The sequence below is a fragment of the Cucumis melo genome, chromosome 7 (genome assembly GCF_025177605.1).
Source record: "Cucumis melo cultivar AY chromosome 7, USDA_Cmelo_AY_1.0, whole genome shotgun sequence".
NCBI classification, from domain to species: domain Eukaryota; kingdom Viridiplantae; phylum Streptophyta; class Magnoliopsida; order Cucurbitales; family Cucurbitaceae; genus Cucumis; species Cucumis melo.
Window position 1 is genome coordinate 2,737,000 of NC_066863.1, and position 69,406 is coordinate 2,806,405.

At 32.8% G+C, this 69,406-nt stretch overlaps 10 protein-coding genes across 22 annotated transcripts; 4 read left to right on the forward strand and 6 right to left on the reverse strand.

Annotated features, from left to right (window-relative positions):
• Window positions 1–369: 369 nt before the first annotated feature.
• On the reverse strand, window positions 370–3,160 carry LOC103493490 (E3 ubiquitin-protein ligase RMA3). Its single transcript, XM_008454245.3, has 2 exons — window positions 2,921–3,160; window positions 370–1,313 (listed from the first exon to the last, which is right to left on the reverse strand). Exon 2 carries the CDS (start codon window positions 1,294–1,296, stop codon window positions 514–516), a length of 783 nt encoding a protein of 260 aa, XP_008452467.1. The 5' UTR covers window positions 1,297–1,313; window positions 2,921–3,160; the 3' UTR covers window positions 370–513.
• A 5,061-nt stretch (window positions 3,161–8,221) lies between these two features.
• On the reverse strand, window positions 8,222–13,922 carry LOC103493489 (uncharacterized). Its single transcript, XM_008454244.3, has 13 exons — window positions 13,416–13,922; window positions 12,801–12,913; window positions 12,646–12,702; window positions 11,586–11,681; window positions 11,421–11,491; window positions 11,168–11,210; window positions 10,771–10,851; window positions 10,588–10,647; window positions 10,250–10,300; window positions 9,745–9,842; window positions 9,596–9,644; window positions 9,209–9,253; window positions 8,222–9,120 (listed from the first exon to the last, which is right to left on the reverse strand). Exons 1-13 carry the CDS (start codon window positions 13,801–13,803, stop codon window positions 8,632–8,634), a joined length of 1,641 nt encoding a protein of 546 aa, XP_008452466.2. The 5' UTR covers window positions 13,804–13,922; the 3' UTR covers window positions 8,222–8,631.
• A 709-nt stretch (window positions 13,923–14,631) lies between these two features.
• On the forward strand, window positions 14,632–15,111 carry LOC103493886 (RING-H2 finger protein ATL39-like). The gene has a single exon (XM_008454841.2). It carries the CDS (start codon window positions 14,632–14,634, stop codon window positions 15,109–15,111), a length of 480 nt encoding a protein of 159 aa, XP_008453063.2.
• A 2,985-nt stretch (window positions 15,112–18,096) lies between these two features.
• LOC103493487 (translation initiation factor IF-1, chloroplastic) lies at window positions 18,097–18,748 on the reverse strand. The gene has a single exon (XM_051087922.1). The coding sequence runs from the start codon at window positions 18,676–18,678 to the stop codon at window positions 18,247–18,249; it is 432 nt and encodes a 143-aa protein (XP_050943879.1). The 5' UTR covers window positions 18,679–18,748; the 3' UTR covers window positions 18,097–18,246.
• A 926-nt stretch (window positions 18,749–19,674) lies between these two features.
• Window positions 19,675–25,206, reverse strand: LOC103493488 (probable ubiquitin-conjugating enzyme E2 25). Of its 7 annotated transcripts, XM_008454242.3 has the most exons (9): window positions 25,034–25,206; window positions 24,793–24,886; window positions 23,447–23,575; window positions 22,059–22,574; window positions 21,489–21,929; window positions 21,343–21,406; window positions 21,055–21,194; window positions 20,649–20,960; window positions 19,675–20,272 (listed from the first exon to the last, which is right to left on the reverse strand). In XM_008454242.3, the coding sequence occupies exons 1-9, from the start codon at window positions 25,072–25,074 to the stop codon at window positions 19,970–19,972; spliced, it is 2,040 nt and encodes a 679-aa protein (XP_008452464.2). In that variant the 5' UTR covers window positions 25,075–25,206; the 3' UTR covers window positions 19,675–19,969. The 7 variants fall into 7 exon arrangements, with proteins under 7 accessions (XP_008452464.2, XP_050943876.1, XP_008452462.2 ...); XM_051087919.1 differs by having other exon boundaries at window positions 21,489–22,316; window positions 25,034–25,186; XM_008454240.3 differs by having other exon boundaries at window positions 21,489–22,574; window positions 25,034–25,186.
• A 3,949-nt stretch (window positions 25,207–29,155) lies between these two features.
• LOC103493486 (probable hexosyltransferase MUCI70) lies at window positions 29,156–39,149 on the reverse strand. Of its 2 annotated transcripts, none has more exons than XM_008454234.3 (10): window positions 38,973–39,149; window positions 38,066–38,817; window positions 37,309–37,566; window positions 36,986–37,199; window positions 36,683–36,792; window positions 36,383–36,582; window positions 33,784–33,887; window positions 30,125–30,312; window positions 29,830–30,029; window positions 29,156–29,538 (listed from the first exon to the last, which is right to left on the reverse strand). In XM_008454234.3, the coding sequence occupies exons 2-10, from the start codon at window positions 38,322–38,324 to the stop codon at window positions 29,308–29,310; spliced, it is 1,764 nt and encodes a 587-aa protein (XP_008452456.1). In that variant the 5' UTR covers window positions 38,325–38,817; window positions 38,973–39,149; the 3' UTR covers window positions 29,156–29,307. The 2 variants fall into 2 exon arrangements, with proteins under 2 accessions (XP_008452456.1, XP_008452457.1); XM_008454235.3 differs by having other exon boundaries at window positions 38,066–38,858.
• A 6,223-nt stretch (window positions 39,150–45,372) lies between these two features.
• On the forward strand, window positions 45,373–52,095 carry LOC103493482 (protein SPA1-RELATED 3). Of its 6 annotated transcripts, XM_051087924.1 has the most exons (9): window positions 45,397–45,438; window positions 45,522–45,700; window positions 45,939–46,828; window positions 46,991–47,148; window positions 48,814–49,783; window positions 49,860–50,006; window positions 50,136–50,447; window positions 51,052–51,111; window positions 51,574–52,095. In XM_051087924.1, exons 3-9 carry the CDS (start codon window positions 46,106–46,108, stop codon window positions 51,757–51,759), a joined length of 2,556 nt encoding a protein of 851 aa, XP_050943881.1. In that variant the 5' UTR covers window positions 45,397–45,438; window positions 45,522–45,700; window positions 45,939–46,105; the 3' UTR covers window positions 51,760–52,095. The 6 variants fall into 6 exon arrangements, with proteins under 6 accessions (XP_050943882.1, XP_050943880.1, XP_016901327.2 ...); XM_051087923.1 differs by having other exon boundaries at window positions 45,377–45,700; window positions 45,824–46,828; XM_017045838.2 differs by having other exon boundaries at window positions 45,377–45,700; window positions 45,936–46,828.
• Window positions 52,096–53,690: 1,595 nt separating this feature from the next.
• On the forward strand, window positions 53,691–55,178 carry LOC103493885 (pentatricopeptide repeat-containing protein At3g62470, mitochondrial-like). The gene has a single exon (XM_051087704.1). It carries the CDS (start codon window positions 53,691–53,693, stop codon window positions 55,176–55,178), a length of 1,488 nt encoding a protein of 495 aa, XP_050943661.1.
• An 899-nt stretch (window positions 55,179–56,077) lies between these two features.
• LOC103493483 (beta-glucuronosyltransferase GlcAT14B-like) lies at window positions 56,078–59,103 on the reverse strand. Its single transcript, XM_008454230.3, has 5 exons — window positions 58,804–59,103; window positions 57,582–58,243; window positions 57,155–57,230; window positions 56,961–57,076; window positions 56,078–56,863 (listed from the first exon to the last, which is right to left on the reverse strand). Exons 2-5 carry the CDS (start codon window positions 58,168–58,170, stop codon window positions 56,361–56,363), a joined length of 1,284 nt encoding a protein of 427 aa, XP_008452452.2. The 5' UTR covers window positions 58,171–58,243; window positions 58,804–59,103; the 3' UTR covers window positions 56,078–56,360.
• Window positions 59,104–64,601: 5,498 nt separating this feature from the next.
• Window positions 64,602–69,318, forward strand: LOC103493484 (proton pump-interactor 1). Its single transcript, XM_051087927.1, has 8 exons — window positions 64,602–65,070; window positions 65,519–65,913; window positions 66,569–66,757; window positions 66,881–67,060; window positions 67,153–67,347; window positions 67,946–68,044; window positions 68,123–68,644; window positions 68,754–69,318. Exons 2-8 carry the CDS (start codon window positions 65,548–65,550, stop codon window positions 69,093–69,095), a joined length of 1,893 nt encoding a protein of 630 aa, XP_050943884.1. The 5' UTR covers window positions 64,602–65,070; window positions 65,519–65,547; the 3' UTR covers window positions 69,096–69,318.
• The last annotated feature ends 88 nt before the right edge of the window (window positions 69,319–69,406 follow it).

The window sequence follows — 69,406 nt, forward strand, 5'->3', positions numbered from 1 at the left end:
ACTGGAAAATTTTAACATCCTTTAATCTTGAAACTCACCTCCTCTTAACGTATACAAAACGTTTAAAGATTTGATATATTATACAACTAAAATTTTAATCACTTTGTCACCTTTTAAGAAGTCTTCAAACTATAACGCTGAAGGTTAAAGTTAAATCTATTCACACACTGAAGTGAGTACACAACTTGAACCCAACTCAATTATTTTCAGTTTGAAATTGTACAACCACATGGTAACATGACTTTTATACCAATGTCTAGTGGAAAAACAGATTAGACTTGATATCATTTGGAGATGATGAATTATTAGACTTTCTAGGGGGTGGGAAAACGTAGGGAAGTATTATAAACATGCAAGCAGCAAAAGGAATTACAAAACAATATGTGACATTAGCTTTAACCTTCTGTACATATTAGATGACTTCTCACGGTGTAAAGTCATCTACCAAAATTCTAGCTGCTTATCTGTATGTATATCATCATATGCTTCTCCACATAACATCTATTCCCAATTTCAAAATAACAGAAGACATATAATAAAGCAGCAAAATAGAAAGATGGAAACTCTATTAAGAGATTTATCAAGCTGCATTTCCTGTCTTCTCATTCTCGTACTGGCATTTCCTGAGATTGAGTTGTTGTATGGCGGGTAGGGCAATAAGTTCCCATCCACGCTACCAAATATTCTAGTGAAAACTGTTTCTCCAAACATCCCAATCGTTGGGTTTAGCAGACTCGTTATCACGGCATTACCAAGATAAGATGGTGCGTATGAGGCAAAGTTGCCGTAGGCCTGGGGGAAATATTGTTGGTGATAGATCGGGTGTGAGGGTGAGCGGATATAATTTGAATGAAGCTCCTGGCTAGGATACGATGCCGAGGATGAATTGGAAGGGGGTGGTGTGTTCATTGATGGTGGTGGTCTTCGAGGTACAGCCATACCCAAGTGAGATTTCTTGGATTCAGAATCTGAGTTTGACGTGCCACGCCCATAGAGGGGAACCAACGAGGAGGGAGTAATGCTAGCCTTACAAACAGGGCAGTTCTGGGTGTTCTCAGGTTCGTTGCTGGAGATTTGAACATGAAGCCATTTGTAAATGCACGGCCAGCAGTAGAGGTGACCACAGAGGGTGACAACAGGGTCAGCTGCTGAGTCTAAGCAAATGTTGCAATCGAAGCAACCATTTGCGTCTTCTGAGATTGTTGACTCAGTTGAGATAGATTTCCAGTTTTGCTTGAGAGAGACATCTTGTTCAGACTCTAAGTATGCCTCAGGTACAGAGTAGTTTTGTTCCATGGAAAGAGTGATGCGTTCTGTTTAAAAGAAAAAAAAGACGATGAGATTCTTGGAAAATAAGTAACTTAAAGAATAAAATCAGCTGCTATAAACGATTGAAGAACATTATAGACAGATACCAATTTGGACACACAAATAACAATGCCCCATTTGCAATAATGCAAATACAATAAAATTGCCTCTTATACCAGTTGAGTTCTCAAAAAATACCAGTTGAGTTCTCAAAAAATACCAGTTGATTTCTCAACCAAAAAAAAAAAAAAAAAGGGATTACAAAAATGCAAAACAAATTTCAAGGAAGAAGCGAAGCTTCCATACAAAGGAAGAAGAATCAAACAACGGACTTTCACCAGGGAGGCTAATCAAGAGGCTAAGTAGCACTTTAATTAGACAAAGTCAATAAAAATCAAATATTCAACCACCAACAACTGGTAATCAATATTGAAACGTTTATAAACGGCCCCATTAGATGATAATTTAATTTTTTAACATAAAGATCATACAGTTACACTTGTGAGATTCTTTGTTTTGTTATCTATTGTTATAGATTTTGTAGGAATGTTTTCAAAATCCAAGCAAAGTTTTGAAAACTTAAAAGGGTAGTTTTAAAATTTTGTTACAGATTTTGGAATTTGGCATTGTTTTCTTGGAGAGCTCTCACGTTAGAAAAGAAGCACAATTTTTGAAAACCAAACGGTTATTGATCGAGGACTAAGGAACAAGATTTCACAACTGTATACAAAACTAAGGCTCTGTTCTGTCCACTACCGACCAATCCCAATTTATATAGCAAAGAGACCAAAAGGACTGGGAACTTGAAAGAAAACACAAATATCAAAAGATTCAAGGGTCGATCAATAGACACAAGACCTAGGAGGATCAATGCTGAATGTAAGATACCAATGACTTGCATTGAGAAACTTCTACAGATAAACTCAAACAATGAAGGTAAAATACAAAATCCTCAGACCATTAAAAAACCAGCTGTCTCAAACCACAATCGTGGCTCACAACACCCTCTATACAGACAGAGGCAAAGAAAAACATTTCTTTTGGGGCAAAATATGGTAACCACATAAGCTAGCAAACCAATTGTAGAGCAACTATGCAAGAATCCCAACTAAATATCAATCAAAACGGCAAATCGACGTCCACAATATGGACCCGTTCAGCTTGTAGTTTACGCTGCTTATCCTCCAAATTGCGAACAGAGAGAAACGTGTATGATCGGAAGCAAGTCTTTAGAAGAAATCTCGAAACTTCAAAGTTGAAAATCATGAGGCAGAAAGACAAAAAAGGGAAACAAACCAAACGCCATAAAAATAAAATTTGTCCCCAAAATCAACCCAGATCGAATCACAACGAAATAAGAAAAGGGCAGCAGTTGAAATTGAAGTCAGAACAAAATCACCAAAGCCCAATAACCCATAGATCAAAACCCAACGCTCGTTTTCTTAAAAAGAAAGAAACACCCATTCATTCAAACAAAAACCCCAATTCTCCCCAACACATTTCCTTCAAAACCATAACAAAAATTCAAACAAAGAATCAAACGAAACGTAACTTTAGAAAATTATCAACATTAACAAAAAAAAAAAAAACAAAGAAACAAAGAAACACTCACCGTTAAATAAGAATCTGAAAGGTTGGTACGGCAATTCCGACAGAAATCAAAGGAAGAAAATTTTGACGGAGAGACCTTGAGAAAGAACAATTGTAGAGAGATAGAGAAAGTAAGGAAGGGAGAAAAAGGAATTATATAGAAAGGAGGGAATTTGCGCGTATATTTCACGAAACATGGAAGTGCGTCGTTGTATACAAGTTTTTACGACCGTGTCGGCGCGTCCGGTTTAACTTTATCCAGCTTTTAATTTTCCTTTTTTTAAAATTGACTTTTTTTAAAAGGCTCGGACCGGTCTCGGTTGAAATACAACCCCGAATAAAGCGGTTTTCTTGGCACGTGTGATGTAACGCACGTGTGAACCCCAACAAACTTAATCATAACTTTCACCCCCTTATATATATATATATATATATAGTTAGTTTGATATTTAAACACATTAAACCATTTGCTTTTTCTAAAAACCACCATAAATAGTTGGTTGTTTTGAGTTTTAATCTATTTTAACAGAAACCTCTTTTTAAATTAATTAAGTCACTCAATAACTTTATTCTGTGGATCAATGAGTTTTCTCATTGGTTTCTTTACCTAAATGGAATGAAGAGATCATAGGTTATTATTTTTCTTTTTCCCTTCTCAAACTAAACATTTTTGTTATAATGGGTTAGAGCATTGCAATCCTTTAATAAATTTTAGAAAAAAATATTTTCAAAAAACTTGTTTTTATGAAAGTTTTTAAAATACATTTACTTCTAAATATTCTAATCTTTTTAAAACAACTTATTTCACATTATAAATAATTTTATTTTTTAGAAAATACAATTTAATGCTCCTACTATATTTGTATTGCCTATTTTTCAAAAAAATAAAATAAAATTACTACGATGAACAACAAATAAAAAGATTATAATTAGAAAAAAGGTTAAAAATATTTATAAAATATAATATAATTTTAAATTCGATTAATTATAAATACTAATAAATTTCTACCAATATCTATTATTATATAAGTTATATTTAAAAATATTTAAAGAAACAAGCAAAAATAATCAAAGAAAAAGAAAAAAAAAAGTTAGAGTTGAATTTATTAAGCTTTTGATTTGGTCTTTTTTTTACCTTAAAGTATAAAAAATATATGAAGTGTTTGAACTTTGAGTTTATAATAAATGTTTACTAAAAAGGTCATTCATACTCAGTGAACTATAAAGCGAACATATTGTAAAAATTTTACAACAATCTTCTTTTACTTTGATTTTTTAAAAGAAAGAAAGTTATTTGTTAATTTTATGTAGCCAAACTCTATTTCATTTAAAGGTTTAACTTTATTTAAATGCCTAATTTAAAACATATACACACACAGTAAAAGAATAAAATAATGTAGGATAATATAGTAAAAATAATTGCAATATTTATCTACGAGTTCATTTCGGGTTCAAATAAATAACACACGATTATTTTAAAGGCTTCTTTAAGTACAATTTTGGATGAAGATTTTTGAATCTGAGACTTATTGTTTTTAGGAATATACAGATGAGCTTATATTAGTCTTACACCATAGCAGAAAGTAATGGTTTGCACCGATCTCCTATCGATGTCATACCACGTCCCTCTCATTCCTTTGCTCTTTCGAGTTTCTGATCTCAACTTAAAGAACTCCCTTTCGTTGAACATTCTCCTATTCTGGTTCTCATTATTTTGTCCATTTTTTTTTTTGTTTCACGAATGGACATGTCCTTTAAAAAGTAACCAATTTGAAAAAGAGATGTCACTACCCGAATGTCTCTAAATATGTCTCTTCATTCCGTTGCTTTTAGAAGAATTTTTTCTATTAATTGTTATCTATCGTAAACATTTCTCCCTTTTGATAAATATCGTTCTAAGTTGAATTTATTTTCACAACGAATAGTTCATTATATCTTATCCAATACTAAAGGACAACCACTCCTGAAATTGAGCTCAGAATAGATTCTGCATACCAAGTTATACATTTCCTATCTTCTTCGATGATATTATTATCGTAACAAATCCCTACACGTGATTGTACTTAAAAGAGAAAAAAAGAAGAAAACTTTGGAATTATTGTTGTTAAAAACAATCATTTAACTATTATTATCATATGCATAAGAATAAAATATAATGAATGTTAAAACTTTTAAAATAGGATTCATAGAAGAAATAATACACCGACCGAAGCCGGCAAAATGGTGCCCGGCGGCGGCGGCGGTGGAAGGGGGAAACGGCGTTGAAATTAAAATAATAATAATAAAAAAAAGCTTTGAGTTGAGCAATGGGCCCACAGAACTTAAGTGGCCTTAACGTAGGACGGTGACGGTGACGGTGACTTCACGGAATGAAAAGCTTTTTTTTTTCTTTTTTATTTTAGTTGATAAGACGACACGTCATTATAGGAACTGATATTATCCATCGAGGGGGGGGGGGGCGTGGGACCCACGTGTCTCGCTTTCTGATGTCGTGTCAGTTTGTGAATTATAAAATATAAATAATACTAATGATCGACGTGTCCTTAATTTTAAAACGAAAAATGCCCAGAAATAACCTTTTAATAAAATCAACCACTCATTATAAATAATTTTACCCAAATTTTTTAACGTTAATTTATTGATTGTTTTAGGCTCTTTCAAATTGGTTATCTTTATCAAATATTATATATAGCAAAATAACTAAATTTAGAAACTTTTTTTCAAATCTCTACATGAGATTGGTTGATTTTGATATATTTAAAAAAAAATTAATAAAATATTGGTGTACTTTAGAGATGCGCCCAGAAAAATTTTAATTTTCTTATAAAAAATTTGATACTTGATTTTATGTTCATGAATGGATAAATTTTGTTTAAACATTCTTTTACAAAAATATTAGTTTTATAAGATAAAAACATTTATAATAAATAATGAGTGGAGATTGCTTGAAGGTTTTATTATGAGTAAAAATTTTGGAGCAGTTAACTAAGAGTAATCGTAAATATAGCATAATACAAAAAAAAAAAAAAAGTGGTAAATATAGTAAAATTAATATTAAATTCTAGATTACATTGTAAATAAATTTTTATCGATAAATTTAGGTATATTTATGAATTTGTAAATATGTTGCTGGACAATTCAATAATAATCTTAAAAGTACTTTGTTTAGCATTTTTCTGATGTCCATGTTTAAAGATTACGATTCTCTCTCTCTCTCTAAAGTATTGAAAAGTAATTTATAGTTAATATATATATATATATATAAATTGTCAAATCAAGAACAAACTAATTATGGTAAGGACTTTATGGACCATTTAAGACCTTTTTTCCAGACCACCAAACTAAAAGAACCAATAATGCATTTCGATATTTTAAATTATTATTCTTTTGGTCTCTTCATAATAATGTATGTATATATATATATATATATGAGACTAGTGAAAATATAATTCAGTAGATAAAACATACATTTAATAGATGATGAAACCACAAAAAACTTGTAACACAAGCAAAATTGGTGGTTTATGAAAATTTTTACAACTAAAGATCATTTTTCATAGTCATTCACAAAATGGGAATAGGAATAGTTCGATAAACAACTAACGTGAAGAAATTAGAGTTTGTAAACTATATTTATTGTTTTCTTTCTCAAAGAATTTGTAAGTCTCTCTGCTAAAAAAAATCTTCAATTGTATACCTCATCACCTCTTTACACCGTGGTCTACAAGAACTCAATACTTTATAAACTTCGTAATTCCAAAGTTTACTATTTCACCTTTTACCCTCCAAACATCCATTAAACGTTCCATGACAATTCAACATATTCCGAATAAAATTCTACTTATTTTTAAAAAGATAGTGAAAATTGTATGTAATTAACAACCCTCCTCCACACATCCTTTTGTTATCAAAGGATGATTACGAAACGTTTCTATACTTTTTACACAATTTGGAATCCTAATATACATAACTAACATGATCGGATGATTGGATAAATGGTATAAATCAGTGGATCAAAGTGCAAAAAGATATGTTTCAACATAGTATAATAAAAGATGATTTCTTAAGTTTTTCTTTTTAAATTATCATCATTGATAAGAAAAGTAGGCATTCACATATAAGGGCAAAAGTACATGGCGAAGTTATGATTTTTATATTTTTCAATGGGTTTCATAGGGCAAGTGTAGGAAGTTTGGCCTATAGCTTGAGGTTTAATTTCTTGGAAGTTTCTTATGTTCATTTGCTTGGAATCTCACACCTTCATAATTAGATTTCATGAGCATAAATTCCAATGACCAAATTGAATAAGAAGAAGCTTCCTACCAATTGCTCTCTCAAACCATAACAAAAATATCATATTCCTCTCACAACACCAAAACTAATTGTGTAATATAATATAGAACGAAAGACCATGGCTATCATGATATTAAAAATGTCACAGTTCAAACAATATTTCATATGTTGTTTTCTCAACTTATGTTATTATTATTATTCTCAAAATAAACTCAAACTTATGTTATTATTATTATTATTACCAAAATAAACTTAAAACAATTATAATTGACATGTATATTATTATTATTTTTGCTTGTTGTCGCCATTATCATTTATACCCATTTCCATTACAATTTAATTTTTTAGTACGCTTTCAAAACTATAATAATTTAAGTTTTAATCCCTAAACTCTAGTAAATAACAAATTAGTCCGTGAAGCAATCAATTTCTAACTTAAATTCCATCCAGTAAAATATAATTAATATTTATCAATTTTCTTACAAGTAAATTAATAAACTTATAAGGTGTCAGATTTGTTTTAAACTATAGGGTAAAGCTATCAATTAAGACGTTCGAAATGTGGGTAAAGCTGGTGATGTCTATATTCCATTTCTCACCATTCTTTTCCATTTCTAGGGTTTTGAAAAAGAAACAATCCAACCTTTTTGTATAAAATATAATATGTTATCTCCTACTTCTTTCCTTGCAAAAACCAACCATCTGTTCTGCTTTTGTTAGCCTTTTTGTCCCGATTCAGATTCCAATACTGAAACGTGAAACCTACCCAAAGCTTGGGGTAACTCTATATAATTTACGGATCCAACGTTATTCTTGAACTTCAATATATGGTATTAAAAAAAAATCCATGCTATAATAATGCAGAAAACTTCTCTGTGGCTTATAAAAGTGGAGGGAAGCAATGAGAGATTCAATGTAGACCTCTCATATGCTTGAGACCATTTTGCTTAGTCTCATAAACAATTGATTGACCTTACAAATACATGGTAGTTTTTCCAAGTCTTTGAACAATAAAGTTCAGGAATCGGGATGAACAACAAGCCAAAAAAGGAGTAAGAATGATTTATTACTTTCACTAGAGGATACATAACAAATCACTGATTTCTTTATATTTCTAGAGATACATATGAAACGCAAACAGATGCTAGAAATGATAAAATATTGAATGATCATAAATGAATATAGTCAAAAAATTTACCTGAATAAGGCCACTCCACCTCCAGGTTGAGTATGGTGTCTAAACGTACAAGCTCCAACAACGGCCGCAGAGACCATCTCATCAGCTGGCATATGGCCAGCATAAATATCTCTTTCCTGTAGTAATACTGTTAGTTAAAAATTTACCCCGCCGGTGCAACTTTGAGCCGAGTGTTAGTCGATCCAAAACTGATCGATTTGTGGAGATCACAAGTTCAATGGACTGGTCAGACCCTGCATGGATTATCGACTCCAAGGAGACCTTCTGCCAGCATTCCACAAACCATTGGCATCATTGCCATTCTGTCTCGATCGTTTCTTTTTTGAACTTTTCTCTTTTCTGGATCCATTGTCTTCATGCCTGCGCTTACTCGTATGGCTTTCTTTTTCCTTCTTTCTGGACTTCTCGCGAGTTTTTCTCTTCTTTTTAGAGGAAGGTGTCCCTACATTTTCAGGTGTATTGTTCCCTCGTGGCAATGGCTCATCATCACCAAACTGCCAATTACACAGCATCTCTTGATCATCCCCATACTGATCTGGTTGTTGTAAAGGTTCTCCTGCTCCAGGCAGTAAAGAATTAAAGGTCACTTCTCCATGTCTGCCACCTTTTCGCTTCAGCAAGACAGGATCGGGTCTGATTATTGTTCCAAGAATACTCCGGTTTGGACCCAGCCCGAGAATAGTCTTAACATTTGTCAAGATTGAATAGGCCATTGCAAATGCAGATCTTATCTGTGACCATGAGAGATATGCTGGAGATATCAGAAACAAACGGAGTGGGGCGTAACAGAATGTAGAAACACATGATTGATAAACAAACCTGGAAGTAATTGAAGGAATTCTTGCCAATGTCATTATCTGGTGCCTAGAATATATCAATAAATCATATCAGAGAAAGAACTGACAAGAAGGAACTGGAGAACAATATCTCCAAGCCTTTTACACTATTTAATGCAAGGAAAATCAAAACAATCTGAAGATGCATTCATCATGCAATTCATTCTGGGGCTGAGAAAATAAAGACCATTCATTCGTAAATTCTCTAAGACCTATTCCAGATATTTACATCTAGCTCAGCAGATTAGAGATCCTTTGGTCCACAAGTCAAACTCCAATAGAAGGGAGCTGAGATGCTATATTCTACAATAATAGTACACTAACTGCCCATTCAACCTAACTGTTAGTATGTTGAAACTAGAAAATAAACCTGAGGATCCTCAATGGAGAGAAGACACGGGCGTCCTTTGGTCATGAATCTGCAATGGTGCCAAATAAAATAAAAACTCAGGGAGAGGCCAAAAATAGCAAGTGAAATGTGATGGCTAAAAATATTATATTATTTTTCATATGTTTTACCCTCTGTAACTCTTCGAGAAAAAAATGCCTCCCGCATTGCAAGATACACCAACATCAGAAGTATTCAATTTCCGACCATAAAAATCAAAGAAATGTACCTGTTTGCCAAAATTAAGATAATATAAAATAAAGGAATCCTTCTCCTCTTCAGTTTAGGAAAAGATGCAGATACTAGTGCAAGGTCTCTACCTAAGTATGCAGAAATATATATATGTATATATATTGCAAAGGATAGACTGAAGACAGGAAGAAGTGACTAGTAGAAGGGTAATTAAGAAAGAAGAAAAGAGTAGTCTTAGTGGCCAACTTCTATAAATCGATATATGAGGAATGAGATAGCAGGTTAAAAGGATATAAACCAATAACACTAATCGCAACAATAGCTACACTAACGGAACTCAGAAAAGAAAACAATCATCTTTTAGCACTATTTCACATCTGCGTAAAAGTCCATTTCACAATAAATGCTAGTGGGTACTTCGAAAAAAGAAAATGAAAAACATACCAAAAGGACTCCAAGATTGTGCTCAAGAGAGGAGTGCTGCACGTTGATACTCTACAATAATTTAAAGCAAATTAAAGAATATGATCAGATAAGATTAAAAGGAAAATGCCTTACTGTAAACTATTACTGAATGAATGTGGCATATTATTGTTACACCAGATGCTTCATGTAAATGATAACAGTATTCTGAAGAAAGATCGGCAAACATATTTCTCACTTATTCACTTAAATTTCTACTGGGTCTCATTTTTTCTTTTAAGGACAAAAGATGTTATACATGTTCTGTGGTAGAAAAGAATGACCTATGAAGTCAGAATGTGAAGCTAAAATATACTAACCTGCAACATTGCCATAAGCATGGTAAGAAGTGCATACGAACCTAGTCCACCAGAATATACCTGCACACCTTACAGGAAACTTGAATTAGACACAAAAAATTTTAAGATAATGGATGGACTAATAGACACCATATGATAACTACAATAAGAGTTCCAATCAGCAGACCACAGCTAGAAACAGACCTCATTCAGTTCTCTCTGTTGCAGAAACACCTTTAAGATCAAAGACAAAGGACGCAAAGGAGGCCACTTGCTGATTGCACCCTGCAAGCAGAAAAGCACTAGCAATAAGAGATCAACCATACATTTCAAAGCCGTCAAACAATAGGGAAGTGAGCGTTTGTTTTTGTGCAAAATATTCCAACCCAAGATTCTAATAAACTATACATATGCAAATTCCATCAGCAATAAAAAAATACAAATAATTCAAACCCACTTTTCTATGAGGATATAATTCAAAAAGAAAATCTATTAAACAATAAGAAAATTGAAAGTAAGATTTAATTCAAGTATTCAAGCCCAAACTTCTTTAATCATGTGCAATCAAATTCCATAATTTTAAGGAAGTACAGCAACACACCTTTATAAAATCAGCAGCCTTTGGTCCATTCTGCACGTCAAAACTGTTGAGCAAGAGATAAGATGTCAATTTTCTTAATCACTTTCAGCAGCTGTATTTTTCTGGGAAGAGTGGGAACTACAGCATTTCCTTAATGTTTTTTTTAAGTAAATTTTGTTTTAAGCACACTTTATTTTACTGTGCAGCAAGATCACTCTTTTTCTTTAAACAAATTTGTAAATTTCTATAGTAATTCAAAAAATTAACATCATACCTTATATCGAAAGATATGCCACTTTGCTTTTCAATAAACTTAATTATTGGCACACGAGCCTTTCCAATAACCTGCTCAAATGATAACATAGGAGATTCCAAGAGTAAAGTCAATGAAGATCCTGATTCAATCATGACCAAAACAAAAAATATCATTAAAACATACCTGAATCTTTTTTGCTATTCCCCTTTGCGATAAAGCCCTGGATAGAGCTTGCAAACCAAGTTGTGGTTTTGGGATGCCTGAACCCAGAATAACAACCTACAAGAAATAGTTAAAAAATTAGAATCAGAATTTACTCACGATGTAAAAATTAGTTTGTATCCAATAAGACATGCCACTTAGTTCCATATGATAACACCATTTTTTCCATAGTCAAGCTGTAGAAAAATGAGAAATAAAAAGAGGACGGTCCAATTACATGCAAAAATTTTCATCATTCCACTAAAGATGCAATTGTAGACCATAAATTTCAAAGTCAAATGTAGTAGTCTAGAAAAATGTTTCGATGAGGACCAAACTATCAAAGATTCACATTGACTTCATTTGACTTGAGAACAAACTCTTAGATATTATATTAAATTTGTCGTCGGTGATTTAAGATGGTATCAAAGCAAATGGTCCGAGAAGATCCAGTATTCGAGCCCCAGCATTTATTTGTCTCTTTCCCATTAATATATTGGTTTCCACTTGTTGGTTCTTTCTTGATATTTCCATTAATATATTGCAAGTGAGGGAGAGTGTTAGATATTATATTAAATTTGTCATCACCCACCAACTATTCGCAAGCAATGTACCTGAACTACATATTTCATATTTCTTACCTTTTTATAGCCAGTGTCATAGAAATAGTTGCACTTAACACTCAAAAAAGAAGAAGCAAGATGAAGAAAAAAATGAAATAGAATTGCTCCCAAGTACCACCATATTGTTATGCAGCTGGCTCTGATTTTAGTCTTTAGTCTTAACTCTATTATGGATCAACCTTGTCATTGACTTGAATCTAATATTGGTATTCTAGGGCAGATCCCCTTTCCAACACCACTGACCACTCTGAAACATATCAAGAAAATTACTCTCCCCTACTCTTCTCTCACTGTAATTTCTTTCCAATGCTCCAATAAGTACCAATACCAACCACCAACACACACAAATAGTAGTTTAGCATCTTATAATAAGAATTGAAAATCATAAATCATGTTAAAACATGGATCTGGAAACTCACATCAATGTCACTGGTTGGAAGATAAAGCCCTGTCTGAAATGATCCAAAAACTTCAACCTAGAAAACCCAAAAGAATAAATAAATAAATAAATACACAATTCTATTCTCTTAGGCACGAGCAGAGGCCACAAGACTATAGCAGGGACCAATCATACCTTACAGTGAGGCCATATATGTTTGACAACACTAAAAACCCTTTCTACTGCATTGTCACGTGCAAAGCGTTCTTCTTCGGTAGGAGATAGAAACTCACAAAAATCAACTATTTCTGCATATAAACAAAGTTATGAATTTAATGATATGAACAACAGGAGAATATTTTATGGAGTGATGTGAAACAATGACATGGCTTGATTGTTGGTGTGGGAGGAAATTAACTTCGTATACAATTCGCAGATTGTTCCAAGTTCACCAGTTACCAATTATGTTTCACCAAGTTTAAGTAAAAGAATCGGCAGCTTGTGTGCTTAATAAAGAAACAATTAACGACGGTTTTTAGAATCAGGAAGCCCAGGAACCAAACAAGAGGCTGCCGAGGTAGTTAATCGCAGGTCCATTGAAAACAATGAAAGTTAAAATTAAACAAAAACGCAGACCCACGTTCTAATCGTCAAGGAGATAGTTCAGCTACGTGCGAAACCGTTTGAAATAAACTTCTACATCCAAACCATTTCGAATAGCACGTAGAACAGTCGGGCAAACACAGAACAACTCGGCAGTTTAAACTGTCTCAAGAGCAACAAAGCAAAAGTTAACACAAATTCAATTACCTTTATGCAACTGTAGCATAGGACTCTTGAATCCACTATTGCCACGGAACCACCCACTTTCAAGCCTCGACTGATCCTCACCCTCACATTCCGGCGTCCTAGGCTCAGTTTCCAAAGCCGAAGTAACAAGCAAAGGAGTAGAAAAACCCCCCGAATTTTCTTCAACGTTGTCGGAAGCTACATCAAGGGCAAAAAACTCGGTTGCTGCAGCCTCAGCGGGAGCACAATGGGGGGTGGAGAGAGAGATCTCGTTGCGGAAAACAGAGTAGGGCTCAAGGTCATCGGGCGAGGACAATTGGTCCCCGGCTGCGGTGGTCGAGATGGGGGAGAAGGAAAGTGGGCTTAGGGTATCGTAGAGATACTGTTGAACAGCCTCCTCTGCCTCCATTGCATTGAATCGAAGGGCGACGACGAGGAGAGATGCAAAGGTAAGGGTTTTAGAAAATTTTGATTCTTAGGGCTTTCTAAGGTCCCTTTGATTTTGATTTCTCTTGCACCCGTTACCGATTCCCAATTGAAAACTAACTATTATTATTATTAATAATAATTAATAATTAACTACGGGAATTGTGAAAATTTGCTTCCTAATAAACTATGGGATAACAAATTTAACCAATTATAGGATGGTTAATTACAAAATATCTTTTCAAATTTTTTTTATTCTTTTTTATGATATGATAAAATCTCCATAATGTCAATTGTTTAGGCTATTTTAAATAAATAAATAAATATATATATATATATATATATATATATATATATTAAATAAGTTATTTGAATATAAAGTGAAAGAGATTGTATGAATGGATGAGTTACACAGTTTAAAAAACAATGAAGGCCACAATGGCAAATTTTGATAGATCACTTTTAGGTAAACTGACATAAAGTATGAAGTCAGAGTAATTAGAAGAATGGATAGATTAAGGACGATAACAAACCCCCCCAAAAAAAATCTTATCAACATTAAATGATGTAAATAGCAAACTTAGTTAGAAATTATCCAAAAATTTGTTTTTAGAACTATTTAGATATGATTGGTTGAGAAATTCCAAACACTCAAATTTCCCAAAAACCCCCAAGAAAAACTCATTTTAGGCAAATGCTTTATAAACAGACAATCTCCAAATCCCCAATTCCTCTCTTCTCCACCGTCTTCTTCATCAACAAAATCCTCATCCTCCATAGCCAACAAAGAAACTTAAAAACCTTCACAACAATGGGAGATCCATTACTGACACTTCTATTCCCCATGGAAACCATGGTCCCTGAATCTTCATCTCCTCCAGTCCTCCACTACACCGTAACCCTAGACCTCCGAACCTCCATTATCTTCTCCTTCTCCATAATCCTCTTCTTCCTCTTCCTCTTCCACGTCCTCAGCGGCTTCCTCCAGTGGTTCCTCGACGTCCGGCGAAGCGGAGGAGGCGATGAAGACGTGGAGGCGGCAATGGCGGAGGAGCGGAGGATGAAGCGGGCGGAGAAGTTGCCGTTGCCCCCGACTGTGAAGTTTGGGAGCGAGAAAATGGTGAGGAGGAGGAGTGGGGAGGAATGCGCGATATGTTTGGAGGAGTTTTTGGCCGGAGAAAATTGTCAGGCGTTGCCGGAGTGCAATCATTTTTTTCATTCGGAGTGTATTGAGGTTTGGTTTAGCAAGAAATTTACGTGCCCTATCTGCCGTAATTGTGTTGCAGCTTAGATTAATTTCTTCTTCTTCCTCTCATTTCTTTTCTCTACGTTGATCAGAGAATTGTACATATAATTATAGCTTTTAATTTGGCCTTCGTTTTCAAATTTTTATCTTTGAAACTACAAAACTTAAATAGGTAAAGTAACATAAATTCTTCTCCAGCTGCCTCCTATGAAAATCATGCCTAACCATTGACAAAACTTCAAGTTAGCTATTTGCTAGAAGCTTGGGATTAAAATCGAAATCCATTGGCATGAGTAAATGAAATTAAAATTTCTTAGACAGAAATGAACACACAACGACCAAACTTGTATTTAAACTTCGGATATAGTGAACTAAAAAGTTCTTTAAAGAAAAAACGAACACCCTTGAAAGAAGCTGGCATTCAAACTCAAAATCATCGATTTGGATGGGGAATTTCCAATTTCACGGATATATCGAAACCAAATGATGATTATATGAAACCAAATTGACATTCAAACAGCAACAATCAAACATATCAATTCAAATCTACTCCTCCTCCTCATCATCATCATCATCTTGAGGCTCCATTTCGTCGGTGTCAAAAAAATCGTCGTCATCACTGTCGAACCCATCGGGACACTCCTTCTCGAAATCACTATCGATCTCCATATTGTCGTCGTCGTAATTCGCCAGCTCCTGCTTCCCTCTGACCTCGATCCTAAAGCCGCCATCAACACTAGAATTAAAAACCCCAGATAGTTGCGATCGACCGCCCGTACAAACCTGGCCGAGGAATCCGGATGGATATTGCCTTGGAATTGGGAGGAGGAGATTTTGGATGGCTTGTGCAGAAGGAGCGGATGAAGCTGGATTGCGAAGAAGGAATCGGAGAGGGGTTTTGATGTCCTTGAGAATCAACCTGGAAGCCATTGTAGGGAGGTTGAAGAAATGAAGAGAAGGGAGGAAGAAGAGCCTTAGAGGAGTGTAATTTGGAGGGGAAGAGAAAAGGATTGGGCATTTATAGAGCGGCCAGTGAAGAAGAGGGTTTATTAGGGTTTTAGGGTTCTCGGACGGCAGTTTTTGAAACTTCTTATGACACGTGGACCAAAAAACCATAGCTTACTAATACAAATATATATATATATATATATATATATATATATATATATATATATATTCATTTAAGGGTTAAATTATTATTAGAAAATTTAAATTTCATTAACTCTTTCTAACACTTAATTTTTTAATAAATTATCAACTTAATTTTAATTATTTTCAACTTCTAAAAGAATTAATTGCAGGGAATTGAAGAGTTACTTTGTTAATAGTTACTTTTCAATATTGATAAATTGAGTCTAGCACTTATCACATTCCAACAAAATCTTTTCATATTCTATCTCTATTTTTATGTCTCTATTAACCAATTATGTACATTCAAATCTTCATTAATTAAATTTAAAATTATTTAAAGTTATCATTTCTATGCTAAGATTTGATAAACTATCAAATTAATTTTAGCAATTATTAAGTTCTAAAGTTTTTTAAAATAATTATTGTTGTGTATTCAACTTTGGAAAAGGTTCCTTAATTTATCTATATATTGTGTTCTTTTTTAATAGGTGTAAAAATTATTATTATTATATTTAATTTACTTTTAAATTCACATTAAATGTTCTGTTATACAAGTTTTAGATTTATTTTAGTTCGTAAATTTGTATATTTATTTAATTTTGATATGAATATTTTGAGACATTCATCATTGGGTGCTTAAACATTTTTTTAAAATACCTACTTTAACATTTAAATTTTTATAAATACAATTTTTATAAACACAATTGTTTTGATAACAATTTCATTTTCTATCTATGTTTTTAAAAATTAAGTTTATTTTCTCTTTTGTCTTACAATCACTTGCATATTTCTTGTTAAATATAACGGATAGTTTCCACTTAATATTTTTAGTTTTCACTTAATATTTTAAAAAAAAAGAAAGAAAAAAACAAAATAGTTATCAAACAAGATATTAACTATTGTTAAGTTACTACTTTACTCCAATTCTGCTTTTCTCAATAAATAATAATAAGATACAACTTTCAAAGGTTAAAATAAATACCAAAATTGGAATTTTTTTTTTAGACCTTTAAAATTATGACATAATAACTAATAATGGTAAAAAGATGAATAGAAGGACCTAAGAAAGGTTCAAGATCTGCCTTTTATCGTCACCAGCAATACCATACATCATCCAGTACAAAGATGAATAAACTCCTGTATGTATAATACACTAGCAAAAAGCACTTTAGGTCAAAAGGTTCATATTTTCATACCTCACTTTTGTTATTCGATTAAAAAAAAAAAGTTATATGAAATACCAATTGAGTTTTAAGTACATGTTATCCCCTGTTCTTAGTGCCTTCACATCCTTCAAAGTCAAGCATGCAGAGATTTAAGTACAAATCATACCCAAGATCCAATAAACAGTTAAAGGAAGAGTCTGTGTTGAAAAGATAGATTATTTTCTTTTTAAACTAAAATAGTTTACAACTCAAACACATATTTCTATAATCCAAACTAAAATAACCAACATTTTATCCTAAATGCCCCTAGGTCCTCATTAACCAAAAAACTTTAGGTCAGTTTATGTAGTCAAGGAAGAGTCTTGTGTTGAAAATATGGATTATTTTTTTTTTTTAACTAAAATAGTTTACAACCTCCTAGATCTTCATTAACCAACTTGAAATCAGAAAAGAGCTTTAAGTATATATAAACATAATTCAACCAAGACTCTGAAAAGAGTGGAAAGTCAGGCTTGTATAGAAGATACTGCATAGTTCAAAACTGCAACCTTTGAAGCAAAATAAATTTAAAAATACGCATCAATCCAAAATCTTAAATTGATAGGTTAGGATCATTTAGAAACTCCTCTTCCTTTAGTTCCAAAGAATTACAAGACAAGACATAAATTCACAAGCTCTAATACTCCTAGTGATTCATCCACAAATACAAATCACTAAGCCAAAGGAGCTCAAATAAACTAAATGTTTGTCATTTTACATTCTAAAAAAGGCAAAACAAAAAAGAGGGATCAATGTACACACTATGTCACAAAATCAACACATTAAAGGCAAAAAAGAAACAACAAAAACAACAACAATAATAATAATGATCCAAAACTAGTATTCATGAAGATGAGTCTTTACCACTACTTCGAAGTCTATAAACAATTCGACCTTTGGTAGAATCATAACGACTAACTTCAACCCTAACCCTATCACCAGGCAAAATACGAACAAAATTCTTCCGAATCTTACCGGATATGTAGCCTAAAATGAGGTCTTCATTATCCAATCGAACCCTGAACATCCCATTGGGAAGAGACTCGACGACGGATCCTTCATGGCTCAATTTCTGCTCGGAGGTGTCGTTTTTTGGAGACTTGGCCATGAGAGCGAAGCCTGGAGGAGCATGGGAAGGGGTATGGAGGAATTGGGAGGTGGGGAAAGAGATTGAGACAACGGAGAGATGGGATTTGACGGGGGGAAAAAGAAGAGTGGACGGTGGGCGGAAGTGGGATTGAAGGAGAGGGAATTGGAGGAGATTTGTGCTCGACATGTTTGCTCCAAATTGATTTTGGCTGACTGAGCGAGCGCCAAAGGAACTATGATGGAGAAGGGGATAGGCCTATGCTACTTTTATTTGTTTTTATTTAAAGAAAATTTGTTATTTGTGTTTATTATTGAAATTTATACCAATATTGAAATATTTTATATTTACTTTTCTTTTTCTTTTCGCTCTCTCTTTTGCAAGTTTAGGGATAATTCATCCCATCTTTACGCTCTAAATTCTACAAATATATCTCCCTGACTTCATAATACAACTCAATGTCTCAAATAGCTAAATTAGATGATTAAAGGAATGTAATAATCGTATAAGTTTGAGAGTATAATTTCTACGACTATAGTTAATTTGAGAATCTATTTTAAAACTTTATAAATTCAAAGGTTCAATTTTTACTCTTGGAAGTTTGAGATTATAATTGTAACTACCAACTTTTGAGAGGTGTTTTTACAATGGTACAATTATACATAGTAAGAGATACATTTGTATCGAATAGTTATACCATTTTTTTCTCCGATATTTATTTTTAAATCTATTAGATTTTTGGAGGATATCAAACTCAGTGGGACATAAATTATCATGAGAAATGTATTCTCAATCTTCTGCCATCATTGTTTATCACTTATATTAGTTTATACTTTATACCACAATTGACATGTTCAACCTCTTAATTAATTATGTATTGAATAAAACATATTCTTTTATGAATCTAACCAGCTCGACTGAACAAATCAGCTCAATATACCACCCTAAGCATAATCATCCTTGAGATTAAGTCTTCAAACATTTGTTAAACTAAAAAATAGTAGTAGTAGAATCATAGGAAGAAATTGAGAGAAAAGTTGGTTTAATATTAAAATACCAAAAATAAAAAAATAAAAGAATCGAAATGGTTAATAAATGAAGCTTAAATTAACTAAAAAAGAATATAGCAACAATAATAAAAGTAAACAAACATAAGTTAAAAACCAAAAAGGGCCATTATTACCATGAGAGGAAGAAAAAAAGTTATATAGTATACCACTCTCCGTGTTGAAAGGGAAAGACATTATCCTCCAGTGCATGTAGAGACTATGTACACAATTAGAGATCATGTGTTCATTATGAGAAAAATTATAGACATAGGGAAGCAAGCAAGCTCTACTATGATTGCTCTAAACGCTAAACTTCTAAACTACCTTGGACAGTTAACAAATCTCAAGTTTGTTTCAGTTAGATGTTAACATGTTCAAAATCTATACCAAAACCAACTTCCTGACACTGTCGCCTTCCAACCCTTTCTATTCTACTTGATCTTTACTGGTCTACCTGGTCGCTTTCTTGCGTTTGGAATGGTTGGCGATAGCATTTGCAGGTACTTATCGCAGTCACCAACTCCAATTCCCTTAAAAGCCCCAACAAGCTGACTCAAAAGATGGGTCACAGATTGCTTAAAACTGTCAGAGCAGCTCTTGTCACTCAGCTCGAGATCTTGAACCCCGCCTTCAACTAGAGATCCCACCTGAGCACCATTGATATATGCTTTGCAGGCCACCAGAATATCATGAGCCCTTTTGTAAAAATGTCCCCTAACAAAGTCCTCAAAATGCTGCAGCAGAAGTTATTCTAGTCTTAAGTTATTCAACAACAAGGGTCAAGAACATCATTTAAATAAGCATGTGATTTTAAGCATACACTTGATAAAACATTACAACTAAATACATTTAACAAACTCGGCTTTGATATTTGCACGTCCCAATCTACCTCCAAAGTAATGACAAGGCTATTCTCTTACTAAGCATCCCACTCGAAGGCTCAAATTCGCAATCTTAGTTATTAATATAATCCCACCGGAACCTCACTAAACAAGATCTGTTTTAATAGGTTGTACATCTTATCCTTGAGTTCTAAGATAATACCATCTCTTGGTACTGTATTCAACCTACTAAAAGGCCCCAAACAGGAAAAGATGTCTAGAACCATACCTTTGGAGGTCTCTTGATGTTAAACAACATGGTTTTAATGGATAAGATGTAAGTCTCCTCATTATACATGTGAGATCTATTTTCACCCGCCTCCGATCCACTTTGATATGCATACCCTGGCTCATTAAAGTAGGGTTTCGTATTCAAGATCAATCCTTGGATAGAGACAAGAACTTGAAGCATAGTTGACATGCCAGGAACCCAATTCTCATTTCCATTGCCACGCCAGGTGTTAAGCAGACTTAGACACACTTTCCCACAATTATACAAGTTCGGGTTAAGTCGAAGGCCCTTAGAGTGGTAATAAACTTGCTGCATTTAAGAGAATTTGTCAGTCAGAAAATGCAAGCACAGTATAGTAATAACTAAAAAATAAACACCAGAAATTATAAACATATACACATACTGGTGGTAGGTCTGGATAACGAGGAGGAAAAAATATGTCAAAGAAAAATAATCCATCATGGTATGGAGTACCCTGTGCTCCAATGATGACAGCCCGCATAAGATCCATTCTTGACTCGTAAACTCTAACAAATATAGTTTCTGTTGTATAGAATTCAAAAGGATAAAAGTGAAGTCAATTACCGTTTATTCAAAAGCTTGACATTTCCTACAGCTAAATCTTTCAGAGCTTATGTTAAAATGAATCTACAATATGTTCAAAATGGAGGAAAAGAAAAGGGAAACCTACCAGGTAAATCATTCTGCAGGATCTTCCAATCGTCCTGAATTTTCTTTGTCCATTTCTTTGATGCCTGGCAACAAGAGAATGTCAAAAACCTCCTGAAATAAATGAAAGTATTCATAAACAAAAGAATAATTTTTCAAGACTTATACCTGGTTCAAGCTAGAACCTTTGGTAGCATAGTGATGGTCAGAATGATCGTCAACAGTATCAAATTGTTTAAAACTCTCAAAGTTCCCCAAGAATTTATCCTTGTCTGCAGGTGGAATTGCTTCGCTTATTGAGTCATTTGGAGCAATATTTGAAAGATTTTGGGTGGAACCCTGAACCCATGGCACATCAACCACTTCTCCAAGAGTAGGAGGAACAAAAGGATTAAATGACCCATAAAAACCTGAGGCCATATGAGGGGGGAAAAATGGCTCCTTGGTTTTCGTTTTCGCATATTCTGGCCACTGAGGCATGGATTGCCCTGCTCCCAGATACTCAATGAAGTCCACAGATTCAGGGAAGTTTGGATGGGGCATACTATGTGAAGTGACTTGCTTCTTTACACTGTAAGATGCATCAGATGTCTCACCTCCATTATGGAGCTTCATTGCATCCGACGAGTTAATAGAAATGTTATTTGAACCATGTAGCTTCTTTTTACGCTTAAAAGGATCCAAAAACCATCTGGATTTAGCTGCATCTATACCAAGTAAAGAATTTAAGTGACTAACCTCATGTTTGTCCCAGCGGGATGAAGCTGATTTCTTATTTGGTTGAATGTCTTGTGGAGGAAACGAACCAAAAGGATGGAGATGATTCAGAACATTAATGTCAGCTGGCAAGTGTAGGTTATTTGAAACTTCCTTCACCTGAACTTGAGTAGTCGATTTTCCTAGATGATTTACAGAACCTGGTACGCTTTGAGGTTTTGCTAATGTTGACCATGAGGTTCTGCTAGTTTCAATGTTGGTCTTGTTTCCATTTTGATCCTGAGTCATCCAAGGTATTGGTGCTTCAATATCAGGAGGAATATCCATATGATCAAAATGGGCTTGCAAAGCTGAATATGCATCCACATCCATGAATTCATCAATTCCTAGCCAGTCGTCATCTTCATTTGATGAATAAGAGCAAGGATTGTCTAGGTCAATCAAATTATGTGATGCTGAGGGAAAATTAGATTCAACTTCATTTGTACTCTCTAGGATTTCCACATCTGGATTAAATGAATGGCTACCCAATGTTTTCTGAACAAAGTAAAAACTTTAGCTATAATTATGAATAATTAGAACAGGTATCGCAAGCATACCATGTCTGTTTCAATTTACAAAACTTACCCCTTCAACGACTCCCAATTTTCAAATGATCTTCCAATGTTAATCCAATTGAAGTATGTTGAGAAATTTCTACTTGAAGAGTTTAGGGAGAACAGGGAAAATGAATTACTTGTGTGGAAAAGAAAGTGCCGTTAGACTTCAACTAAAGCATGGTTTCGGTGCTTATACCTTGATTATGCGTTTTAAGTGAATTAGGTCCAAAGTTATAAAAAATTTGTTGGAAATCTTTGTTTTTAGGGTTTGATCATTAAAACCAAATATGGGCTTCATATTATTTTACAGCCATTAGGGAAAAATAAATTTTCTCATATTTTGGATCAAAATATAATAAAAACATGTTTAGGCGATTGTAGTTTATTGTTGTTTTATATTAATTTACTTCACCTATAGTTTTTTCTTAAAGAACAAGTCACTGGATTACACATTTTGTATGTTATTTGGGGAGAAAAAGGAGAGAAAAAAGAGACATTCTGGCAAGGTGTGGTTTATATATAATTTATTGAATAATTAGGTTAGAAGAAGTAGACGGTACTAAAAAAGGGCTGAAGTTGCAGGGTTATTGTTTCAGAAATAATTGATCTTTAGACATTGGTTTTTTGCTAGTATATACAGTAGGTGATATTGTTTGTCGCACTTTACATGAGGATGCCATATCCTTTCATTTCTTTGTAATCATCTTATAGTAAATCACATTTCCTCTGTTCCCATGAGAAAAGAAAAGTGGAAAATAGACGTGAAAGAAGACACCAAACAAGCAATGAACAAATACTTTGATAACAAACCTTCAATTGATGATCACCATGGTGATATACACCCTTTCCTTTGTCATTTGCATCAAACTTCTGGTGAATAAACATGGCACTACCGGAAGCTTCATCTTTGTCTACATCAATCACATCTAGTGAAATAACCTAGAATGGGAAGAACAAATAAAGATATCAGAATGGATAGTTTTGTGCTTCAATCCTTCATTGAACAACCAAGGTGATCAATCTAAATTATGTGTATAAAATGCATTGGCATGAGTAGAATAAATAAAAGATTTTTTTTGGAAATAGATCATAAGTAGAAAAAACGAAAGAAGAAAAGCTGAAAATACGAAACGAAAGGGGACATTGCAAGGCATGCCTTCTTCCAGCAGCGTAGCTGAACCGATGAGTGTCCAGATGATACAAGATGTCAAAAGAGTATCAGAATAACACAGAAGCCATATTTAATTATAGATAAGAATAAAACCATACAAATCTGAAGTTTATCTTGTATAAACACATTGGGCACTGGGATAGAAGATTATTTACTGGTGCAAAACAATACCATTGCTCATTTTCTTGCAATTTTTTTTCAGCGCTACTCATTGACTGACACTTCATTCCCAGTCACTATAATATTATGGTCAATTTTTCACTCATTGGAAGAATTCCAGTTCAAATGCAACCATCACATTATAAAATTTTGATCCTTTTCCTTTCTGTGTCAGTGAGTGTTAGTGAAAAAGAACTAGAATATAAAAAATATGAGAGCTAACAACACCACCACCAAGAAACATCACTTTGCTAATGACTTTCATCTCACCAAAGCAAACTCGAAATAGGCCTTTAAGAGTTTTCACATGCTAAGTGTCTCTGATAATTGGCTTCTAATAATTCAAGCCCAGTTAGTGCTCCAAATAAGAGAATACTACAATATAAAGCAACAATCAAGCGTCACTTCCACTCAATTCACAGATTTGATAATAATCCAATCATGCAACGATACTAAATGAAAGAAAATCAATTTAAAGACAACACAATGTGGCATGAAAACTGCAACACTAACTCCAATTCAACAAACACCTTCCAGACATAAAACACGATCGTAATTCCCAAATTTCCAAACAAGATTTCACAAACACTACACTAAAAAAAAAAAAAAAAAGCAATACCCAACTCATAAATTTCAATCATCCGTAGTGGGCCAGTAGCAAAAGTTGGAAAAAGTTTGAAATTGACTCAACCCAAAAAAGTGATACAAAAATGAGGTACATCACACTCGATGATCAAACCATAAACATCGATCAAGCGAAAAGTGTTCAAAAACAAAACAATCACATATACAAATAGAGAGATAGAAACCAAAATTATAGTTATACCCCTTTGTTTTTTAGCATTTTGGAAGAGCGTCTGATCATCGGGTGGTGGGGTTTCACAAACCCAGGAGCGGAACCAGATGATAGTTCTCGATTCCTGATGACATAGCGAGAAAAAAACAACAATCGGATGATTTAGAGAAGAAAAATAGGAAGAGACAAAGAAGGAAATAAGAAGTAAAAGAGAATAGAGAGAAGTGAGAAGAAGTATATAAAAATAAAAGTGAGAGAGAAAATGGAAGACTTGGGTTTCTTGGAAGGATTGTTGGGGAACGGCGGCTCCATTTGAGAATCGGCTTCGGCTAAAAGAGAAATGGAAAAGCAGAGGATATGAAATATGAATAATTGAATTATGAAGGAAGAAGCTTGGCTGTGGCCCAAGTTGGATAAAAATGGCGGCTTGCCTTGTTAAATGGGCATACACACTTTGATTCATTCATTGTCCGTTTGCTTCCAATTCCATGATGATTGTTGATTGGGTAGCCAGAAAGAGGCCGAGAGAGACCAACAAAAAAACAAAAAAAAATCCCAACTTTGCTTTTTAGGTGGAAGATTATGTGATGCATTTAATTTTAGTTAGTGATCTAAATACAAAATCTAAAACAACAACGACTCATTGAAGTTCTCAAATAAATAAATAAAATTCATCTAAACACATACACAATTCATCCTTAAATTTGCACCATCATGCTACTATCATTTATTATTAACCACTAACCAGCTATTAAATATTTTAATATATTATTTAACGACGTACATCTATCTATGAATAAAAGAAAATAAATCAATTAACCTATAGTATGTTGTTAACGTATAAATATGTAATTCGGGTTTTCTATTATATCAAATATATACAAACTTGTTTTAAAAGACAAAAATAAAATCTTACATTTTATATAGACCTATCTAGATCTATTCGTTTCTTCTGTGGTTTAAAATTTATTTTACCAAGCAAAGAATTTAGTATAAAATATAAAAGAATTCTTCTTTTTTATTTTATTTACGTTTAGTTTCAATTTAAATTTTGAATTTTGAATTCAAAATTTGTATTTGATTGTGATTTTGAAAATACATTATATTATATCTTCATAAATTTTTAAAAAAAACTTTAAAACACAAAAATAAATTAGATTTTTTGTTTTTAGAAAATGGGTTACTTCACGGTTTTTGTTTTTTTTAAATCGTTTTTAAAATTAAGTACATCAAAATTTTAATTATTTTTATTTTCTTTTTTTCTAAAACATAAAAACAAAAAAAAAATCACCAAAACTATATTTATAAATAAGTTATTTAGTTCACTATATTTAAAAATAGTTTTAAATACTAATAGAAATATTTTCAAACATACTAATATGTTACTATCTATACATGACATTTTTGCTATGTTTGTAAATAAATGATACTTGTTTTCATATATTTAAAAACAACAATAATTTTACTATCAAAATTCTATATTTACTCGACGACTTTTGAATTTCGTATAATGCATTGGCGAATTATTGTATAACATAAATAAAAATAGGTTTTATGAACGGAGAAAATTCAATTTTATAGAGAAATTGAATCAATCTCTTAACCATAATATATTCATAGTCACTTTGACATGATTTATGTTATAAATGGTGTGTAAATTATTATTTTACAATGTCATATAATTTATAATATACTATATTCATAAAAAGTTTGTATTTTTTCTAACTTCTTTTCAATTCAAAACGATACGAAAAAAAAACTTAGAAGCTACATCTAAGTAATTACTTAAAAGTTTGTTTGTAACAATTTTATAACTTTATATTTAACTTTGGAATATAGATTATGAAATAATATGTGAAAAACAATAGAATGAAATCTAACAACTTTGAATATAAGTAACCAAGATTACGAAATCTTCTGAATAGAAAATTGCAGGTTTCGGGACTAGAAATTCTCTGAATGAAGAATTTTTGGTTTTGACTTCTATGATTGAATAGGTTTCCTGCTATTGGTTGTGTAGGTCGTGAAACTGCTCTGCTTTTTCTCACGCTCTTCAAGGCTTTCTTCTTTCATTGCGTTTTCCTGTCTTCTTTCTTGATGTAGAGAAAAAAATCAAGATTTTGAATGATTTCTTGCTACTTTATAGGCCCAAAACCTTGCATTTTATGGGATTTCCCTCCGTCTTCAATCTAGCAGATTAATTTTGAGCTTCTTGAATTATCGTTAATGTTCTTTTTTAAAATTATTCAAGACTATTGATTAAACATTGTTTTTCATAACAAAATATAATTTCTATAAATTTAAACTAGAATGATTGAATTAGGGAAAATTGTCATCGATAAACAAAAAATGAAACTATTAATAAAATATAGCAAAAAAAAATTAAAATTAAACTGAATGTGGAGAATTTGATTGATTGAATTAAGCCTAACATCGATGGCTTTTCAAAAATTTGAATTGAAATTTTGTATTTAAATAAATAATGTAGATTTTATCAAATAGTGTAAAGGAGAAAAAATATAGAAAAAGAAATGCACTCTTCTAGATATTTACTTTCAATTAAAAGATAATTATAGTTGGCAATAAACCTTTGAAAATTAAGTTTGATTGAAAATTGATTAAGTAATGATAATAATAAGAATGAGAAAAAGCATGAATTAATTTAAAGTTGTAGGCAGTGTTACGTATCATACATGAAATTGTTATTTTAATTTAGACATCCTCCAATGTGATTTTAGGCCATTGAATGAGTTTATATAAAAGGTAGATTCTGCGTAATATGTGGTGTAGTTCGATGTTTTTTTTTTTTTTTTTCTTTTTAAAGAAATGTGTAATTTGCTTTATATATTTGCTTCTTTCAATTATTTTATATGTCTACTACATAATAAAAAATAGTGTAAAGCCAACACAAGAATAAGAGTACTGTTACTTTAAATATAACATCAATATTGCTCGTTTACGCGAAATTGTTCCAAAGTAAGTTTGAATAGAAATAATTAACTAAGAGATAATGAGTTTAAAAATAGTAACCATCTATTTAGGAATTAATTTTATACCCATCTATCTTATGATTTTTCAAGACAGTGTATTTTTCGATTCATCAATCTTGGACCGATACAATTTTTTTTTTTTATTGGATTGAATACCCATTTGAGGTCAATAGACTATAATGATTCCATCTAAAAACCAATTAGCTATAAGAGGAGTAGTATATCTAAGTTCCCTTGATTTTTTCAATATGAGATTCTTAACATCTTAACAATAATCTAGATGATAAAATATTTGATACTAGCAAGACGTATCCAGATGTATGTATGCACATGCGGATTAAAAAACAATCATTTGTTTTTTTTTTCTTGCTCTCCCTTAAGAGCGGGGGAAGGAATCCATCTACTTACCAATCCCAATTAAGTCTAACTCCGAGGAGCAACTTCTAACTCTTGTTGTTATCCATGTTTGGTGTCCAACTGGCTTAAACAGAGAGACCCAACTCTCGCTTCTCAAGCTAACAAGGTAAGACTCGAAGCTCAATACTCAAGACCCGTCTTCTGAGTTAGTTAGGTGCATCCCTCTTTCTTCAGGAGAATAGTTGTCGCTTCCGATCTAATAATGACCTACTTTCTCTCCCTATCGGCCAACAACTTGTGAGCTTGTTACGACTTTTTTCTTCGTTTGTTTAACCCTTTTGTTGTGCTACCACTATACATATACGTACAAATGTAGGTACAGATGTATATATATATATATATATATATGATGAAAGCTATATTGCAATTCTTTTAAAAGATTTTAAGTTCTTTTTTGAGTATTTTACAAGTGCGTGCCAATTTTGAGTTTACTATGTTGAGTTACTTTTCAATTAGTTATTTTTAAATGGTAATTCTAGTTAACAAAATATGAAATGAATGAGAAAAGGAAGGAAATAACAAATTGAAGTAATAGTGTGTAAGTTTGACATGATCCATCTCAAGAGGTGTTATTAACTACCAAACAAGTGTGGATGCTTTTTTTTCTTAAACACATCTTTAAAATGTAGCTATCATATGAATGGAAATAAAAAAATTAAATAGTATTTTGACCTTATCCATTAGGAGACTAGAAGCAACGTCAAAGTGTTTTTCTTTTCAGACTCCGCTAGATATATCAAGACGCATGTGAAAATGGATTCTAAAGAACAGAACATACTCTGTTGGGATAGAGAACATAAACTTACAATAATTAATCTCGATTGGACATGACTTTGAAGAGATCATCCCAAAACCAACAAGAAGCATAATTGAATTCTGCAAGAAAACCAACACAAAGGAAGCATTCAGAACTTCCATGTCAGTATCAGTAGCAACAAAGATTTAGCATATCAATGGATACGTAGCCTGGAAGAAACTTTCGTATCTACAACAGAAACCAATATATATTAGATATAGATATATCAACAATTTCCAGTACAAAATTGGTAAAATTTGAGGGAACGAGAATGAGATTGAAACTAAAAATGTCAAGGGAAAAAGAAAAGAAAAGAACACTTTCTTTTTTATGTGAATCGAATTAGAACGAATTATCCTCTCTATGTCCAGCAATAACTTTACGATGCCGCTTTGAAGTGGACCTCTTATCGCTTCTTCCTCGCTTGGAAGAATTTCTCTTTACTGGTGGAGACTTTTGAACAATATGAACCGAAGGCTTAGAAACAGTATGACCATCGGGCACTAGCGAAGGGCGAGGGAGAATTGCTCTGGCAGGAGGAGGCATGTGTTCCAGTAGTTCTCTATGATATGTCTATAAATGTGAAAGGCGAAAGAGCAGAATGTCAAGAGTCATTTTTTCTCAAATCCAAACAGCAAAAGGTTTTGAACAAGATTGAAAAGCCACTAGGTTGAGAGGGAAAAATTCTAGAACTCAATATTGCAAAAAGCCGAAAGAAATGTCCATAGAATTATATGTTGCATTTTACTAAATAAAGGAATTATATGTAATTGAATTAAACTATGTTCCTTGGTTCTGATTAGGAATGATTTTTAAAGATGCATGCATGCTTGTTTCTCTAACGAGAAGTAAGGAGTTCAAGACCTGTATAACAAAATTGCGCCTTTCACAGTCCAAGAACATGTTAAGGCTCCAGTTGACTTTAGACATTATCTTGTCTCTCACCATTGAGAAGCTTAACTGATCTCTTGAAGTAAAACGATCAACTTCATTGAACCAAAGGCAAGTGAATAAATTTGTTATAGGAATATGTTCTCGAATTAGAACACATCCTTCAGGAACATCTGCAGAAAATGGAGAGCAAAAGAAATGTTAAACATACACATAAAAGGCAGGTGTAGAAAAACAGAACTAATGCTTGTAATGAATTACTTCATACCACTCGTTATAGGAAGCTTAGCCAAGGAATATGGTGTTAAACCCTCACTAACATAAAATCCAATCTGCTCGTCAATGGAGGAATTGTCATATTTTCCAGCAGCCTTATTAGCATCAGCTTCTTCAAAGACGTCAAATCGTTTATAGTGTCTTGAAATTGCAAAAGTTGCATTTTGACGCCACAAGAATCTGTAAGACAATTGACATAATAATAGTGTTAGGTACATAGACAGGAATATTAGTATTGACATAATAATACTGTTGAGTACATAGATAGGAATATTAGTATGCTAGGATTAAAAGATAAACTGATCATTAGATGGGAAGTTAGTTACTGGATGTTGTATAAACAACAAGAGGATGAGTGAATAGGAGACTATTTTGTGGGGTGATCTAGGGCTCTGAGTGACCATTTCTCATAATTAGAATGTATATAACCTAGTCTTATTCCGATGGGCCAGTATGGAATGAACTTATAATTCATAACCCTAGCTCATTCCCAATTTGCGGGGAACAAATATACTAATTCGATTCCAATTAGTTAGAGAGATCTTAGACTAAAAAATATATCCTAGAAGCTAAACTAAAAAAGGTGAGAGCATTCAGGAGGGAGGTTCCAAATTCCTTTATACGGATTATTAGTTTCTTCTTTAATTATCAATATATTTTAGATATTGATTCTTATTAGGAAGTATCCTAACAACATCACCGTTAACATCAGCACCCAAACATACATCGGCAAAAAACCTACAAACGAGAATCAAACCAGAAAATATTCCAAAGCGGTTGACAGAGAAACATTATGCATTAAGAAGCAATTGGAAGAACCCATTATTATGTCAATCAACATATGTTATAAGAAAAAAAAAATGATATAAGAGGCTATAAAAAATATTCTTCTCTAAATGATGAGCCTTGCAAATCCATCCAAGCATTTCCAAAGCTTCCACATTTGTTATTACGGTCTTAATTGTTCAATTTATTGGTCACCCCACTAAACATAAAATAACAAGATCACTAAACAATTTTCAGTGCAGATTGGATTCATAAAATAAAATACGTCCAACAGTTCAATAAATGTTGGACAATCAAATAAGAAAGATATTGAATTGAAACAAAAAAAAAGCAAATTTCATTCATTAATAAAATTTAAATATTGTAGCCAAACAAAGCTCACAATCTCATTTGTTTGTCTCGCTAAATAAAATTTAGTCTGAAGAGAATTAGAGAAACAACTAAAAGTTGTGCCAACCTATTTCATTTTTGGTAAAACAAATGGGAAAAAAATCAAAGAATTCATAGACAAACAAAAAAGAAAAGCCTAAAAAAAGAATTAAACGACAAAAAGGGACATAGTCACTAGCCGAGAAATGAGATCAAATGAATAGTTACAAAAGAGCCTAAAAAGAGATTTTTTTTTTTTTTTTTTTTTTTTTTTTGAATAAGAAGCCTCAAAAGAAGCAGAAAATTCAATCATAAAGATAGAAACAGCCTAAAGTAAGGGTTGAGAGGACCCCACCTACTTCAAAAGAGGCTGCAACAGACTGTAGTTACAAAGGAACCTATTGTGTAAGCAATCCACCAAGATGTTGTCTTTTGTATAACGTACAAGAAAAAGTCAAAACATTCAGCCGAACGAGCAATAACATACTTCCACAAAAGACATAAGAAAGCTTGAAAGGCATAGCTATCAATCAACAACGCCTTACATTTCAGATTCCAAGCACTCAAACCCTCCACAAGCCAACCATCAATCTTCCTTGGTATACAAAACAAAATTCCCACAAGACCTGTTAGGAAGTTCCAAGCACGATGGGCAGCATCATAATGATTGAAGAGGTGGCCAATAGACTCACCCTCCCTTAAAAATTATTCTAGATCCATCCACAGGGAGGAGAATACAATCTTTCTACATCCAAACATCGACATAGGAGCTCTAACACCCTTTGAAGACTATACCCAAAGCCCCCACAAAACAGCACACTCCTCAGCTTGCGATAAAAAACACCCTTATCATGAAAAAAACGAGTGGAGGAAAACCTCCTTCACCGATTCCCTAAAAGAATTGCTCCAGACAACAGGGCAAAATCATGACTCCACATAACATGCTTCATGTCTTCAAGTCCTCAACTCCTCAACTTCCCCGCAGAGAGTACGATAAAGCAATCCAACCATTAAAGACCAACTACACAAAGTCCAATCTGAGGTGTTAACTTTTCCATGCAACATTTGTCAGACAAAGAACTCAATCTTAGAATTTTTCACCTTCTAAAGAGAAGAAAACAAAGAAACCCCCACCAAGGATGGGTTGGATAAACATTGGAAGACAGAGCTACGAGAAAAACCCTTTGAATGACATGGGTTTCGGAAACAGGATTCTCTCTTTAGAAAAGAGAGAGTAAGGAAAGCAGAGCTGAGACCACATTGCTTATCCCCCAACATCTTATGAATAAATTGAGAAAGCGAAGGAAAAACTGCCACTATCTGTAACCTTCTTGGCACTGCAGTCATACATCTATACAAGTTACAAATGCTCTTTATTAGAAATCAAGTTTTCATTGAGAAGATGAAGGGATGTATCCAGCATACAGAAAACAAACCGACAAAAGGAGTTTCCAAACTACCCAGAGAAATAGACTCCAATCCAAAAAAATAAAACCAAGTTGATAACTACAAAAAGTCTGATTAATAAACTACCGTAAAGAGAAGTATTCCACCTTCCCAACCTCTCAAACCTTCTCTACAGATCTCTCAAGCACTTTAAAAACCCTACTATTACTCTCCAACTAAACTCCTCACAAAATAGCAACAAGACTAAAAATGAATAAATAAATAAAATCCTACCACAACACACCTCCCTTATCCAATAAGATCTGTTAGGACCACCTTTTCAATCAAAGAATGACAACCCTGTCAATATCCTTCTCTGCTGCAACTCCGTATCTGAGATCCCCCCATACCTCCAACGCCTCCTTTCTTTGGTCTTTCATCAGTCCTTCACTAACCACGTCCGAAACCTCTTGGTCAATGAGGGGAAATCAAAAGCCCAAAGAAGGCGGGAACAATAAGAGGAAGGTAATATAGAAGCAAAGAGTGCAGGAACTAACTGAAAAATGATAAAGATAAAGAAATAACACACAAAAGAGCTTGTCTCTCACCAAGAATCTCCCAAAAGTAAAGTATTTGAACCATCCCCAACCAAGCATGAAACGAACTTAGAGAATAAACAAAAACCCAAAGCTAGCATCCTGGAGGTTCTTGTTTCAACCCTTGAACTCACCACCAAAAGTTACGCGTTGAGATCCTATACAACATCAACATGTGGTTTTATGAAGAAGTGCCACAACCATTTTGCTAACAGTGGCTCATTAAGTAATCTTAGGTTGCCAATATCTAACCCTCCAAAATCTATGGGTTCAATCAAAATTACCTCTTGTTTCATCAGAATCCAAAATAAATGTAGATGGATACAAAAAATTGCAAAAAAGAAAAGAATTAGCATAACAACGACCGTGCTACTGAAAATTTAAACCAAATGACAATCGGACAACAAGGGAAAAATTTATTATAGAATGCAAGCAGTAGGCTTAAAAGGAAGCAACTAAGAATTTCGTGCTTTAGAAGTCCGATAGCCCACGGAAAATAGAGCATTGGATGTACCTCTCAAGAATTTGAAATGGATCCACAACAAGCTGAAGTTTTCCATCTATCCATATTGAGTATTGAATGTTCGGGAAAAGCCTATGCAGAAGAAGCTTGGGAATCTGCACAATTAGAGCAAGTAAAACCAAATGAACCCATCACATTTCATCACAGTTCCAAACAAGTACAAAAATTCTGTATAACCTGTTAATATATTGACCTCGTTTAAAAGGGACAAAGCATAGGTTGATTAATTTTTAAGCAGTGAAGTACCTTCTGTGCAGAAATTGTCAGGGTAAGATTTAAATCAAAAGAGAAAAGGTTCACAGGACTCTAGTACTGATGTTCACTTTGGCACTAAGTTCAGTCATATTAACTAATCTAAAAAAATATACAAGAAGTTGCAATATTATTTGACTTATAACAAATGAAAGAATTTTGTTAATGTTTTAAAAGTTGTGAATACAAGTACTCTGTTTATAATTGAAAAACAAACTAATCATAAACCTAATTAATAAAAAAAAAAATCTTAATCCTAATAAACCAAAGAAACTAATCCTAATCCTAATAAATTAAAGATTTGACCACGATACCCTATTCCTATTACCATTTTATATTCTGGGTTCTCTGTTTCATTCCACATTACCAACCACAATGAGATATATAGAAGTCACAATTGCTCTCTACCTCTCAACAACAATGTTATGGGCTTAGTCATTTTGCATTGTCTGGATGGGGATTATGAATATCTAGGATTTTTAGATGCATTTCAAAGTCCCGAAACATAATGACTAAATATGCCAATTAATTTGACTCTGGATCATCAAAATCTGTATGGTTATGAAGCACAATAATGATGATGATGATGATGATGATGATAAAATGATGATAATCATAAGGTTTCGAACTTTTAATATTCTTTCAATCTCTCAACTTCAAAAGCTACTCTACTTTGGTTCTTACAAATTTAAATGTTCTGTTTTACCCATGAACTTACCATAAAAATTCATTTTGTCTTTATTATTAAATTTTTTATTGCATCTAACAAAAACTTAGCTTTCACTGTTATACTATTTTGGTTTTCATAAATTCAAATGTTGTGTTCTAATCCATGACGTTTACACAGGAGTGCATATCATCTTTATTGGTTAATTTTATCCAGCAAAAACCTTACGTGGTATTAAGTACACCTTTAAACCCCATGAACAGATTGGCGATGAGTTTATGAATGGGCAGCATAAAACTTTTGTTAAATGACACATAAATTTAAAATTTTGAAAATTGTTTTAAGGTGAAAATAATCGGATATTGGAAGTGTCAAAACCAAATTAAAATATTTGAAAGTACAAAGAAAAAAACAAATAAGCTAAAAAGTTTGATGACTGAAATAGGATTTAAAGCTTACATTAATAAGGATAGGACACTAGCTTTAAAATTTGATTTACATCGTGGGAAACAGAAGACAAAAATAGAGAAAAATGGGCAAGCATGATTTATGCTCCTTCCACTTCTGAGGAATGAAAAGAAACAAAATTATCATCTATGCATCAAATCACAATTGTAAGGAGAATATGGGAAAATTCCAGTTGCAGAAAGAAGAAACAAACTTCAAAAAGTTGGAACAAAAAGGCCTATATCAAGATCAACAAGGATGCCACTACATAAGATGAGCACACCATAGTGTTATCATTACAAGGGGAAAAGTAGTTAGGTTTCTAAATGAGGCTAAGGAGTGAACCGAGTTTCAATTATCAACAGCATTCATACAACATGTTAATAATTTATCAACGCTCTCAACCCAAGAATCCACAAAATGACCGAGATTAAAGCATCCCAAGAGTTTTAAGCTACAAAATGGTAAACATCTCATCAGAGTTATATTTAGCAGATCAGGAAAAATGATGCCAATAAAAATACATACATTCAAGCTAAGAAACTAATGCTTTGGAAATGAGCGTTTGCTGTTCAGATTTGGGTTAGGACCAAGTTCTTCGAATTTTTTGGAGTGGATGCTGGCTCCTTCACAGAATTGCCATGTTATGATGGAGAGGGAGTCTGTAACCTTACATCCTCCTTCTATGGCAGGCTAGACTTTTGGCATTTGAATATTTAGATTCTACATCATTTTAGCCTTTGGGTCCAGATGATCAAGTCCTTTATGTTATTAAATACCTTTGTTTCTGAACTTGATCATTACGTCTTGGAGCTTTTCTTTCCTTTTCGTAAACCAGTGTTTTATGTTCGGCCTTTAATTTTGTACGACCCCATTCCAGTTTTACTTTTCTATTCATCCAATGTAAATATTATTATTATTATTATTATTATTATTTTCTTTTTTCTTAGGAATAAATAAACAAATAGTGCCTGCCTAGATATAAGTAATCTACAACACTCTTTGCTGCATTTAAGTCTCATATCCGCCCATACAAATAATTTCATGGAACATTTATTTAATCTAACCTCATAGAAAAAATTATTCAATACAAGAAACAATGTTCTCACAAGTTGAAAAAATTAACCAGAAGAATCTTGAAACCAATATACTGCTGGAATAATCAAAATTTTGGCACAGATGTGGAAATGAACAAATTAGGTAGAGCGAAAGAATTTAACTGACCTTGCCATTACGTCTTGAATCAGCATAAGGAACATTATGAACTACAATGATTCTCCACAAGCCAATCCTCTTTCTGCTATCTAGGAGGCTGGAATTCTTCATATATGCTTCCGTTTCTTCATCAACGAACATGTAGAAAGGAACAAATTTTTTTGACTCTTCACTAATATTAATGGGCTGCTGTAGTACATCATAGTTTCCTTCAGAAATGAAAAAGAAAAATGAAAATAATTAGCCACAGAAAGAACCACGTCCATAGAAAGAAAGTGAAACAAAAACTATTGCAATGTGACACCATACCAAATATGGCTGATGCAACAATGACCTCATGAAACTCCTCCAACTCCACAAGGTCGGCTTCATCAATATCGAAACCACTCTGATTACCAGGTTTGCTTCCTTTAACAAATCTAATAAGTACAGGAGAGCAGAACACAAGAGTGTATGCATTGACAACAACAAACAAATTTAACATTTTAGGAACTAAAAATACATGTATGATGAACATCAAATTTTAAACATTCGAATTTTACGTCTTTGGTAAAATAATCATCATCACTTATTAAATCAGTACATGAAAACAGGTAAGAAACTGAAACATACCCACAGTGTACTGTCATTGACTCCTTTATATCAAAAGAATCATTCCTCTGTCTTAAAGAAGGATATCCACCAAAATCAGACCCCCCATGTGGTTCTGTTTTTATTGGGTTTCCGTCATGAATATACGTTAAATTGCGTAGTACAGGAGACATTGATGGTGCAATTGGCATACTAGCAATAGCCTGCTCCACAGGGATATAACATACTGGACAAGCTGGAAAAATTATTGAGGATAACATAAATCAGAATTTCTAACAGGAGCGTGAATAAGTCCTACAGATCATGGTAGACATGAAAAAAATCATAAAATAGCTAAAACTTACGCCGTGCTCCAGTCCGCTTTCCATTTGCTGGAGCTGGAGGAGGAAGAGCAAAGTTTCTGCATGGATGTGGTGATGGAAGGGAATGTCGAGGAAAAGAATAGGAGATTAAAGAACGATTTGAATGAGGGAAAGGGGGATTAATCAAATTCCCATGTGTAGAAGTTATAATATCCTTGAATTCTTCTGTTTTTGGAACAGCATGGTTTATCAAATCTCTTAGGGTAGTTTCTTCATAAGGTGCCTTTAAATCACTGCTATCTGGTCAATCATCACAACAAAGGAAACCACAAAACAACAGATGTTATTGCTGCAATGTCAAAAGTAGAAAGATACAGCAGATGAAACAACTAAACAGGCGCACGAAGTTATTGCCACAAGGAATGATTGACAGAAGACCAAAAAAAAAAAAAAAATTTGACACATGTATGGTTTAAAATTCCACAAGAAATTTACTGATAATCAAATTGACCATTGTGCAACAAATGAGAAAAGCTCCGTGTTTGCAAGGTATAATTCCAAGAGGTGAACAATAAGCTAATGCATTGGTCTCAAATTCACACCGGCAAGAGCCTCACTTGAGAGGCAGAGATTTAGATACTACAAATTACTGAAATAAATGCTAAACTATTTAGTGTTTAGATTCATCCAATCAAAGAAGGTCCTACACTGAAGTCATCGACCAACAAGTTCAGAAAAATAGCCACTGATAATTGAGCGATAACCCAACAAATCAGTAATGAGATAGAAAAGGACAAACCTCTACTGACTGCAAAGGATCCAAATACAAAAACCAAAAGAGCAAGGATAAACAAGAGGAGCATGGCAACCCTTCTCCGACCGAAGTATCGACAAAACAAGGGCATAACTCTCTCCCTCTCTCTTGAACTTGAAAGATTTGTTTTCGAAGGCTTGTGCACAAGCGGTGACGTCGCTGAATTTTGCAAAGCACCATTTTGTAGCTGTAGATGCAGTGATGCATAGCTTCCCGTACGAAGACCCAATGACCCTCCAGTCATTATACCTCCAACCCCACAACTTCGACTTTCATCTCCTGTAACTTCCCAGGAAAACAATCAATTCTCCAAAAACTGAATTACTTCCCAACACTGAAGTCTGAAGTGCACCAACTCCGGCTATTACCTCCACCAACCACCACCAATTGTAAAAAGGAATCACGTTGAATAATAAAATAATTACAAACCCAGTATCGGTTCTGAAAAAAAAAAAAACCAAATTCAAAATCCACCAAAACTACAATTCCTTTTCAATACGGAGTTCTATACGGTCTGGACAACTTCAGGTCAAATGCAATTCAAGAAGTGAAGAAACCATTCCCGTAAAGCCAAAATTAAGGCCTACAATCACGAATAACAATCGTATATTGGATCTGCTAACCAGTCTCGTCATGACATCGAACTCATCACAAAACCACCTTCTACAAACAGAACTCAACTCATAAACCCAGTGTTCCTTCCCCCAAAACCGATTGCAGTGGTGACTCGTCGAAGCCTACATATCCAAGAAACCAAGGCTGAGAAACAAGCTCCTTCCTATCCCATCCCCAAATCCAAATCAAAATTCAAATCCAGAAGAAAAGACAGTCGCAAAACTTAATACCCATTATAGATCAGTGTCTACTCCGAAACAAAACCAATCGGACTTACCTCGAAGAGAAGTGGACTCCAAAGCCAATCCAATCAGAAGCTCCAGCGGGCAACGATTGTGGTTTCTTCGCCGGAAGCTTCAACGATGGACATTTCCAAAACGGGTAATCCGGCCACAAAATTCCATGGTTTTACGTACCCAACCAAAGTGTAGAATATTGGAATTTATGTTCAGCAATTTGCTTCTTTTTAATAATTTCTTCCTCATATTTTTATATTCATATATATCTATTTGTTTTTCTTTTTTTCCATAATGATCACTTTGTTATTATTAATCAACATTTTTTACTATAATCACTTTATCAATTTATCTCTAAGTTGGTATTAAATAATGAATTAATTCATCCTTTTCTATTTATCTTATTTCTATCAAATGTCATAAATTTCTTATTTTAGTTTTTTTATATTAAAAATATTAGAGTTGTAAACATACTAAAAAAAAATTGATATTATTTACCAAATATAACATATTCTTTATAGAGTTTTTTATTTCGTGTTTAAATACTACTAATTTTCTTATCATCCATACAAATTTCTCAAAAGATTATTTGTTCAATCATTATAATGAGTTTTATTTAAACCTCGTCCGGTAACCATTTCGATTTTTATTTTAACTTTTTAAAATAAATTTATTTTCTATTCATGTCTTAGAATGATTTGTTATTTTCTAAATATAATAGTTCGATTTTTAACCAAATTTTAAAAGTAAAAACAACTTTCTGAATGTTACATTTTTTAGTTTCTAAATCTTGGCTTGACTTCTTAAACTTAAGTAGAATATAGACATTATCGGAATAATTATAGTATAGGCTTACTTTTAAAAGAAGAAAACAAAAAACAAAACATTTTAAAAAATGGGTCCTTAGTTTTTATATCTCCAAATATTTTTAAAATTTTATATTCTAATTTTGTTCATTCGAACAAATTTAAAAAATAATTAATTAACATTTGTACAAATAACTTTAATATTAGTTAAACAACACATATGAAATGAGAAACATACACTAATTACGATTATGTGTAGTCTATGCTTAAGCTAAAAATTGCATGAATAACTTTAGTTTGTCACATATGATAATTTTATTTTCAATAAGTACAATCGTAGTAGATTAAACCAGTGAAATTAACTTACAATTTAACTTCTCAATAAAGCTTACAATCTATATTCTAGCTTTTTAAACAATAATGTAATTATTCAATATATATATATATATGTGTGTGTGTAATATAATGTTATTGTTTGTGACTTATTGGTGTTGGATAGAAAATAATCCAAATGAACGTTGTGGGTCAAAAATTAATAATAGTAAAAGGAATCTATACTAAAAGTGAATTTTTATGTCAATTATGTTTCATGGTTGATGTGATTCAAATGAAATATTATGGTGGCACATCACTTTTCGGAATAGACATCAAATGTGATTAATGTTTATCATAATTTTTTAAGTTTGATATTTAATTGCAAACATGAGTAAGGTTGGATTGGTCTAGGAGATTTCGAATGTCGGAGCTCTTGATTTTTAATACGTTAATGTGTCAATTGAATTAAGTTTGATTATTTGTTTTTATATTGTTAATCATTAAACTCTTTTAAAGAAAATTATTGTAAATGACAAAACCGCCAAAAATACATCAAAATTTTATATTTTATGAACTATTGATAAACTTCTATCACTATCACTGGTACAGTAATAAAAGTTTATCACATATTTAAGTTTTTTATATTTTTTTTGTTTATTTTATTATATTTGAAAATATACACAGAAAATATCAAATACACCTCTAAATTTTCTCTAAAATTGTGAATTACATCGATTGCACTAAACAAAGTTCCAAGCTCAACCAAATCAAATCCTTTCTATGCTTGTTTATTGTGTAGTTGACCTTTTGATTTAATGGACAAATATGTTTTACCTATAAACATATATATATATATATATATATAGTGTGTGTGTGTGAGAGATTTATTAGTGAGGTTGGCTTTCATTTTCAAATATTTTATTAATTGACAACTCAATTTGAGCATTCTTTAATCAATTAAGAGAACATGACTATTGCCACAAACTTAGGATTACCTCAACCTATACCTAATAAAAGCAACATGTTGAAGTTTGAAAATGGGATCACATGTTTCCACACTCTATTTCATGGAAGAATGTCTCTCTTAATTACAAACAAATTATATACACATTTAGAAATTGAAACAAATAATAAACTCTAAACTTGTGTTTAGCACATATGATTCATTTCAAATATTGATGTGAAAATTCAAGTATTAAATTTTTTTGTTGACACATGTGTGAATAGTGAAGTGACACTGAGGTGGATGTTAGTCAAACATAATCGAAAACGTGCAAAAATTAAATTTACAACAATATGGTGTTGAGTCAACTGTAGTGCTTAAATCAATGCCTACTCGGTTATGAAAATAATGAATCAAGCTAGAGTGAACAAGCTGTGTGCACTTTTTCATAAATTACCACTATTTATGGTATTTCCTAATTCAACAACCGATCATGTGTTTTGTACTTAAGATTGTAGTGAAGCTCATTTTTTTCCTTTTTTTTGAACTGTAATCCTAATAATGGACATGCAAAAGAGCTAAAAGAACTACGATGTTCTTTATCCCAAAACATAAAACGCAAAGTATTACAAGTTTGATTGTTAAACATAAAGTCGACACACAAACTAATCATGATCACTTTTTGTTAAAGGAGTACACAAGTAGTGTTACAAGCTCAATAAAGATGTGCACTCCTAAAAAAGAAAGTTTGATGTTTTAAATCTTTATTTTATCCAATGTATGATAGTTTCATTTTTCTCTCAATCAACCCAAGTTCTTCTATAAAGGATAGATAGATCTTAAACAAAACAATGGCTAAAAGTTCTTGAATTTGTTTTAAGAAGCTTTCTCTATTGTATAATTTCTTCTTTGATTTTCACTATTTGATTTTTTCATGGTCAAAGAGCACATCAAATTTTTTTACTGTTATTATGTTTCTCCCATTATTTTAATTAAAATTACTAATTTTAACTAAGTAATTTATTTTAAGATAATTTCAAATGTTAAAAGATTTTTTAGATGAAATGTTTTTGTAATAATTGGAACTTAACCTCAAGTTTAGAAGCAAAATTGAAGTCTATTATTTATGTCAAATATAACATTGTTTTATACATACATCACCATAGTATCACTTATCCATCTTCATTTTTACGAGGAAAGTTGATTATTGTAAAACAAATCTAAAGTTCATACAAGTAAAAATTTGTTAAATTTGGAAATTTTCAACATTGTGAACTTTACTCTAAGTTAATGTGTTTTCTATATTATTATAACCTAATAATCATAAACTTTTACGGTATCACTAGTGCTATATCTATATATCTATATATATATAATGGCATAGGGTTGGAGAATAAGTGCTACAACTATTTTGTAAGTGTCACTTTTTTAATTTAAAAATACATATATATCGGTGAAGATTCAAACTTATTTTCGGTATATACTTAATATTGAATTTATACTCGTGTTAGCTATTTAAGGTTTATTTGAGATTGCATTCAAAAAGGTAGAAAGAGATCGTTTTGAAAGAATCTTATCTGTTTTCATTGTTTGGTAAATCAAATTAACGAACCACTTTTTAAACTATAACCAACATGTGAAAGCTAATCTAATAATAGTAGTTTTTAGATTCAACTTTTTTAGAAATCTCATAATTTCTTATCTCCTTAAATAAATATATAATAATAATATTTTTATATTAATATATTTTTCACATATATTTTCAAATGAATCAATTATCGATTCATTTTTGTGATAAGTATAATTTAAATTCAACAAAAATGAGTTAGAAATTCAAAATTTAAAATGTATGTTATATAATACATTGAGATTTAATTATCAATGTGAAAATAATTAAGTCTATTTTAAGTTGATACAAATTTATTTATATTAATTTATCCAACATTATAGCTAGTTTTCTAGTTCGATAATAAAATTTACCAAACATTATTTTACTTTTATTTTTTTTTTACATCTAATTTTTCAAAAAGCAAAATTAACCACGATTACTCTCCAAACCAAACCTTAATTTGTTAACCATGGAGTAGTTGTTATAATTCTAATTTAGTTTGATTAACATTAATAAGAGTCTTCTAACCTTATTTAATCGGAAACTTTAGAGATGAAAGAAACCAATTTGGTGGCAAAAGTGAAAACAATAATGAGAGTCTCAAATAGAACAAAACAAAACAAAAACAATGGCCTCTGGCTGTGGGGGGGGACAGGATTTGGTTCCCTTAGTTTTCATTTCCAAATTAATTTTGTCTCCATATTTCATCAATTATTTGTCACATTTGTGTGCCCACATGTGACTTCCTATTATTCCTCTATCTCTTACCTTCTCAGAGTGTTGGTTTGTTGACTTAAAGAAAAAAAAAAAAACTTTAGAATAAATTTCTTAATATCAATATGGAAACTTTTAATATAATATAAGCTAAAAGAATCTTCCAATACTTGCTCTTGACAAAAGAAAGAAAGAAATGATACAACTTTTTAATTTTAGAATGAGATGATCCAAATCAAGAATAATTTTTTTGGTTTATATAGATTATTTCTTTAGTTGTCACACAAAAATGCCATTGCCAATAGTTTTACTTGTTTTGTTAACGCTATAGCAATAAGATTATCATTTATCCTTATCCATTTTACTGAGAAAGGTATTATATCGAAATATCAAGAGGTAATTTAACCAAGTTTTTCACTATTATTCTACATGATCGAAGTTTTATTTTTATTATTAAATGGTGATGCATGTCAACAAAAGTCTATCGTAACTAGTATTTATATGTACTAAGGATCAAGAGATATGTGGTTCAAATCCTCTGTATGTGATGTGGAGAATTGAACCGTACAAATTAATTTACATGATAAATTAGATCTTATTTAACAATACGTAGAATGAAGGAATCAAACAAATCAGAATTTAAGTATTAGAATTTTATTCGACGTAAAAGTTGATTCTATGAACACTCGATCAGATGAGTTAGGTGTTTTTTTGAACAAATTATATCCTTAAGTTTGACCACGTCAGCATTAATCCAATTAAAAAAAAGAAAAAGGTATATTTGTTTTGATTTTTGTAGAGCCCACATTTATAGCAAAAGATAGAGCTCAAAATTAGCCATTTGCTTTTTATTTTGGACGAGAAGAAAAATGAACCAACCTTTTTAAATATCAATATCCTCTTTTTCAACACTTTGTCTCTTCTCTAATCCTCCCAATCCCTCAACACCACCAGTTTTCATTTTCATTCTAACCCAATTCAATTTCTAAAACCATCAAACTAGTTATTTTTAGTTTAGTAACATGCACGAGACATATGTATGAATTCTAGGATTAATTAGGTGAGACATGTTCGTGTTGATTATCGGTAGAAAAGCCAAATAGTTTATACTCTGTTTAATAACCATTTGATTGTTATTTTTTTTATTATTGAAAGTTCAAAACATATCTACTTTAAAGTTCAACTAAAAAACAAGAATCTAAAAGTCAAGGTCTTGTTTCGTAAACCATTTAGTACAATTCAATTTCCAAATACAAGAATATATATTTTTCAATTTCAATTTTTTTGATTTGATTGTGACGAAAATTGCATCTAAACCAATAAATAGAAGTAATGTTTACAAACATACTTTTTAAAAATAAAAACCTAAATAGTTTTTTTTTTAAAAAAAATACCTAATCTTTTTAAGATTTCAAAATCATCTCCAATTTAAAACAAAAAACACGTGTCTAATAAAATTATAAAATAAATTAAATCATGTTTGATCCAAAACCTAAAAATTTTAAAGAGTTAGATCATCAATTTCATTACTTATTAACTTCTTATCTGACTCGTCTATAAAGCAAATATAAAGCTAAGGTAGAATTAACCTATCGTGAAAAAAAAAGTTTGTATCTACTTTGGGATTTGCTTAGCAGTTTATTTTATAGGGAAACATGGATATGGTGAGGAAGTTAATATTAATATCATATAACTAATATTATTCTATTAACTTTGAACTAAAGATACTGCTTCGATTAGTACAATAAAGATTTTCTTTTCTTAAAATGGTTATTAAGAATCTCGAAAGTGGTGACAATGTGACAAATCATTAGGTTAAAGTGAAAAATTAATCCCAATTAATTAATCAGTTCCCTAATCTTCCGTCATTAAAATAATTAAATTAAGAAAAATATTCCGCCAAATTATATAAAATTACATTTTTGATACAATCAGCCTGAGGCCATGGTCGTGCCGCGTAGTGTTATGGAATAAAGTAAGTGGATAATGAAGATCAGTGGCCTTTAGAAGCCCTAGAATAAGAGGGAAAAATAAAAAGGTGGGAAATTTGAGAAAAAAAGTGTTTCATAGTTTCAGAGGGAGCAGAAAAATTATTGGGAATTTTGTTTTTTGTTTTTTTGGTATGCAATATTAACGGTCCGTGTTTTTTGTGGGAAGATTTTGTGTGTTTTTTTTATTCTTGCTTCATTTGTTTCTTTTTTAGTGAAAAAAAGTACGGGGATTTTATGAGGTGGTGGTGAATTTGGAGTGGACAGCAAACTAAAGCATCAGGTTTCTTTGCTGAAATGGGTTTTTTCGCCGCTTTGTGGATGATGGGCTTGTTGCAGAAACTGAATTCTACACGTTCATGGTGGTTTTGTGATCTTCTTCTTCTTTCTTAAGGTGGGTTTGCTTTGTTTTCCTTATATTCCCCCCCCCCCCCCTCTCCCCTCCCTTGTGGGGAATTTTCGATATCTTTTCTCAAAAGGGCTGTTTGTTTTGGGGTTGTTTTACTGGTTTCCACAGGGGTTTGATTCGTTTTGCATTTATTGCTTTTGTTGGTCGAGTGGAAGGTGGGGTTATTATATGTGTGAAAAGTTTTGTATTCTAAGTTTTTTGTCTTCTTATTTGAAACCAGCAGCAAGGAATTTGTCATAGGAGTTTGTGAAGTTAAGGATGATTGTTATGTTTTCAGGAAGATGGGAATATTGATAGGTTATTGAGCTCGTTTGTGAGGTACTAATATAGATTGATGATGGTAGAAGAAAGGGTTTGTGATAGTAGTGGAAGAATATATCCAGTCCTTGGATGTTTGTGTGCTGGCTTATGTGCAGCTTTAAGTGGATAACAATGGAGGGATCGTCTGATCACCTTAGGAACCTGGATGATATATCTGGCGTTTGTGAGGAAGATATACTTGTTGACCCTTATGTGCGTTCTCATAAATGGAGTGATATTAGTTTGAGGCAATGGTTGGACAAGCCAGGAAGATCAGTGGATGCTCTTGAATGTCTTCATATATTTACGCAAATAGTGGAGATTGTTAATATTGCTCATGCTCAAGGCATTGTTGTTCACAATGTGCGTCCTTCATGCTTTGTAATGTCTTCTTTCAACCATGTAACCTTTATTGAGTCGGCATCATGTTCAGATTCTGGCTCTGATTCTCTTGAGGATGGCATAAATAGTAGTCAAATGGCAGAGGTTAAAACATCATCTTCTCCCTTTCCAAGCAGCCTTGGAAGTGAGGGTTTCCGATCTGTTATGACCCCTATAAACGCTTTGTCTGAAACTAGCTGCATGCAGTCAAGTTCAATATATGCTGCCCAAGCATCCTTAAATGAAGGGTATGGGAAATGTAGAAAAAAAGATAGAAGACATATTGAAGAAGCAGAAGATAAGGTGCAATCATTTCCCATGAAACAAATATTGGCTATGGAGACTACATGGTACACCAGCCCAGAAGAGGCTTCTGGTAGCCCAAGTTCCAGTGCTTCAGATATCTACCGGTTAGGAGTTCTTCTTTTTGAGGTTAGTATTGCAAGTTCCCTCTGTGTTATTATATAATTTGTGCCTGGCGCCATTTTTACTTCCCCAGGCTCCTGTTTTACCATTAACACTTACTTGCGCCTTTGGACTTTCTATTTTTAGTTTAACATATAAGCTTGTCTGATAATGACACTTGTGACCCAGTTATTCTGCTCCTTCAGCTCGAGAGAAGAGAAGAATAGAACTATGTCCAGCTTGAGGCATAGAGTGCTTCCTACTCAATTGCTGTTGAAGTGGCCAAAAGAAGCTTCATTTTGCTTATGGTTACTGCATCCTGAGCCAACTAATCGACCTAAGCTAAGGTGTGAACCCTCCAAAATTCTTGGGTTACAAATCTTTGGATAAGCTATTAGTGCCTTTTGTGTTTTCCCCCCTCTTCCTAAAAGCTAAGTTTGCAATTAATGGACTGGAACCTTTGCTTTCTCCAGAAATCATTGAGTTGGAAGAAATAATCATGCAACTACATTAAAGTGTATTTTGTTTGATAAGTTTCAACAGTTTTGCTTGTTTATTTTCTGGGCAAGGTGTCGGTGCAGTTCAACAAATTGTTATTTGTTCAAATAATCAAACGAGTGCTGTCTGAGATTTTTTCCTGTATCCTTATAAGAACCTTTTAGCAATGTTTAACTTGAAGGTGTGGGTATCAAGCTATGAATGCAGAAATTTCCTCTTACTTGAAGATTGGATCAAGATGTTAAGAGTGCAATTGCATCCATCGTTAAACAAACTAGTCCACAGTTAAATGAATCTAGATGTCACCATTTTTATTTTGTTTCACCTGTTTTAATTAGTATTTTATTTTACTAATAGGAACGGGATTACTATTGCTAAGGAAAGTTGCAAAAGACGATCTGTGGTGATGAGATATTACCTTGGAGAAAATTCTAGGGTATTATCAGACAACCCTCCAATTGGCAATTAATTAACATAATGTATGTTATCTCAGAAGTCCTTTTTCATGTTAGACCATAACGAAACAGAGAGAATACTCCTAAATGGATGAGAATACCTTATTATTCCATCCAAATATTTTTTAATAATTTCTTTCCATTCAAATAAGCCAAAGAAGACCATGTTCTGCATTTCTCCTAAGAATCTCTCTTTTACCTTTGAGAGGAATTTCATTAAGGCGTTGATGTATAGAATCCACTGCATTTCATGAGGCACACGACATAAAAGGAAATTGGATTTGGTTATTTCACATAGACATAGGGTTGTCGTATTACAGTAAAATTTACTTGAGCAAGAAAGTGAGAATGAGAGAGTAGTCTGAGAATTGTTGTTCAGACCAATCTGACAGAATTGGGCTCGATGGATGTTGTGATGGAGAAATCTTTGGAATATTTTTTGGAATGAAGCTAAGGATTTGAGTTGGTGGTTATGCCTTTTTTTTAGCATTATGGAGGCATCTCTGGCAGATTCAGTTTATTGGCCTATGCTTACGAGAAAGGCTGTGTGTAGAATGCTGGAAGACATTCTTGGAGCCTTCTAGAGCTCCCTTTCAGTTAGGAGTTGTGTTGCTCCCTTTCAGCGAGGAGTTGTGCTCTTTGGCATGGTTTGTCAAATCAATATTTTTGGAGCCTTCTATAAGCAAGAGAACTGTCTGCTGCCACAAAATTGCAAGACATTCTAGCTATTAATTCAGGCTGAGTACTTGCTGAAGTTTTTATATCCAAATATTCTTGTATTAATTTATTTTTAAATAATAATAATATTCATCACAATATATAATTGTGATTTCTTCTCACTCTGTCCTTTGCTAAATCAGTGACTTATTGAGATCAAGCTTATGTATGTTACAGACACCTACTTGGATTATAGTCCTATCTTGCGTTGTATTCTTATTTACTTCATCTTGTTTGGAAATGTAATTATTTTTTAGCAAATGGTGCTAACTTTTAGTAGTGCATATGTGATTTATCTAGAATATACATTTATTTGGTTTCTCTTGTCTTCTTCTTTTATAGTGAATTATTGCAAAGTGAATTTCTCAATGAACCAAAAGATGATCTAGAAGAACGTGAAGCAGCAATCAAGCTACGGAAAAAAATTGAAGAGCAGGAGTTACTGCTAGAATTCCTTTTGCTTATGCAACAAAGAAAGCAGGAAGCTGCTCATAAGCTGCAAGATACCATTTCATTTCTATGCAGTGATATTGAACAAGTTATGAGGCACCAAACTAATTTCAAGAAAAATATTGGGTCACGCACAGATCTTGCGATGGACAATCATTTGCCATTAAATCTCCCTTCAATGCCTCCTGTCAGGAATACTGATTCTGCTGCTCTGGGATCAAGGAAACGATTTAGACCAGGAATTTTGACCCATGATATAGAAGCATGCGGTGATAATCTTGATGATTGCCTGAAGACAAGTTTAGACAATGATAATGAACAAGGAGTACTTTTTAAGAGTTCTCGATTAATGAAGAACTTCAAGAAATTGGAGTTAGCATACTTTTTGATGAGAGGTAGAGTAAACAAGCCATCAAGGCAGTTTGTTAAACACTCATCAATAAGTAGTGATGGTAGGGGGTCCGTAGTTTTAACTGAAAGAAGTTCAGTTAATAATTTGGCTTCCAAAGAGAGTTGCAATGATAATAGACAAGGTGGGTGGATAAGTCCATTCCTGGAGGGTTTGTGCAAGTATCTATCCTTTAGCAAGTTAAAAGTTAAGGCAGACTTGAAGCAAGGAGATCTATTGAATTCCTCCAACTTAGTGTGTTCTCTCAGTTTTGATCGTGATGGAGAATTTTTTGCCACAGCTGGTGTTAATAGGAAAATTAAAGTGTTTGGATATGACTCAATTGTGAATGAAGACCGTGATATTCATTACCCTGTTGTTGAAATGGCCAGCAGGTCAAAACTAAGCAGTGTTTGTTGGAACCGTTACATAAAAAGTCAAATTGCTTCAAGTAATTTTGAGGGTGTAGTGCAGGTAACTGTTGCCATAAATTTTATTCACCTTTGAGATTCCAATATTTTGTGGTCATATTGTTGCATGATGTGTTTAGGTATGGGATGTCACAAGAAGTCAAGTAGTCACTGAAATGGGAGAACATGAGCGGCGTGTATGGTCCATTGACTTCTCATCGGCGGATCCTACAATTTTGGCAAGTGGGAGTGATGATGGATCAGTTAAGCTCTGGAGTATCAATCAGGCAATTCTATTTTTCCACTTGGTGGATGTCAGCTTTGAAACTAAACGTACTACAGTAATCTAATTGCATGCTAACGATATTTGTGTGGAATGTTTGATAATTTGTTCCTTACTTGGGTTGCTACTGCAGGGTATAAGTATTGGAACAATCAGAACAAAAGCCAATGTCTGCTGTGTACAATTTCCTGTGGATTCTGGTCGGTCCCTTGCATTTGGTTCAGCTGATCACAAAATTTATTACTATGACATGCGGAATATAAGAGTACCTTTGTGCACCTTCACTGGACATAACAAAACTGTGAGTTACGTCAAGTATATAGACTCGAGCACTCTTGTTTCTGCATCCACTGATAACACTTTGAAGCTCTGGGATTTGTCTATGTCCACGTCCCGGGTTGTTGATACTCCAGTTCAGTCCTTCACAGGCCACATGAATATTAAGGTACAAATTTTGTTTGTGGAACTTTGATCACGTATTTTGGTGTCTTTCATCTGCTTTGGCAAAAAGGTAAATAATTTCTCACTCGATCAGATTCATGTATTAATTTGGAAACAGTGGATTCTTATCCCCAATGGGTGCTGGCATCAATTTTTTGGTTTAGCTCAAATGGAAGCTCTTTTGCATTTGGTTTTTTGTTATTTCATTAAAAAAATTGAATGGAATGAGAATGAAAGGTGGAAAGGAATCCTAATAGGAACTTTTAAATGAGCCTATAATTATATATTTTGGTTACTAAGAGGGTCACATATGAGGAAAGGCATCCGTAAGAGGGTCACAAAACAATTATATATTTTGGTTTGGAGAAGAATCTTTGTTCATCAAGTCAAAACATCAACAAATCAAACTACGGAATGCTTCCTTTTCTTTCCACCCTTTTCACCATCCCTTGCAGCATTTAGGGTTACTTATAGTTGTTTGTTATATCTGTAAAATACTAAAATGCTTTATGGGTTGCTATCCCCCATTTGACAATAAAAGCCTCGTACCCTGTAAAGAGCCCTGAAGTTGACGAATAGCTGATGGCCTATTTAAATTTCTATTGCAGAACTTTGTGGGGCTGTCCGTTTCTGATGGTTACATTGCTACAGGTTCAGAGACAAATGAGGTTAGTTTTTGCATTCATTTTTTTGTTTATTGCTAAAATCCATTACCATCAATTTTAGATTATACCACCTTAATCTCATTCCTTGTTGCCACCAATGATTCAATCTTCATTTCTCTGGCTTATTCCTTTATTATTCATTCCTCAAAACTGCATCTAAGAAATCTGTCCATCCGTTCTTGTTAGGACAAAATTTTATGTTGTCTTATTCTTAAGGGTCCTATTCTTACACATAGTTGTGAATTCTAATTTAACAATATGAGCACTCTTCAATATGAAACTATGAACACATAAATATGGATATTGGTTTCTCTAGATCAAAATATGACCCCTCCCTCCTGTCCTCTTTTTCATACTATCAGAACATAGATCATTAGCAAACGAAAACTAATATGTATTATTGCTGTTATTGATCAATTATCATCTCATTAGCTCTTGGAATGTTTTTCTATTCCCTGGATGTAGGTTTTTGTCTACCACAAAGCCTTTCCAATGCCAGCATTGTCGTACAAGTTTCAAATCGATCCTCTTTCAAGTCATGAAATGGATGACTCTGCACAATTTATCTCTTCGGTTTGTTGGCGTAGCCAGTCGTCTTCATTAGTAGCTGCAAACTCAACTGGGCATATCAAAATTTTGGAAATGGTTTAGAAGAGAGGGGCAATGCCTTAAATAAGGATGTAACTTGCTTACAGAAAAATTGAGGCAGAGAAATATGTTGCGGACCCAAGAAGCTCATGCAGCTATAACTTTTTACAAAGGTTAGATCTTAATATTAAGCAACAATAATTTGGCAAGTATATCAGAGTGGGTTGGGGACTTTTGTTTGGAAAAAATTGGTGGTGTTCAAGTTTGTAGATAGAAATTCAAAGAGTAAGAGAGAGAGAAAGAGGAAGAGGGAAGTGTGGGGGTGGGTTGATATCCCTATTCATGTATAAATCGAATGCAAAATTGTTCAGAGCAATTCAGTATATTGTAGTCTTTGCATCTCTCTCCCTCATTATCGCTAAATGAAATTATTCGATGTGATCACTGCATTGTTCTATGAATATCATTGCAAGTTCAAAATATGTATATATATATATATATGCCTCCTGATGAGATGGTTAGACATAGATGTTGATCTGACAACTTCTATACTATATAGTCAAAACTAAATAAAATTATTTTTTATATCAAATTATTTCATAATGATACACATTCTTATGTTTAACCTAAACATTTCTAATTAGGTAATGGTGAAAATATTTATTTTTCTTTGAGAAGGGGTGAGAATGTAAGTTGAATCTATATGTGTGTGGATGGTGATGTATTATATAAATATATAAATTATATAAGTTTTGTTTTAGTTCATTTTGTTTGTGAAGATAGTAACTTTATTTTGGAAAGCATGAAACAAAACTGCAACTATTTACTATAAATAACAATTGGTTGAACCAAATAAAGGATGTTTGGCCATTCAATGAAATGGATGCATTGATTTTTTTTTTTTTTTAATGAAAATTTGGTTATTAACTTCACATCTAATTTATTGACTAATACATGCTTAGTTAGAATCATTATTAAATGAAAATAAATAAATAAATAAACAAATTTTAAATATGTCAATTATAATATCAGTGATAATATACTTATGGTAAATAAATATAATCAAGTACGTATAAATGTGGTCGGGTTTAAGACAATTATAAAACAATAAATTTAAGGATTTTTTTTTTTAAAAATATAACAAACCAGCCAAATATTTACACCAACAATTTTGAAAGAAGAAAAAGTTCACAGGCCTATAATGAAAGATACAAAGGATGTCCAAGTCAACGCGCGATTAATTTGACATACACGCACGTGTAATTCTTTTTTTAAACGATCATGATACGCGATCGTGTAAAAAAGGACACAATCGTGTAGAAAATGATACATGATCATGTAGATAGTATCAACACCGGCCAAATGCACGCGTGTAATTCTTCTAAACAATCGTGATCCATGATTATGTAGAAAATGATACACGATCGCGTATTTCATGATGCACTATTGCTAGTTCATGATAAACGATAGTTTTGAAAAAGCCCTACACGATCGTGTAGTTCATGATAAATGATGGTTTTGCAAAGCCCTATGGTAAACAATTATGTAGTTATCTCTGTCCACGACATTAACCGCCACTGTGAAGAAGATGGAATGAAAGAAAGAAAATATCGAAGGCGCTTGATCGCAAGGAAATTCAAAAGCGACAACGTTAGAAAAATGGCCGATTCCATGTTTTGTTATAGATAAAGTAAATATTTTAGAATTTTGTTATATTGACGTAAATTACCCTAAATTTATTTAAATTAGTTTATTAGTCTAAACTTTTCCTTAAAATTACCTCAGACTCATCAAAGGTTGAACTGAACTAAGTCATTTGTTTTCTAGGGATGTTAAATGGCGAAGGAAAAACCCCGTCCATACTCCCTACCCTTTCCCTCTCTCTAGTTTTACACATAACGCATCTCGTCGCCGGAGAAGCCGCCGGAACCATGTCCCGTCGACAGACTCTTCTTCATTGCAGTTGTCCGTAAACAGTGACAGCAACAAAATCCATGGAGATTCCTTGTCTTTCTCGAAACCTCCGTAATTTCTCCAACCCTTACTTCTACTCTATTTATTCATTTGCTCCTTATTCTCCATTTCCTTTGTACCGTTTTTTTTCTCGATTTTATACCACACCGGCTTCCGATTCTGCTGCTGGGTCTTCCTTAATCTGCAATTCAACTTCTCAATCCGTGTCTTCATTGTGTTTGTTTGAGAGATGTAATGGCCGAACATCGGATTTGAATCTTGCATTGTTTCGACACCACTACAGAAGCTGCCGTTCATTTTCATCCTTTTCGTTGAAGAAGCTTCAACGTGGGACTGGTAATATAAATCTGTCTAAACCTATTGCTACCTCCGAGAAATTTTGGCAAATTATTGATATCATTCAGATAAATCAAGAGGATTTGGAGTCCAAGTTGGATTCTTTGAATGTACGTTTAACTAATGTTCTAGTTGTTGAGATTTTGGGGATGCTGAATAAGCGTAAGATTTCTGCCTTTCGTTTTTTCAACTGGGTTAGTGTTCAATGGTGTAGATTTCCTAGTAACTCTGATGTTTACAGTCTACTTATTGATAATTTTGGTAGATTAGATGATTATGAGGGAATTCTTCCTTTTCTGATTGAGTTTAGTCGCAAAGGAATTGAGCTAAACCACAAAGCATTTGGGTTTTTACTTCCACTAGCAAATGAAGATTCAATGAAATCTTCTGTTATAAAACTTGTTAAGATGTTGAATAAAGCGGAAGGAACTTGTAGAATATCTGGGGTCAAGGCATTGATTGAGATGTTCTGTTCCGTTGGTTCTTCTGAAATGGCCAAGTTTGTGATTGAGATAACCGAGAAAAGATCATCTTTTTACTATATAATTGTTCGGGAACAATGTCAACGAAAAGATTTCGAAGGAGCTAGATGTACTCTTGATGAGATGAGGCAAGCGGGTTGTCTCCCAGATTCGGGGATTTTCAATTATCTGCTCAGTAGTTTATGCAAGAATGACAAATTTGGTGAAGCACATAACCTGTTTGAAGAAATGCTCGAACAAAATTGTCCTCCAAACTCTTTGTCATTTGAAGTCATTATCTGCCATCTCTGCAAAATTGGTAACATTGAGTCAGCACTCGGCTTTCTTGACACGATGGTGGCAAGGGGTCTTCAGCCTCGCCTTTCGACACATGCTACCTTCGTGAAAAGCTACTTCTATTCACGAAGATACGAGGAAGCGTATCAGTATGCAGTAGATTCTAGCTCGAAATATGTCATGACACAAAATGCAACATATAGCTTGCTTGCAACTCTTCATGAGAAAAGAGGAAACTTAGTTGATGCTCAAAAAATTCTTTCTGAGTTGGTAGATGCAGGTCTTAAACCAAACTTTCATGTGTGCAAGAGAGTTCTGAAGAAGCTTCAGGTTCAAGGCAGGGAAGATTTAGCCAATGATTTGAAGGGAAAATTATCCAATGTAGGTTTACAAATTGGCATTCGAACTGAATAATGTTTTGTTGTTTGTTTCTTCTAATTTTGTATGCCAAGTTTGAGTGAGAAATATGAAGAGCTGAGTAGTTTGATTTGAAAAAAAAAGGTATAAAGAGTTGAACCATATAAAGGATGTTATACCATTCAAATGAAATATGCTTTGATTACTTTTTTAAATGAAAACTTGATTATTAGTTTCACATCTAATTTAATGACTTCATACACGAAAAAAGAAAAAGAAGAAGAATTATCCATTGAATTAAATGGAGGGCATAAACATAATAATTAAAACGAGTATTGAATTCCCTTTGCTCTCTCAAAAAGCTTCCATAGGGAAGATACGTTGAGAAGTGTCCAATTTGCTAAGAAGGGGTCTTTTAACTCGGACACAAAAAAGATTTTGGAGGTTTTTGACGAAGGTTTTCAAAGGTAATCCTTCTAAATCCTTTACTTATATGCTTAGCTGAGATGATATGTAAGTTTTAGTTTGGTATTGTTGAATCTTCCAATTCAAATACAAAAGCGGTAAGTCGCTTCTACTGCGGGATTCAATCCTTCAAATCAACTTCTTTGTTGATTGTCTTACCTATCATTATAATGTAACACCATAACTATGTCAATTGTCAACCATTGTTAATGCTTATTAAAAATTTTAATCTTTAATGAGAATCAAGTAAAACAGCATAAAGATGATTTTAAAGAACCGTCACAATTGTAGTCTTGCATTTTTAAATCCATGCAATTGTGAAAATAAGTATACTAGGTTAGATAACATTTTCATTATTTGTTTTCAAATTGTGAACCAAATTTTTGTTTTCCTAAATAGAGGAACATAGCATAAGAAGTCACAATCCAATGAATTTGACCTTAATTAGAAAAGAATGAAAAGAAACATGCAATATGAGGAGAACGTAGATATTACTAAACAAAATTAACTTGTGCTCCTTCGATAACATTTTCACTACTTATTTTAAGATTGTGAAACATGTTTCATGTTTCTTTACCAATAAAGTGAATATAACAAAAGTATTATAGAATGTTATTTGCTTCTCACTTAAATGAGAAACAATGAAACTAAATGAGAAACAACAAAGAAGAATGTTATCTGAATGATAACAACTATGATGAGTGACATGGGAACAAGAATTCCAAACTTTTATCTTTGACCTTCTTCATGAATCAATATTTCTTCTAGCTAAGACTATTTACACTGATCTTGACCTAATTTAGCAGCCAAAGTTAGCTTTGTTGTGAGGCGGCGAAGCCTCTTAGCTCCTGGCCCTGGCTTGATCTTCAATGCGTTTCCAACTTTTGTGCATTTTGGTTTCCCAGAGCACCACCCACCAGGGGTAAAACTCCCTTTATCATAACGTCCTAGTAGCTCTTGATCAATCTTGTCCAGCACAGGGTTGTCTTGCCGAAACTTCCGAGCAAAGGCCGCGCCGCTGGCTATCATCTTTTCGGTGTCGTTAATGGTAAGGGCATGAGGATGCTGTCGCGGAGGAACATCCCAAGAGATGTAATGCAAGTCATGGTTAACTGCAGTTTTTGCAAACTCAGGCTCATTGCAGATTACAGTGTGGAAGTAGCCTTCTGGGGAGGAAACAAAGTTTGTGTAGTACATGAGAAGTGTTCTAGGAAGGTTGTCCCAACCCCAGATGAGGTACTCCACAAATGAACGTGACAGAACCATCCATGCCGATCCTAGTAAAAGAAAAAGGCCAAGAATTCGTTTGATAAGTTTCTGTTTTTAAATGAGTTCAGTAGATTAGAATGCTTGATCAGTTCTCTCATCACAAACCAGTGAATAACTTGAATGCTGTAGGGAGAGCTCGTGTTGGGTTGACCCAAAAAACATCTGATTTGGTTGTTTTGTATAATCCAGGATCTATCATCAATGGCATTGCTCGTTTATTCCTGCAGAATAAATTCAAATATCGACTCACTTCACCATCATAGGAAGAGAAAGAGAGAAAGAGAGAAGAAAATGCTCACGCTTTCCATCCTAACTTGCTTGTGTGTTCAATGAAGTTCAAATTTCTATCTAGTGGTGAGAATGTGTGCAGAAGATCTGTAAGTAGCATCAAAATTTTTCCTCGTTAAATCACACCAAAGCAAGAAATGGAAAGAAAATTAGACACATTGGCGATTTTAGCTACTGAAGCTTCTATGTTCTAAACCCTCCAACCTTGTTTCATATGTTGAAAGAGAATGGGGAAGCACTTCTCAACCTTATGCTTATCTATTTATTCGAACGATGAGACAAAAATACTCAACCAGGTCTTGTTTCACAGCTTGAGAACTGTCAAATCAATTGATTGCAGTGTGGCTAACAATATCCTAAGCAAGAAAGGTTCACTGGTGCAAGCTAAAGGCTGGTATGTTGCCAAAATTTCAATTAAATGATGGAAATGGGACTGACCGTCTTGAGTGATGAGAGGGTAGTCTGAAGCACTGAGGTTGATAAACCAATCCCAGTCATTGCTTCTTTTGAGAAGAATAGCACAAGCATGGAGAGTATTAGCCACCATTGTTGGTCCTCTGTAAGTAACCATATTTGCTTTGGTGATCATGAAAACATTCCCAATCTCAGCAAAAATGGACTCATTTGCCACTCTTGAAGCAAGCTCCAATCTCTCCGTTGGAGGTGACTCCAGGTCCAAATGAACAACGTATTGATTCAATGGATGGTAAACTGCTTTGAGAGTTCTCCACAGCTTTTCTAAGTCGCCTTTTGATCCTGAAACCAGGTAAGCAAACCGTGGAATCATAAATGCAGCGTTCGGCGGTGGCGGAGACTGTGGTAACCTCCCAACTTTCCTCTCGGCAAACAATGATGGGTTCGTTTGGTTTGTGGGCATTGGAGATGGAAACATTGAGAAGATTGAATTGATTGTGTGAACAGAAGAGATTAGACCCATGTTGAAGGAAGTAGCAAGGAGGAATATACATATTAGAGAACTTATCGCAAGAGGAAATAGCCATTTCTTCTCTAAGCTGAGATGCCCCATAGCAGATTCTTATCATAAGTTCTTCCAGATCAAACTCTCATCTGCTTGATGCTTTGCAACTCCGATTAACAGCCTTTAATCAAACAAATAAATGACATTTAGACTTTACAAGTAAACGATCAATTGAACAGAAAAAAGAAAAAGACAGCACTATCTAGAATTAACATCTATTTTCACAAAGTAATAAAAGTTTTCGATATTGAAACAGAGTGAAACAAGTCCAAATAACATCAAGTTTGGCTAAAACTCCGCTAAAATCCCCGTGTAAACCCATCATTTTTATCTGATAAACACAACTAAAAAAAGAGGAAATGTTTAAAACACAATGAGGATGAACTAACGTATCTCTCTCTCTCCAAAATTCCAGGAATCCAAATCAATGAAACAGTAACAAATCCTAATCTGTACACTCAGTAACAGGTAGCAAATTCAATTGAATAACATTAAGACTAAAACACCAATAAGAATAAAAAAACAAGCACCACCCAGATAAGAAAATCGATTTATCAAATCAACCCAGATATCCAAATCCAAGAAAAAACTCAAACTATTCACAACATCAGAGGCACAAAACGAAAACAGAGTAGAGTGTTGTTACATAACAAATAAGAAGAAACAAAAACAAAAGAATACCCAGAAATGGTGACACCAGTGAGAACAGAAAAAGAGCAGCAATCAGATTCAAACCCAGAAGAGAATCAAAAGTGGGGCAACAGAAGAAGAAGAAGAAGAAGAAGAAGAAGATAGTGATGATGGTGAAGGAATAAATGAAGCAGAAGCCGACATGGGTTTGCTGTACGCACGTCCAGAGAAGAAGGAAGAATATTATTTTTTTAAAAATAATAATAATTAAAAAAAAAAAAAAAAAAAAGGATTGCTCAGATTTTGGATTGAGAAAGAGAAGATGAAAGTCAGAGATGGAAAAATAAAATAATGAGGAAAAAGAGAGGGGGAATTGGAGAGTTAGCCATTTCTGTTATGGTGTTAGCTTTCTTTGGGATCTTGACCAAGACAACGGCTACTTTCCCTACCATTATAATCTATTTTCTAGTAAAAATATCGTTTTCCATCTTACCACTTTTTGAGTTTTTAGAATTTTTGTTTCATAACAAAATTTCTATACATAAACAAAATTTTATTGCTCAAAATATTTATAATATAATAAAATTTAACCTAAATTATTTTCAATTATAACAAAATAAACAAAAATATATCTAAATATCATGGTCTGCGTATAGACACAAATAATAATCTATCTTAGTTTATAATAAATAGATAGTGATATTGTACCGTACCCGTAAATACCTTTTTAAAAATATTCATTTAAAATAATTCTTTTTTAATTTAGTAACATTTGTAGATCTTATATTTAATAACTTAAAATTAGTTTTTATAACAAAAAAAAAAGTTAAAATTGAGATCCCATAACTTTCTTTTAAGTGTTAAAATTGGATTTTCTAATTTGTATTGGTTGTAGAAATTGGATGCTTACTACTAAAAAATTGAATCCTTAAACTTGTGTGATGTTTCAATTTCTACTATTATTTAAGTTTAAGAGTACAATTTTTTTTTAAGATTTGAGGGTATGTTTGTAACTGATGATAATAAATTTGGATTTGATCTTAGTCATTTGTTATACTAATTTTTTAATGAATTAATAACAATAATTTTGATGTAAGAAAGATAATTAATCGTGTTTAGAAAATTTATAATGAAAATGTATCGATAATAAAAAGTTCTTGGAAAAAAAAGCAATTATAAACAAACAACATAGACTATATTTAAGATTCATTTTAAATACAATTGGATGTGAGAAAATATATAAAATAAAAATTAGTCACTTAAAAAGTTTATAGACTAAAAGTGAATAATTCATGAAGTGTAGCGACTAAAATGATATTTTAACTTGTTTTATTATCTATTTTGAAAGATAATTTGTTGACTTTGATTTCTATTAGATTGCAAACTCTAAATTTAAATAAGTATACAATATTAACCGTAGATTTGAAAATGCACTTCGATGTTTATCGTCTAATAAGTTTTCACTTGAAAATCGTTAAAAAAAAAGTTATCATATAGAGTGATACTTTTTAGTTAATATTTGTGAGTTTTGATAAAGTTGTTTCATGGTTAAATGGAGCAACGATATCATTGAAATTTATAGAGATTTTTACGCACTTTAAAGTTGAATAGACGATAGATTTTGATTACATTAAAGTAGATAGTAGCTTCTTGAAGTAATGATGGTACGCTCTCGCCTCGTGGATCTTTTTTCGATCCATGAATATCTTGGTTGAACTCGATTGCTTAGATGTTGTCAATATGTTGAATGATGGTTTTGTTGAATGTCAACATTCGTCTCAAGTGAAGAGACTAAAGAAGTAGGTAATTGAGTTGGGGACTATTTCTTTCTCTCACGTTCGTATGAGTCAAAAATGCATTGGTGCACCTCTTTGATTCTCTATACTCCTTTTCTTAAAAGATTTACATTGATCATGTCTCGCGAAGAGAAGTTCTTAAATGGAATAGGTATGCTATTTCAAATTTCTTCCTCTACATATAAAATTATAAATAAACTCCAATTCGAGATTACATTGGTTGATGCTTTTGTAGTGAGTTCATAGCCTATAGTCAAAGGTACCAATGTGATTTTTTGACAATGCAACATTATAATTTTATCAAAGCATTGTAGGTAATCTTTTTCAAATCTTACAAATAAAACCTTTTAAAATAATATATTTGGATATATATATATATATATATATATTTGTTATATATAAATTAAAAACTGATTTAAAAAAGGAATTGTCTTATACTAAAAAAATAAATAAGGGATCTTGACATCAAATAATTAATATAGAGACGGACTCTGCTTTCCATCTATTGTTTATTTTATAATTATTACATAAAATATTGATAAAATGATTTTCCAATTAAATTTCATTTGAGACTAATTATTGAAAGTAATCAAAGAAAATCTAAACAAACAAAATAAGACGTGCATGCATGGATGATTAAGAGTCAGCTTAAAAACTTGAAAGATGTCGTTTTTTTGGTTGGAAAACTATTGTAAATGTAACAAAACACAAACACGACCAAGGTAACAAAGTTCATAAAATTAGTCATTTTTTTTTAATATTTCAAGTTTGTCCTTCCATACTTCTTTCTTCCGTGATTCGTTTTACTCCTCTATTTCGTCTTCTCCGTTCTTTTATGCGATTTCGTCTTTCTTCTTTCCACATTTTCTTTTCGGTGATTTCTTTCCATCATCTTTCTTATTTTTCAATGTCGTTTAATCTTACAATCGTTTTTCTTATTTTCCTACTTTTTTTCGCTTCCATTTGTTTCTATCGCCTTTCTACTATTTTTTTTACGCGTTTGCATTTGTGTAACCAAAATTCTAAAGATTCTTTATATCCTAAACAACTTTGTATAAGAATGTGTAAAATAGCAAAATCTAGAATATTGTATATAAAGAATCTTGAAAAAAAATCATTTAAATTGGAGTAGTCAAATATAAATGTATATTATATTAAGATTTAATATGTAAATAGCCAAAATCTACCATGATTGAACCTATTACTTTTTAATATGTAAATATTAAACCTATAAAAACAAGAAGATAAATAAATGGATAAAAATTTAACACTATAAATATACATTTTTAAAAAACGAATGTGTTATTATATTAAGAGTGAGAAAGTTGAAAAGGTAAAATTGAAATATTGGAGGATTTTAAACCAAATATACTATATTTTATTTATTTATTTTACCATTTATCTCAAAAGTTAATGTTATTTTAAAAATACAAGGCAGTATACCATCTATTTTTTTTTAAAAAAAATGTCACAAATAAATTTATTTTTTATTCATAGATTTTTATCATTTTCCTCTAATATTAAAAAATAAAATTTTCTCAAAAAAAATATTTATTATTCACAATTTATCATAAAATACTCAAGTTTCAAATTCCTAATTTGATGAAACAACCCAAAAAATAAAAATGATTGAAGATACATGAGATGCAATTAGAATCTTTTCTATTTATCGGTGACTTATGCTATGACATATACCTTTTCTTTCTCTCAATTCTCTCCTATGATCCTACAAGGATACTTGACTAAATTATTTTAAATGGAAATTTAAATTCAATTTTGTTCATGTGAAATAGTTGGAATTAGGTACGTAATAGTTTACATGTGTACGTTTAGAAGAGTCGAAAGATAAATAACTATAGTCTTGCAAACTACCATGTGAGTCTCTTTTGAACGCTATCTTTGAATGTACCATTAAATTGTATTTGATGAATGAGCTTGTTTGTAGTGGAGATTGTTGTATAAATGGTAGTGGTGTAGTGAGTTAGTGTGTTTGTACTAGTGATAGAATTTTGAGGGTGGTGGCATACTTCTCTGGTGGGAATGATTGCAAAAGTTATATAATGAGATAAAAATTTCAATTTCTATTGTTTTCTTTATGTGATTTTTGTTGACACGTGTGTGAAAGGAAATAAAAGGGCCAAAGTTGGTTTATATGGCTCAAATAACCTCAAACGAAAAACAAAATCAAATTCACCTTTACATATATTGAATAATTAAGGATTACGTAGATTATTGACAATTGAGGTATAATTGGAAAAGAATGAAAAAAAAATATATATATATATATGAGAGTATCCAAAAAGTTTTATATTAAAAAAGAAAGAAAGAAAGAAAAAAAAAAGAAAAAAAGAAAATGGAAGTTAGGGTATCATTGGGGTAAGATTTGTCAACGTGTCCTTATTAAGGGCACCTAAAATCCACGTGGTTAACACGTGGGAAATTAAATTGACTGAATTGAAGGAGACAGAATTATTGATACAAAGTAGAGACTGAAAAAAAGGGTATTAACGTCATTCCACCTTTTTGCTATCCCCCCACATCTTAAAGACAAAACTGCTCAGTTTTCATCCAGCAGTGTAACCCACGCGCCTTCCCCGTTTTCCCTATCCAACCAAAATATCATTGTTTTTTCTTCTTTTGTTTTTTCTCTTCTTTTGTAAATTGACCTATTTAGTCCTAAATTATTATCTCTTACTCCTTCATTTTTTTTCTTTTAATAATTATATCATTTATCTCTTAAAATTATCTTTTAATAATTATATTAAAAATATTTATTATATTTTGTCAATACTTTTATATTTTATAATTTTCTTTAAGAATATTTTGATAAGATTTACCAAAATTTAGAGTTTAATTTGACAAGGAAATTATACGTAAGAGTTTAAATTGATATACTTAAGATATTCATAGTTTAAATTAGTATCCCAACTAAAATTATTTAAAAAGAAATAGTTAAAGTTTAGTTCACTCTGTAGTTAATATGTTAATCCACTCTATTGTAATATATATAATAATACAATAACTTTGTTCCAATGTTTTGAATCCAAATAAGATATATGTTGTATATATATATAAAAGAATGCAACCAAATCCACAGAAAATGTAATTTGTTAAGAAAAAAGAAATGGTTTTGTGATGAGCCAATGTTTCAAAATTATTTATTAGGAATGAAAAGTAGAAAAAAAGAGTCAATATTAGGTTAGGTTAGTGGTGCCATTAATAATGCTAAAGTAACTCATAGTCTTGCTTCCATCACTCAAAAAGTCAACTTATATAATTAACCTTTTTTTAAACCTCAAGTTACTATTAACTATATCATAAAATAAAAGAGTTTTGATTTCAATAATAAATCATTTTTATTATCATCATTCATCCTAGAAAATTCAAAATAAAGGAGAAAATCTCAAAAATGATTTTAAATCGTAAAACTTAGAAAATATAATCACCAACCCTAAAATATTAGAGATGGTAATAGACCGTAAATATTTTCTCATCCATAATAATTATTTAATAATATTTATAGATATGATAATTGCAATTATTTTTGAATAAATAAAACAAAATTTCGATTTTAAAACCAGTAGATTATAGGTTAAATTGTTGAGTTAAGATGAAAATGACTCTCATACTTATGCAACTTATCACTATATAATTGGAATTTCAATATATGTTTCAAATTCGAAATTTTCCCTTAATTTGATCAAAGAGTTTGTAAACTCTACAACTAAAAAAACATCGATTCACGTTTAATTTATTAAATTAAGTTTAAGATATTTAAAATGATTTTAACTTATTTTAAAATAAATTACAACCCTATCAGCAAGTTTGAGCAATGAGTTTGTGAACCTAAAATATCTAATTTTCATTTAAACAAATAACAAAAATATAAAGATTTTTATTATAATTTGTATATACAAATTTTTTTTTCAAAAAGAAAAAGATCTTAAAGGAAAGCAAAAAAGAAACTCAAGACTTGAGCGGTCTATCCTTGGAAAAGGGATGTATATAATTCTAGAAGAAACTAAACAAAGATTACATTTTTATTTTGTTTGATAATGGATTATGAAACCAAGAACAATTTTTTTCTTCTTCTTTGTTCTTTCATAAAAAGACGATAAATTTGCGTTACCCATTAAAGGAAAGTGAAATAAAAATTAAAAATTTGGAAAAAAAGAAAATTCAAAATCGAAGAAAAGCCCATTAAAATCACAGCGAACGAGCGAACAAACACCTACCCTATGAAAAATTAATATATAGATCGATTAATCTCTTCCAATTTTTTTTCTCTGTTCTTCTTCTTCTTCTTCTTTTTTATCTCTCTCTCTCAGCCCGCCCCCCCCCCCCTCTATTTTTAAGAGAGAGAAGTTGTTTTGAGATTAAAAATAGAGGGCGAGATCTGGGTCTGACCCATTTCTTTATTTTTTCCTTTCTGGGTTTTTGTCTAAATTCGGAATTCGAGATCCTTTCGTTCAAAAAGGGTCGTCTTCATCATCTTCTTCATATTTACCATCTTCCATTACTGGTAATTATTCTTTCTTTTATTGGGTTTTTTTCCCTTCCGTGAATTGGGAATTTCTGATTCTCTTTTTTAGAATACCCTTTTCTTGTTTGATTTCGTATAATTAGGTTTGATCTTTCACCATCTGCTTGTTATGTTCTGTTATTTCATGCCCTTTTTCCTTCTTTTCAATACCCTTTTTTGTGGGTTCTTTTTCTAGTTCTTGAATCTATCGAGAATTTTCATCGGGTTGTCTTATGGTTTTTTTTTTAATTTTTTTTTATTTGCATTGTTAATTAAGAGATCTGTTCTTTTGAAACTGAAACTTTATTAGGAATTGTTATCTGTTGTTATAGTCAAACAATTTTGAATATTTGGATTGCTTTCTTTTTTCTTAACCAAAAGGGGCGTTTTGGTTTTGGTTTTGATTGCTGGATTATAGGTTAAATTTGTTTTCGGCATATTGTATCAGGATCTTTTAGTTCCCTTGTGCTGGGAGCTATGGGTGTCGAGGTTGTTGGATTTGAGATGGTGAAGGGACCGATGGATTCTGCAGATAATTCTGTTTTGAAAAGCAAGGAAAATGGAAATTTGGATCAATTGCCTGAAAAAAATGCGACCATCAAATTTGGTTCTCATGAAGATGAGCCTGTTAAAGAACAGGTAGATGGTTCTTCAACAACTAATGTCCCAAAAGATGCTGCTGATGAATGGCCTGCACCTAAGCAAATCCATACCTTCTACTTCGTGAGGCATCGCGCGTACGATGATCCGAATGTCAAGGCAAAAATTGATTTGGCTGACAAAGAGATACAGAAGAGGAGTCAAGCTCGGTTTCAAATCACTGAAGCACTGAAGGGAAAGAGGGTAAGAAAAGGGGTGTTCTATATATAACAAATTGGAGCTTGAAATGGATGTGATAGTATACTTTTTGTTTATTTTAAGCATAATTCGATAAAAAGTAACACACACATACATTTCTTTCCTTGTTGGTCTCTTAATTTTACGTGTGATGCTCTGCATGTGAACGGAAATAATCTGATTAAAGCATGAAGGCAAATGAAGCCCCTAATTAGTTCGAGAAATAGTTGTTTGGTCAAATTTTTGAGGGGGTTTCTATCTAAAGCACGATATACTATACAATTCTTGGAATGCTTTCTATAACGGGCAAAATATACAACTCAAATTTCTGCAGATCAAGCTGCCCGAACATGTATGGATATAGAAGTGGGGGGGGGGGGGGGGGGGGGGGGGGGGAAGAAAAAGGATAACATTATATGAAAGAATGAAATTGATAGTCATAATTCGAAAGGATTTAGAGTTATGTCTCATTGACCTTGGTAGAGGCACTTAAACTAGCTATAGTCTTGCACGGGAAAATGAAAAGATTACATGGATGCATTAAAAATTATATACTTTTCCTGTCTGTTAAAATGTTAAGTAATTTTTTTTTCTGAGTTGTATAAGCTATGTGCAAATGCAATCAGATGAAAGAATGAAATTGATGATCGTAATTTGACAGGGGGAACGAGCAGAGTTGATTACTCAGATGAAAGCTCTGAGAGATGACAACAGGCAATTTAAATCAATTGTTGACGAGAAAATTAAGGAGATCGAACCTCTTAATCAAGCTCTTGGCAAGCTCCGAAATGCAAACAATGCTGGTCGCAATGGTGGTTTATGTTCATCTGAGGAAGAACTTAATGCTGTTGTAAGTGATTTAAGTTCTTTAGAAAATTTCAAAACCACTAATTTCTTTCCCTCTGATCCTGCATCTGGTTCTTTTTCTCTCCTCATCTTCCTTTTTTAATCCCATTTGGGTTGCTGCCTACAGATTCAGAGCCTGCAATACCATATACAACATGAAAGCATTCCGCTTTCTGAGGAAAAGCAAATTTTAAGAGAAATTAAACAGCTTGAAGGGACGAGGGAGAAAGTTATTGCTAATGCTGCTATGAGAGCAAAGCTTCAGGATTCGATGGTACAGAAAGAAGCCCTCCAAGATCAAGTCAAGGTTAGGAACGTGAAGTTGAATCCGATTCTGTTTTACTAATTAACTGCTGTAATGCAATAAATTCACATGTCTTACAAATCATGGTAATGTAGATCATAGGTGGTGATTTGGATGGAGTGAGGAAGGAACAACAAGCCGTTAGAGCCAAGATAAAGCAACTCGATGATGCCTTGAAGGCAATAGACAATGAAATTAAAACTTTGCAGGATGAGCTAACTTCTGTTACAGAGAAGAGAGGCAGAGCTCACGAAAGCATTCAGCAACTTAGGAAGAACCGTGATGAGGGGGTGTGTTGGATTACTTGATCTTACCAATTTTAGTTATATAACTGTTTATATTGTTCAATGCAGCAGGCCAGTTGATGCTAGTTCATGCAGCTATGATAAAATATTAAATCATCCCTCGTGAACAAGTTGAATCGAACACTTGGGAAATATGGAGGAAAACTTTGATAATCTATGAATAATAATCAATCTCTTTCCTAACTCCACTTTGTCTTCTAAGTTTGACGGACTAAGAAGATGGTTTGGATTTGATTGATCTATTTTATTTAAAGATTAGGGGTTCTAGAAGTACAGAGAATATTGAAAACAAAAATGGTCCAATGAAGTATCGTCTCTGCCTTCTATCCTGTAATTTGAGGCTTTTTTGAAGTTTGTGTGTCTTGAATGCAACTATTCAATTTTAAGTTTCTTAACTTGATGTTTCAGCCTAAAAAACTAAACAGAGATGGAAACACCATACATAGAGAATAAGAGAGTTTCAAAATGATGTTTATACTTTTCAAGTATAATTTGGGTTTGGGTTTGTTTCTTATGTTACCTTCTGGTTAGTTATAATGAGGTTTGAGATAGTTTTTGTTTGGATGTTATTTATGTTTTCCAGAATGCCCACTTTTATCAGAGCCGATCGCTCTTAAACAAAGCCAGAGATCTTGCTGCACAGAAGGACGTCAAGGCCCTTGAGGAGCTTGCTTTTAATGAGGTTTGTTAAGAACATTAATCTTAATTTTCCCAATTGCTCATGGCTTCACTTTGTAACTTCAAAACTTCTGTTGATCAGGTTGAGAAGTTTATGTCTCTCTGGAATGGTGATAAGGCTTTCAGGGATGATTATGAAAAAAGAATTCTTCCATCGTTGGATGGTCGGCAGATGAGTAGAGATGGTCGGATAAGGAACCCTGATGAGAAGCCAATACTTGCGCCTGCAGAACCTGCACCTCCTCAAACTGAGATGGCAGCAAAACCTAACATTAAACGAACTAAGGAAGAACCCAAACCAGTGCCATCTGATACTCTTCCTGCACAGAAAGTTGATAAGGAAGTTAAACACAAAGCTGGAAAGTCCGTACAGCCCTTGGAGCAAGAGGATAAAGCAGAGGATGAGATGCATGGTTTAGAAAAATTGTCGAAGGACATCCCTAAAGAACCTGAGGTCGATCTTGCAAAATTGAAGGAAATGAAGAGGGCAGAGGAAATTGCGAAAGCTAAGCTAGCCATGGAAAGGAAGAAGAAATTGCAAGAGAAAGCAGCCGCAAAAGCCTCTCTGCGAGCTCAGAAGGAAGCAGAAAAGAAATTGAAGGAAATTATTTATACACACACATATAGTTTGACATTAGTGAACTACATTTTTCTCTTACGTTTGTGTCGTGATGAATGATAGTGACATGTTTCTGTATTTACCACCTCAGGACCGTGAAAAGAAAGCAAAGAAGAAGGCAACAACATCTGGATCATTTGCCACACTTCCTGATGAAGAACCTACTGATGCTGATGCAGTTGAAGAGGAATCCACAGAGGTTGAAAAGGTTAATGAAACAGCTGAAGCTCCGGTTCCAGTGAAGACCAAAATCCCAAAGGAGACCATTGTTAGGAGGCCTGGCAGGCAAAGAGGGCTGGATTCCGTTCCGAAAGTGATTCGGAAGCGCAAGAAGTCAATCAATTACTTGGAATGGGCTGGTCCTGCTGCTGCTGGTGCTGCGGTGTTACTTGTGATCCTTCTGGTTCTTGGATATTACTATTACTACCTTCTCTAAAAAAACTGTGAAACTAGGTGTTAGAAGAGGTTTTATGGATGAGACAAAATTTTCTGCTGATGATGAGTGGGTGCTTTTAGAGGAGGATAAGTTGTATTTTTAATTATGTTTATTTCTGTTTATTTTCATCCTTACTGTGGATGGACTCAACTCATAATGGTTGGCATTTTAGTCAGGTTCACAGTGTTTTACTGTTGAAAAACATGCTTTTTGGTTCTTTCAATGTGTTTCCAAATTTTGACTTTGATGATCAATCTTCTTTGCTGATACATAAATATTTATTTTGAGGCCTTAAATCTGCCTTTTGTAAT

Bases quoted from the DNA above. Each gene is read 5' to 3' on its own strand.
- LOC103493490 (XM_008454245.3), bottom strand. From the start codon at position 1,296: ATGGAACAAAACTACTCTGTACCTGAGGCATACTTAGAGTCTGAACAA.
- LOC103493489 (XM_008454244.3), bottom strand. From the start codon at position 13,803: ATGGAGGCAGAGGAGGCTGTTCAACAGTATCTCTACGATACCCTAAGC. The intron at 10,648-10,770 runs GTCTGTTTCTAG...TAAGGTGTGCAG, and splicing joins AACAGAGAGAACTGAATGAG to GTATATTCTGGTGGACTAGG. The intron at 10,301-10,587 runs GTTAGTATATTT...AAATTATTGTAG, and splicing joins TGCTTATGGCAATGTTGCAG to AGTATCAACGTGCAGCACTC.
- LOC103493886 (XM_008454841.2), top strand. From the start codon at position 14,632: ATGGGAGATCCATTACTGACACTTCTATTCCCCATGGAAACCATGGTC.
- LOC103493487 (XM_051087922.1), bottom strand. From the start codon at position 18,678: ATGTCGAGCACAAATCTCCTCCAATTCCCTCTCCTTCAATCCCACTTC.
- LOC103493488 (XM_008454240.3), bottom strand. From the start codon at position 25,074: ATGGAGCCGCCGTTCCCCAACAATCCTTCCAAGAAACCCAA. The intron at 22,575-23,446 runs GTTTGTTATCAA...TACTTTGTTCAG, and splicing joins ATGGTGATCATCAATTGAAG to AAAACATTGGGTAGCCATTC. The intron at 21,407-21,488 runs GTATAAGTCTTG...TCTTGTTGCCAG, and splicing joins AAGGTTCTAGCTTGAACCAG to GCATCAAAGAAATGGACAAA.
- LOC103493486 (XM_008454234.3), bottom strand. From the start codon at position 38,324: ATGACTGGAGGGTCATTGGGTCTTCGTACGGGAAGCTATGCATCACTG. The intron at 36,583-36,682 runs GTATGGTGTCAC...TCATTTCTGAAG, and splicing joins TGTTGCATCAGCCATATTTG to GAAACTATGATGTACTACAG. The intron at 29,539-29,829 runs GTCTTGAACTCC...TCACATTTATAG, and splicing joins GGCGCAATTTTGTTATACAG to ACATATCATAGAGAACTACT.
- LOC103493482 (XM_051087923.1), top strand. From the start codon at position 46,106: ATGTTTGTGTGCTGGCTTATGTGCAGCTTTAAGTGGATAACAATGGAG. The intron at 46,829-46,990 runs GTTAGTATTGCA...CTTGTGACCCAG, and splicing joins TAGGAGTTCTTCTTTTTGAG to TTATTCTGCTCCTTCAGCTC. The intron at 47,149-48,813 runs GTGTGAACCCTC...CTTCTTTTATAG, and splicing joins ACTAATCGACCTAAGCTAAG to TGAATTATTGCAAAGTGAAT.
- LOC103493885 (XM_051087704.1), top strand. From the start codon at position 53,691: ATGGAGATTCCTTGTCTTTCTCGAAACCTCCGTAATTTCTCCAACCCT.
- LOC103493483 (XM_008454230.3), bottom strand. From the start codon at position 58,170: ATGGGGCATCTCAGCTTAGAGAAGAAATGGCTATTTCCTCTTGCGATA. The intron at 57,077-57,154 runs GTGAGCATTTTC...TTTATTCTGCAG, and splicing joins AGCAAGTTAGGATGGAAAGC to GAATAAACGAGCAATGCCAT. The intron at 56,864-56,960 runs GTTTGTGATGAG...TTCTTTTACTAG, and splicing joins AGCATTCAAGTTATTCACTG to GATCGGCATGGATGGTTCTG.
- LOC103493484 (XM_051087927.1), top strand. From the start codon at position 65,548: ATGGGTGTCGAGGTTGTTGGATTTGAGATGGTGAAGGGACCGATGGAT. The intron at 65,914-66,568 runs GTAAGAAAAGGG...GTAATTTGACAG, and splicing joins AAGCACTGAAGGGAAAGAGG to GGGGAACGAGCAGAGTTGAT. The intron at 67,348-67,945 runs GTGTGTTGGATT...TATGTTTTCCAG, and splicing joins GGAAGAACCGTGATGAGGGG to AATGCCCACTTTTATCAGAG.